General features: G+C 44.9%; 1 protein-coding gene, 1 non-coding gene and 1 pseudogene across 2 annotated transcripts; 2 read left to right on the forward strand and 1 right to left on the reverse strand.

The window, feature by feature from the left end:
• The first annotated feature begins 2,915 nt into the window (after positions 1-2,915).
• On the forward strand, positions 2,916-3,184 carry LOC127666179 (dynein light chain 1, cytoplasmic-like; annotated as a pseudogene).
• Positions 3,185-11,906: 8,722 nt separating this feature from the next.
• LOC127665652 (mucin-13-like) lies at positions 11,907-33,619 on the reverse strand. The gene is made up of 13 exons (XM_052158143.1): positions 32,584-33,619; positions 28,536-28,667; positions 27,054-27,160; positions 25,618-25,673; positions 24,849-24,956; positions 23,635-23,671; positions 23,471-23,522; positions 20,764-20,886; positions 20,071-20,212; positions 19,278-19,315; positions 17,359-17,443; positions 15,968-16,163; positions 11,907-12,981 (listed from the first exon to the last, which is right to left on the reverse strand). The coding sequence occupies exons 1-12, from the start codon at positions 33,617-33,619 to the stop codon at positions 15,968-15,970; spliced, it is 2,112 nt and encodes a 703-aa protein (XP_052014103.1). The 3' UTR covers positions 11,907-12,981.
• Positions 33,620-37,048: 3,429 nt separating this feature from the next.
• Positions 37,049-37,155, forward strand: LOC127666437 (U6 spliceosomal RNA). The gene has a single exon (XR_007973631.1). It is a non-coding gene; the product is annotated as a U6 spliceosomal RNA (small nuclear RNA).
• Positions 37,156-61,055: the final 23,900 nt, after the last annotated feature.

Consider the following 61,055-nt stretch of genomic DNA (forward strand, 5'->3'; position numbering starts at 1 on the left):
ACTTCTTCCAACCTTGCAAATCACCTGGCACCCTAAGAAGGAGGTGGCCCAGTCAGGAGGCTGGTAACAGTTTTATTCCATTTTACGGATTTTTGGGGCTGTCGGCAGCAAGAGATGGCATAAGACAAGCCTGTGATCACAACCCAATGGACAAAACTACCTCTGAAGGCACTGAAAGTAACCCACTCAGGCTCCAAAATAGGGACAAAAGACCAAACAGCCCAGGGCCTAGGCCCCACACCCACCCTGAGCCCAGAGATAAAGCCGTATGGCCCTCCTCTGGAAAGAAGAGCCTGTCTGAGAAAACAAGACAAAAGCAATGGAATTCTGACACTTATTACAAGATTAAAAATACCATATGTGACAAGAAATAGAATTATATATAAAATATTATATAATTCTATGTGTGTGGGGGGGCCGGGAGGGGTTAGGTGGGTCTCTCATCTCGCCCAAGCTGGCCTTGAACTCTCTGTAACTGAAGTCGATGACACTGAGTTCTTGATTCTCCTGCCTGCACCTCCTGAGTGTTAAGATCACAGGGGTGTGCTACCATGCCCAGGCATTCTACCTGTGTAAAGTATCTAGAATCAACAAACTGATAAAAAGAGTAAAGCAGATGTTACCACAGGCTGCAGGGAGGAAAGAATGGCGTTTATTCATGAGTGCAGAGTCTCAAGTTGGGATAATGGGAAAGTTCTAGAAATGGATAGTGAGTAGTATTGGCACAGAATGGTCTGCTTATCATGGCTAAAATGATCATTTTTATATTATGTGTCTTTTACCATTGGGGCTCAATGGTGAAAATAAATGGCCTCTCTTCTAGAGGATCAGGGTTCAACTCCCACCAGCACCCACACACTTGTCTGGGTTCTGACAGCCTCTTTTGAACTCTACGGGCATGCACACCACACAGGGAAATACATGAAGATAAAATACCCATACACTAGAATAAAAATAAACTAAGTCTCTTCCCCCACCCTCCCAGCCCTCAGAGGATGGTTATGAAACAGCTATGCACAGCACTCAGAAAGTTAAGGCCACCTGATCTCTGAGGCCAACCTGGTCAACAGAGTGAGCACCAGGACAACCAGGGCTACACAGAGAAAACCCTGTCTGGAAAAACAAAACAAAACCAACAACCAACCAACCAACCAACCAAACAAGTGGGAATAAAGGGCCGAGGAGACTGCCCAATGGTTAGGGCCATTTGCTGCTCTTGTAGAAGATCCAGGTTTGGTTCCCATCACCCACACGACAGTTAGCAACTATCTGTAACTCAGTTCCAGGGACTCTAACTTCCTATTCTGACCTCCACAGGTCCTGTATGTATGCGGTGTGCACAGATAAATATATGTAGGCAAAATACCAACACATATTAAAAAATGTCTCCAAAGACACAAAATCTTTTTCAAAGGTTTGTTACTCTTTTATTCATGTATATGATTCTATGAGTCTATGCAAAGTCTTGTGCTTATATGTATATCTATATCTATCTATCTATCTATCTATCTATTAATTGTCAATGGGTCTTTAACCTGGAGGAAAAGAAAATCTCTAGGTTAATCCAACAAAGCAGTCATAATTTTTATTTTTCTAGATTTTTCCTCACAGAACCTGTAGGGTGCAGACTATTTTCCAGTTACTTTAATAAAAAAGGTAAAAGTGAATGGAAATGAATATACAGAGAAAGGGAGAAAGCTGATGTCATGTGTCTGTGGGGATTATGAGGGTTTGATCCCAGGGCCTCAGCACACCAGGCAAGCCCTCTACCTATAGAGCAGTACCTGTATCCTTAGTCTCATAGACATCTTGAGTAAGTAGCTGAATCAGAAGACTCTGACCTATCACTACTCTCAGTGAACATCAAAGGATTGTGCCCCATCAGGTCTTTATTGTGTGAACTCATACAACTCAACAAGTTCAAACATGTACTCACTAGATGCTAGGGCTCAGAGACCTGACAATAAACAGCAGTGTCAAGGTCCCCTCAGTCCAGCAACTATGGTTCTTACTGTCTCATAGCTGCCGCCTTTTTGTATGGGATTTCTGATCTTTTGTGAGACTGTGACAACCTCCACCTAACTGGAGTTTACTTGGGAGCTGGAGAGATAAATGGTTCAGTGAATTAGTGCTTGCTGTTCTTCAAGAAGACTGTGGTTACATTCCTGCACTTATGTTGAAAAGCTCATAACCATCTGTAACTCTAACTGCAGGGGAGCCCACACCCACAGCCATGCACATATAAATAAATAAAATTGTATATTAGCAAAAGATTCCCTAGGGCTTCGCCTTTGACCACCAGTCTTCTAAGTCATGAGACTCAGGGCAAGCCAGGCCTTTTGGGACAGATGGCCCTCCCCATTATAGCTGTCCTCCAGGCATTCATTCCTAAACCACAATTGAATCTTTATTGAGAGGGAACACAATGCCTTTCAACACTTGGCAACTGGCAGTAAGCTATGGGAGAGAGGAAGGGCTGACTCCTACCTCAGAACTGAGCCTTCCAAGTCACTGCCAGGCCTGACCAGACAGCTAAGAGCTTCTCTCTGGAGAAGCAGAAGGTGAGACTCAGAATAGCCAGCATGGAAGTTTTAATAGAGCCGTGTCTCAAAAAGAACTAGAGGCCACATTATTAAAATATTCAGGTGAGTTCATGGTCCAAACGTCTACTTGTAATCATACTGTAAGGTTTTTTTTCTACTTTGAAACTTAGGTTAATAACAGAAAAACAATGTCCTTGAAAAATGGCTGATGTCCTACAATGGAATGAAAATGTGTATAGTTTAGAGAGTGATTATATTCCTTAATTGTTCTCACTAAGAAAATGGATGTGGAGATCAGCAGATCAGCGGCAGGGTGGAGGAATCAGAGCCCTGAAGGGGTCCTAAGACCCAGATCAATGATAATATGTAAGCGTGTGGGACCAGGAGGGGGAGATCACAAATGCAGACATGGTGGACGAGACGCCACAGGACCCGGTGGAGCGCCCTACTCAGGCGTTGGAGAAGCACAGCACAGAAAAGGACACTTCGGCCCATATCAAGAAGTAACGTGACAAAAAGTACAACTCCACTGGGCACTGCATCGTGGGGCAGAGGTTCGGTAGCTACATGACCACGAAACCAAACACATCATCTACTTCTACCTGAGTCAGGTGGCCAGTCTTCTGTTCAGATCTGGTTAAAAGCATGGGCTGTGCCAAACACCCAGGGATCCATCCAAAAGATGCAGAAAATAAATACCAGATGCAAGAACTGCATCCTAAATTCCAAATACCAGACACTGAATCTTCAGCCTTGCTAAGAGAACGCCTCGTTTGAATCTGTTGCTTTATGCAGGGCACCATCCTCCGTTCATGTTTATGGTTATAAATTTATAAGGGGGCTGGTGAGATGGCTCAGTGGTTAAGAGCACTGACTGCTCTTCTGAAGGTCCTGAGTTCAAATTCCAGCAACCACATGGTGGCTTACAACCATCCATAATGAGATCTGATGCCCTCTTCTGGTGTGTCTAAAGCTACAGTGTACTTACATATAAAAATAAGTAATTTTGTTTTAAAAATAGAATTCATAAAACCATTTGCTTATATCTGTATTTATTTTCTAGTCCATATTCTGTGTCCCATTTTTTTTTTTGCCCTTAGGTCATTCCTTTAAAAATATCTGTTGGAGGGCTGGAGAGATGGTTCAGTGGTTGAGAGAACCATCTGCTCTTCCAGAGGTCCTGAGTTCAATTCCCAGGAACTACATGGTGTCTATAATGGGATCAGATGCCCTCTCTGGTGTGTCTGAAGACAGTAACAGTGTACTCACCACATACATAAAATAAATATATCTTGAAAAAAGAAAGAAAGAAAGAAAGAAAGAAAGAAAGAAAGAAAGAAAGAAAGAAAGAAAGAAAGAAAGAAAGAAAGAAAGAAAGAAAATGAGAAAAAGTCTGTTGAAGTTGTGAGGAAGAAGGAGAAGAAGAAGAAGAAGTAGAGGAAGAGGAGGAAGAGGAGGAGGAGGAAGAAGAAGAAGAGGAAGAGGAAGAAGAGGAGGAGGAGGAGGAGGAAGACAGGAGAAGGAAAAGAAAATAAGTGGGGAACCAGGGAGATGGCTTACCTGGTAGAGGCTTCATGCCCAGGTCTAATGACCTAGTTCAACCTCAGGATCTCCTAGACTGACAAGAAAGAACCAACTCCCAGTACATGTCCTGTGACCCCGGCAACACCATAGCCATAGCTATGTGTACCGTAGCACAGAGCACATATACACACATGGGCTCACTCACAAATAGGCAGACATTTCCACATGGGGAAGCAAGCCAGTAAATAACACCCCCCCCCATGGCCTCTGCATCAGCTCCTGCTTCCTGACCTACTTGAGTTCCAGTCCTGATGTCCTTTGGTGATGAACAGCAATGTGGAAGTGTAAGCAGAATAAACCCTTTCCTCCTCAACTTGCTTTTGGTCATGATATTTGTGCAGGAATAGAAACTCTGACTAAGACAGACAGCATAGCAACAAGCTGGAAGGCCCCCCCAGAGTGGGCCTTCCTCAGTCAGACCTGAGGTAATGAGTAACGTGCGAGAATATTATAGTTGGTTGTTTAAAAAGGACTTGATGACTTTATGTGATTAGATGTTTTGTCTGAATGTTTGTGTATGCATCATGTGCATGCCTGGTTTCTGTGAAGAGCAAAAGAGGGATAGAATCCCCTGAAACCAGAATTCAGACAAGCTACCTTGTGGAGGCTGGGTATTTGATACAGGTCCTCTGTAGGAGCAACCAGTGTCTCAGCCTTGCAAAGCTCTCCAGCCCTGCTGTGGGTGTGAAACTTGAACATCAGTAATGGAAAAATTGTTCAGCTTTGGGTCTGAAGGCTCATGAGCTCCAGGAATACAACCGGTATTTCCTCTGTTGTGCCTGTCACCAAGGCCCAAGAAATACAAAACCCTGTCCAGCTCAGCGGTGGGTCTCATACGTTACCTATGTGGATAATTGACATTCATGATGCAGGCATTAAGATCTGGACTGTCTGAGCTCAAATCCTGGCCTGGCTTTTTAGTAGCTTTCTGACTTGCTCAAGTTATTTTCCTGTTCACTTAGTATTAGTATTGGAAATAACACAGCCTACTTCACAAGGGCCCTGAGAAGCCAAGGAGGTTACACAACAGGAGCCACTAAGCTGTGTCCCTGGATTCCAGGGCGTGCCCTCTGATAGGCTGGCTCTTGCCGCTGCTTTTCATCCAGAAGCAGCAGAGCTTTCTGGAACTGGCCAGGGCTGTGACTATGAGCTCAGGAAAAAGGATTCCCAGGCCTGCAGACCGACAGGTTGCACAGTTTGCCTGAGCCACTGCCCCTGAAAGGAAGAGGGTAGCTCCCAGCTGTGAGGTGGAGACTATATGTGCTCTGGGCTCTACCAGGCTGCTGTCTAACCTTGCTTTTTGTGTTGTGAGTTGTCAACTGAGGCCGAGTCAGAATACCTGGAGAACACTGGAAATTCCCCGCAGCCTTTGCTCACCTCATAAAAACTGATGAAAGACAGACTTCTCACTGGGAGCCTTCCATTTTTCTTAACTGAAGGATATTTCCATTTAAATAATCTGTTTTTATTTTTTAAGTTATTTTTAAGTTACCACTAAATAAAATGTTTATTTATTTTTTTATTTACTTATTTTATGTTTTGGTTCTTAGAGACAGGGTTTCTCTGTGTAGTCCTGGCTATCCTGGAACTTGTTCTGTAGACCAGGCTAGCCTCAAACTTGGAGATCGACCTACCTCTGCTTCCTGAGTGCTAGGATTAAAAGTGTGCGCCACCACTGCCCGGCTAAATAAAATGTTCATTATCTACACAGTTGTACTGAGGCTGTCGCCCCACAGTGGAGTCAGTGCTCAGTGAAGATGGCTGACACACCAGCTTCAACCCCTATTATGAGGGAAGAACACTCAATTATAGGAGATCCAGTAAAGGAGGAAATGAAAGCTCTCTAATGCCCTAGTAAAAAGGATGCAAATATTCCAACAAAATCCAGCGGAGCCAGGTATGGTGGCACACTCCTGAAATCCCAACAACTAGAGTTAGAGGTAGGCCCATCACAGGTTCAAGACCAGCCTGAACATGCATGGTGAGTGGCAGAATACCACAGTTGGTAGAGTGAGACACTGGATAAAAACAAAAATAAAAACACAACAACCACAACGTGGGCTGGGGCTGGGGCTCAGTTGTACAGTGCTTGCTTAGCATGTGTGAGGGCCTGGATTTGATCCCCACTACTGCATACATTCTGACTAAAGGCTCGAGTAAGGCTCAATGGGAAGAAATATTTGCCTTGAAAGTCTGAAAAATCTGAGTTTAATACATGAAGTTCACAGTGCAAAGACAGAACTGACTCCCCAGATATGTTCTCTGACTTTCACATGTGTGCTGGGATATTGGAGTGCACTCATGTACACACACACACACAAACACTCACTTAAAAAATAAAGTTAACGATTATACTTGGCTGTGATGTTCACAAGTGAGACCCTGTTCCCAAACAAACAACAAACAAAAAACTAGGAAAGTAAGCAAGGAAGTTAGCATTTCCCTGCAAATTATAGGAGACAGCGCCATCTACTGACCATGAAACTTGCAGGCCTCAAGCAACAAGCTAGGACCTGAAGGAAGCTGTACTTCACCAGAGTGCATAGGGGAGAAGGCGTGGTTAGGAAAACCCAGCCAGCCTAGCAGTGGTAGCACACACCTTTGATCCCAGCACTTGGGAGGCAGAGGCAGGCAGATTCCTGAGTTCCAGGCCAATCTGGTCTACAGAGTTCCAGGATAGCTAGGGCTACACAGAGAAACCCTTTCTCGAAAAACAAAAACAAAACAAAGCGTGCTGGTATCTGAGTGTCTGAGTCTCATCCTTGTTAATCTGCTTTCCATTGCCAAAACAGTGAATAAATCAACTTAATTTTAAGGGAGTCCAGCAAGGTGGCTCGGCAGATAAAGTGCTTGCTGTGCAAGCCTGGTGACCCAAGTTTGAGCCCCAGCATCCATGTAAAAGTATAAGGAGGAAACTGACTGGCCTCGGATCTCCATGTGTGTGCAGTGGTACACATCTGTCTGCCTTTCCACATTCAAACATACACACACACACACACACACACACACTTGAAAAGATTTTTTAGTTGGTGTGATTTACTTGGTTGGAATTGGTATGGTCCCCATAGACTCATGTGTTTGAATGCTTGGCCCATAGGGAGTAGGGAGTGGCACTATTAGGAGGTGTGGCCTTGTTGGTGTAGGTGTGGCCTTGTTGGAGGAAGTATGTCACTGTGGAGGAGGGCTTTGAGATCTCCTATGCTCAAGCTACATCCAGTGTGTTACATAGTCTCCTTCTGCTGCCTGTGGATCAAGATGTCTGCCTGCAGGCTGCAGTACTTCCCACCAAGATGATAATCTCTGAACCTGTAAGCCAGCCCCAATTAAATGTTTGCCTTTATAGGAGTTGCCTTGGTCATGGTGTCTCTTCACAGCAATGGAAACCCAGACTAAGAAAGTTGGCTGGGGATGGTGGAACAGGCTTTTGGTCCCAGCACTTGGAAGACAGAGCCAGGCAGATCTCTGTAAAGTTTGAGAACAGCCTGGTCTTCACGATGAGTTCCAAGGCAGTCATGATTGAGACACTGTCTCCAAGAAAATAAAATGAAACTTTAAAAATGTTCACATAAATGGAGTAGAGGTGTGTTTTGGATCACAGCCTCTGTGGTTCTGGTCTATGGATGCTTAGCCCTGTTGGATTTGGGCCTCTGGTAGAACAGAACATCATGGATACTCACCTCAGCAATCAAGAAGCAAAAGAAAGAAGAAAAGGCTGGTAGCTCAATCTAATTTCCTTCTACTGGAAATTAAACCTTACAACATGGGCCTCTGGAACCCATTCACAATAACACAAATGTAGCATGCCTGATCCTATATACAGTCCAAGTCAATGAACAAGCCAAGAAGAGTTGTGGTCTTGCTAAAATTCCTTCCATTCTAAGAGTGCAATGACAAACACAAGTGGGTTTTGGTTGAGGCAACGAAAGAGTTAATTAGGCTTACTTACAAAGTGAGGAGTTAGGGGCTCCCTCAGGGGAGCTTAAAGCAGCTGGGCAGAGATGGTGCACACCTTTGATCCCAGCACTCAGGAGGCAGAGGCAGGCAGATGTCTGAATTCAAGGCCAGCCTGGTCTATGGAGTAAGTTCCAGGACAGCAAGGGTTACACAGAGAAGCCCTAAGGGGAGAAAAGAAAGGTGGCCACACCAGAAGGTTTGAACCTCACAGAGATGGCAGCTTCCCGGGGCTGTGTAGATGGGATGGATAGAGCCCCCTTACTCATCTTTCCCTACCTGTGGCCCAGTACCCTAAGACCACATTCAGCTAGGGTGGAATGTCATACATCTGCTTGGGAGGGTTGGTGAGGCAAGCGAGGGTCCCATGACCCTCCCACCCTCTTCTTCTAGAAGGAAGGTGCATAGTCATCAGGCCCTGGTGTAGGGATTTTTGCAAGCAGGCACAGAAGAACTCTTGAAGATGGTGGCAGTTTGGATCAGAAAAGTCCTGTACAACAGGCACATACCTGCAGTCCCCACACTTGGGAGGGAGGCAGAAGGACCAAAAGTTTAAGGTTGTCTTTGCCTACAAATTAGTTCTGAGTTCATCCTGGACTACAGTAGATGCTGCTTATTTGTTTGCTTGTTTGCTTGATTTCTTGCTTTTTTTTAAATAGTGTATTCAGGCTGGTCTGGAACTCACAGAGATCTGGGTGTCTGCCCCCTGAATCGTGGGATTCGTGGTGCACACCACCACTTCTGCTCTTTAAAAGAGCAACAATAGGGAGCATGCATAAGCAACAGGGTGTCTTTCAAGAATGGCCCATGAAGTCTAGGAATGTTGTCTGACTCAGATGTTTGAGAAGTCATGGGAGCTGATGTGTTGTGAGGCTGAGGGAGGAAACAGGGAAGATGGTTTAAAAACAGAGCTCAAAAAGCTCACTAGATCTGGAGCTGCCCTCGAATGAGGGAGCTTGTGTGTGCAGAAGTGAACCCTGAGATGACAGGGTGCTGCCCTTGCCCCAGTGAAATCTCTAAAACAAAATTTTACAGGCTGAGGTTAGAAATGTCTCCTGGGGCTCTCCAGAACACTCTATTCAGAAGCTGAAAATCTCACTTGGCAATTTACTTTACTTCTAAACTCTTCTCCTTCCTAGTAGCTGGGACTAAGAAAAACCAAGCAAATTAAAATGTAAAAGAATCCATCTTGTAGTAAGTCACTAGCCAGAAATTTCTGCACTGCTTTGCTCCAGTCATTTATGTAATCACATTTACCTCCCAACAGGATATAAATGAAGTATGGCTCTAACACTACGGTATAGAAAACATTAATAGCAGGTAGTGAAATTTTTCCAGGAACCCCAAAATTACAGGTTCCTTTTGTTATTCGACCTTCATGCTATGTCCTTGCAGGACAGGTGGATTTGGGTCTGGTCTTAGACAATAGGCTTACAAGATATTTACATTTGGGGAACCTTATACAAAGTCCTTGCCAAACAGGTGGGTGTTGGGCAAATTAGAAAGAATTTACAATTGAGTGGGTGCAGGGCTCAGAGCTTCCTCAGTGGAAGCTTGTGAGGAACTGCTTTTGTCTTGCAGACCCCACCTAGGGAGTTTGACAAAATGTCCTTTAAAATATAATTAAAAAGTTTATATCAAGAAGATTGTTGTTGTCTGTGTTCGAGCTTCTAAATTTGTTCCAGGAGAAAACGTTTTTTACCTGAGTGATTTTATATGTCTTTGTGCCTAATGGTTATGCTAATTGTTCCTTGGGCCTGCTTTACTGGATATATCTTTTTTTTTAATTTATTGATACATTTATTTACATTTCAAATGATTTCCCCTTTTCTGGACTCCCCGAAAGTTCCATCAACCCCCTTCCCTCCCCCTGTTTTCCCACCCATCCCTTCCCACTTCCCTGTTCTGGTTTTGCCCTATACTGCTTTGATATGTAAATGTCAACCCCTCATGCTTAAAGGCTCATGCCTCAAAATAAAAAATACACTCAGATCCAAAAACCACCTCGGTGTCTATGTGTCATTTTGCCAAACCCATGCCTTCCTGGACCAAAAGAATTCTGGTTATCCTGCAGCTGAGTTTGGACTGCGGCAACAAGGGGCAAAGTTTGTCTGGTTTAAGGCATTTCCTGAGTTTGCACTGGCACTGTTAACTGATTGGTCGACTCTGTATTAGCTAGTCAGTTTTCTTTGAGTGGGCACTTGTTGCTAAAGAGAGTGTGTTCATGGAGGCTGGAGAGATGCCAGCGAAGTTAAAACCACTTGCTGTTCTTTCAGAAGACTGGAGTGTGGGTCTCAGCACCTGTATCAGGTAGCTCAACCTCCTGTGACTCACTGAGTACCCAGACCCACTCAGTCACAGGATTTTCCCAAACATGGGTGTTTAAGAAAATATTTTACACTTACTTACTACCTCTCCCTCCCTCCTTCCTCCTCCTGGAAACTTTAATTCACATGTCAAATCAAAGACTTTTCACTTCCATCCAGAAGTCAAGTAGGGAAATCAAGTAGCCAGCTAGAGGGTCTTTGTTTTGTTTGTTTGTTTGTTTTTGTTGTTGTTGTTTGTTTTGCTTTGATTTTTTTGTGTGTTTTTTGGGTTTGGTTTTTTCCGAGACAGGGTTTCTCTTTATAGCCCTGGCTGTCATGGATCTCACTCTGTAGACCAGGCTAGCCTCGAACTCAGAAATCCGCCTGCCTCTGCCTCCCAGAGTGCTGGGATTACAGGTGTGCGCCACCACCGCCCAGGTCAGCTAGAGCTTCTGATTGAGCTTTCTCTTCACGGTGGAGCATCCAACTTCCTCTTCTCACCACAAGCTTCCCCACCCCCAAGACAGGGTTTCCCTGTGTAGCCCTGGCTGTCTTGGAACTCACTCTGTAGACCAGGCTGGCCTTGAACTCACAGAGATCCATCTGCCTCTGCCTCCCATGCACTGGGATTAAAGGTGTGCATCACCACCACCCACTCGAACAAACAATTTATTACTGTTTAGTGTATTTATGGGGCAGGGCACATGCCATGTTTCACACATGTTAGAGAACAACTACTGGGAATTAGTTCTCTCTTTTTAGCTTGTGGGGCCCACATGGCAAATGAGGTGGTCAAGTCTGGCAGCAGGTCCCTTTAGCAGCCAAGACATCTCACCAGCCATTGGAGAAAATACTTTAAATTAACATGCTGGGTCTGGGACAAAGGATGTGCTTTTGCTCTCAGAGCCTACTTTCAGCAAGCTGAAACAGCACAGGACGGTTTACCACTATCTCACATAGGTGCTCAGCGTAGGTCAACCCCCACTGCGTTGCCCTGGGCCAATCCCTGCATCCACGAATGGGATCCCTTGGCCCGGATACTTGTCATGGAGTTGGGTTTGGGGGATAGAAGCCAACATGGTCTAAATGTTAAAATGTTGTCTTAGGTAATTCAAAACCCCTAGTGAAGATAGCAAGTATAGTGTCAGTCACTCCAGGATGTCCAGTCACATGACTCAGCAGTTAAGAGTACTCCTGCAGTACATACTGACCCCAGTTGACTTCTCAGCATCTGAGCCAGGCAGCTCAAATTTACCTTGATTCCAGCTCTAGGGGACATAATGCCTCTGAACCCCATAGTCATCTACACCTGCGCATATACATAAAAATAAAACATCTACCCCTACACACATAGAAATAAAACAAATCTCTGAACATGAATGAGACTTGTGCTAGGAACTGAGGACTAGCTTGGACAGCTCTGGTGGGGCAGAGGCAGGAAGAGCAGAGATTTCAGGTCTTCTTCTGTTGTGTAAAATGTTCGAAGCCAGCCTGGGACAAGTGAGACTCCCAACACAAGAAATAACACTATCTACCAAAGACATTTTATTACATCATTGCTTTCCATAGTGAATAGTCCAAGACATATAATAACAAATAAAAATACCTTTAGAGAGGACTGGACATCAGAGAGACACAAGGGCACAATGAACATTTAAAAAGACACAGGATGGATGGATGTATCCTCTGTGTATGTGTGCACATATGCGTGTGTTGGTGGCCACTGCTAAGCCTCCATCATGGAGCAGGCTGAGGCCCAGTGAAGCATCACTGAGCGGACACCTGGCCCCTCTGACAGAGTTCCAGACAGAGGCCTGTGGTGTCTGTCACAGGGCTTCACACTGACTGCTGCTTTTTATGGCTTTCCCGTGATCTATGTCTTAGGGGCGGCAGCACCTCAGAGTACCCATTAGCTGCCTGAGGGGGACCTCATCAAGGGAGAAGATGCCACCTGCTACCTTCTCCCTCCCTCAGCCTCCTAGCAGAGCTTCCTTGGCCTCCCTCTACTTCCTATGCTCATGGTTTTCCTCCCTGCTTTTCCTACCAACTAACATCTGAAAGACTTGAGTGTCCCCACAGAGGACAGAGCTAGTCCAAGCCTTCTTATTCTCATCTGAAGGGACCTGGGTCTCCATGGTCCTCCTGAGAAAGCAGGTCATCCTTCTGTCTCTTGCCTGTGTTCTTGAGGTGAGGCCCTATCACAAGCAGCTGGCTGTTCAAGGGTGGCCAGAGTCCAGAGCACAGGGGAGGCACTGCTCAGGGATGAGCTACAAGGGTGCTCCCTCCCTCTAGATTGGAAATGCTAATGGTTGGCCCACCAGGAAAGAGAAGCCCCATGCCAGCCCCCACCACAGTAGCATTCCGTACTAACTGGAGAAAATCAACTCTTACAAAGGCTCATAGTATCTATGTACATTTAATTTGATGGGTGTGTCTTCAGCAAGCTGTGTTCTTCATGCAGGTCCTCACCCAGAGGGGTTGGCAACCAGTGCAGAGGATTGCTGGAGGTCAAACTTTGTCTCTGCCCATTTCTCCTTGTCTTTAAGATTGCAGCTTGTGTGGGCTGGGCTAGGGAAGGGTTCCAAATTCTTATCATTCTATAAAGGAGGAGGAGGAGAGAGAGAGAGAGAGACACCAGTTTAGAAAAGATTTCCAGACAGCAACAGGAGAAAACCGAGATTTGTCAACTCTTTTTAACACTTTTTTTTCTTCTCCAGCTTTCTCCCTATTCTCCCTTGTGTCTTTGGGGTGTCTGTCTGTCTGTCTGTCTGTCTGTCTGGTTGGTTTGAGGCAGCATCTTTATAGCTTAACCTGATGTGGTGTTTTGAATGAGGATGGCCCCACAGACTTACATGTTTGAATAATTGGCCCCCATTGGAACTGTTTGAGAAGGATTAGGGGTGTGGCCCTGATGGAGGAGACATGCCCCTGGAGGCAGCTTTGGGGTCCACACCATTCCCAGTTAGCCCTCTCTGCCTCAGACTTTCAGATAAGGATGTAAGCTCTCAGCCTCTGCTCCAGTGCCACGTTTGTCCGACTGCTGCCATGTTCCCCACCATGGTAGCCGAGCTCTTACCCCCTGAAACTGTAAACCTCACTAAACTCTTCCTTCTACAAGTAATAGTCTTGGTCATGGCGTCTTGTTACGGAGGAAGTTACTAAGACACCTGGCTGCAGATGTGTGGTCCTCATGCTTTGGCCTCCCCAGATGCTGTCTGGGTTTTGCTGCTGCTGGTATTTCCAACCACATGTGTTTAGTTTTGTGTTTATGTGCCAGGGTCTCAATACGTAGCTTCAGTGGGGTTAGTCTGGAAGTCACATGTAGCCCAGGCTAGCCTGAAACTTACATAGGGATCTACTTGTCTCTGTTTCTTGAGTGTTAGTATTAAAGGCATATGCCACCATGTCCAGCCTGTTTTTGTTTTGTTTTGTTTCGTTTTGTTTTTGTTTTTTTCAATGTTTAAATTTTTAAGCAATATCTCAAACCCCCAATCTTTCTCTTTTATATTTGATTCATTCATTGCTGTGTGTGTGTATCTGCTCATGTATGTGCATGTGCTTATATGTGATATATGTGTGGAGGTGAAGCATTTGTGGAGTCCTGGGCATCTGAACTCCGGTCTCTGTGCTTCCTTAACAGGCACTTTACTGACTGAGCCATCCTCTCAGGTTTTTTTAATTTTTTTTCTTTTGAACAAATTGTCTCTATAGTCTTTCTCCTTTCAACCTCTTCCCTGGCTCCTTTCTCTTCCTCCTTTTCTGTATCTCAGTCCTTTGTCTGTCCTTCCCTAGAGCCACTTCTCACTAGCCCCAAATCCTCCCCAGGGACACAATATGTTTCCAGTCAAACTTGCTTTTTTCTTTTGTTTTTTTGGATTTTCTTTTTCGAGAAAGGGTTTCTCGGTATAGCCGTGGCTGTCCTGGAACTCACTCTGTAGATCAGGATGGCCTCAAACTCAGAAATCCACCTGACTCTGCCTCCCAGAGTGCTGGGATTACAGGCGTGCGCCACCACCGCCCAGCCTCTTGAAAGATTGAAGTAGACTTCTTTGTAGGACTGGCCTAAGGCACTATATATCTATCTACAGATGTCTATACACACACAAATAATGTATAGACATATGTACACATATAATGTATATGTATGTGTGTATATTTATATACATATACATATATTTATTATATGTGTATGGGTGTTTTGCCTGCGTGTATGTCTGTGTACTAATATGTGTGCCTGTCGCCTGTGAAGCCAGAAAAGGGCATTGAATCCCATGGACCTGCAGTTATAGATGGTTGTAAGCTGCCATCTATGGATGTGTGGGTGCTGGGGATCAAACCCAGATCCTCTGGAAGAGCAGCTGGTACTTCTAACTGCTGAGCCTTCTCTCCAGCCCTGGCCCTGGATTTAGAAATAAACGCTTGCCTTGAGATGTCGGGGAAGAAGAGAGGTGCTTTTGTGCTCTTGTGAATCTGACCGACAGTTCCCATGCCTGGCCTGCCCCCACTGTCATCTCCATGCCTGACTTAGACCCCAGTCCTTTACAACCTGGCGCTGCTGTCCCACGCACGTAGGTCATAGTCACAGAAGTGGCTATTTAGTTTAATTTTTGTTTTATTTTTGGCATTATAAACTGTGGGACCTCACAATGTTACTGCACCTCTCTTTAATTACTCATAATATGTTACTGTGCCTGTCTTTAATTACTATTTTAGTAATATAAAGTACTGAATTTCACCATATATTTTGTTCTTAATTGTTCTCATCTATTACCTCTCCCCACCATCAAGTCATTTTCTTTTCTTTTGAGGCACCATCTCACTGAGTTCTCCAGGCTGGCTGTGATTCCTTTTGTAGCTCAGGTGGGCCCTGAACTTGCTACCTTCTTGTATGTTGAGTAGCTATCATGATTGGCCCTGGTTAGCAGTGGATAATTATTTGTCTATTTGTTATACTTATAGACCTGGGAGGGAGAACACACAGCCACACTGCATGTGGAGGCTCTGGAACAGTCTGTGGGAGCCGGTTCTCTGCCTCCTGCATGTGGGTCCTGTGACTGAGCTCAGCATGTCAGTCTCAGAGGCAAGGACCTTTCCCAGCTGAGCAACCTCACCAGCCAGGAAGGGGGTAAGTTAGGCTGTCAAGGACACTAAGACAGAGCTACTCTATTTATAAAAGAGGAATTGGAAGCCCTGAGAGACTCAGAGACAGGGCTGATGTCATGTAGATGGCCACTAGTGCTCGGGACCAAGTGGTGGCCGGTGCTGTGCCTGGGACTCCTTGTTTGCTATTTTTTTTTAAATATTGGTTTATTTTTTTTATGTGTATGAGTGTTTTGCTTGTGCTTATGGATGCATACCATGTGCTTGCCTGGAACCTGTAGAGTTCAAAGAGGTCACTGGATGCCCTGGAACTAGAGTTGGGGATGGTTATGTATCATGGTGTGAGTGCTGGGAGCCAGGCCTCATGTCCTCTGTAAGAGCAATGTGTGCTCTTAACCACTGAGCTGCCTCTCCAGCTGTGCCTTGTGCCTCTGCTCTCCTCTGCCTGGGCATTCGTTCTGCCAAGCCAGAGGCTGCACTCACCTAGTAGTCAGGGCGGGGCATGCTTCGCTGGTTTGCGTAGGGATTAGTGGTCTGATTCTGAACTCCTGTTCTGACTTTGGGGAAGATGCTGTTGTCTGCTCCATAGTTGGAGAAGCCGGTTTGCCTCAGTCGTACGTTGTGAAAGTCGTCCTCAATCAGCTTCTGCTCTTCTACATTCTTCTTCTTGTTCTTCGACCTATAATCAGGACACAGGGAGGGCAACAAAGTTTCTTTCTTTTCTCTTTTCTTTTTTGTTTTATGTTTTTTTGTTTTTGTTTTTCAAGAGTGGGTTTCTCTGTGTAGCCCAGGCTGTCCTGGAACTCACTCTGTAGACCAGGCTGGTCTTCATCTCACAGAGATGTGCCTGCCTCTGTCTCCCAAGTGCTGGGATCAAAGGTGTGCACCATCACACCTGGCCCTAGGGGAGAGTTGTTAATGCTATAGAAAATTGATTATTGGGTGAGGCAACTTGAACAAAAAAATTAATCATAAGGGACATTTAGTCAAGTATATAATATCACGTAAAAAGACAGAATTAAGTAAAGGCCATTGAACAGTGACATTCAATGGGAAAGAACAGACACTGCTCTTGGAGAGGATCTGAATTCAGGGTACAACACCGAGGTTGGGTAGTTTACAACTGCCTGTAACTCCAGCTCTGACACTCTTTTCAGGATTCCTTGGACACCTTCTCTTATATACACTTATGCTATATAATATATTTTATATAATATTTATATATTATACATAAAATATATAACATGGTATTGTATATATTAGTTATATTTATAATATCAATTATTAATTATATATATTATATATAAATATGTTATATGTAAATATATTGTTAAATATAAATATAAAAGAAATATAAATAATTTCCTTTTTTAAAAAAAGTTTTATTTATTTATTTTATGTATATGAGTATACTGTGGCTGTACAGATGATTATGAGCCATCATGTGGTTGCTGGGAATTGAACTCAGGACCTTTGGAAGAGCAGTCAGTGCGCTTACCCTCTGAGCCCAATTTCCTTTCTTTTTAAAGAATTTATTTTTATTATTTTCTCTAAGTATTTTATATAAAAGGTATATATAATAACTATAATGTTAAAATATAAATAATGCCTGTATCAGTATATTATATATAATATATTATAATTAATATATTATAGACATTGTTTTTATATTATATTACACATGTATCATATATGCTATAATATTTATATAATATTATATAATATATTTATGTTATATAAATTATAATTACAATAAAGTATATAATATGAATATAATGAATTAAAATATAATTGATATAACAACTATATTTTTTCCTCTTTCTCATCCATGAGTATCCAGGAGCATCTGGAGGGCAGCATATCCCCCCCCTTACCTCACGGTGACGATAAAAGAAATCAGCAAGATGAGGATGAGGGCTCCACCCACGGTGCCCACAATGGTGAGGATCAGCTGAAATTCTGAAAGGGAAGACAGAAGAGAGCCCTGGTTAACTTTAACTGTCAACACGGCACAACCTGGAAGAGAGTCTTAATGAGGCATTATGTAATTTGGTAAGCTGATGGCATATGTCTGGGTCAGGAGTTGTCTTGACTATTAATTGATACAGGAAGACCAGCCCATTGTGGGGAGCACCATTCCCCAGGCAGGGGGTCCTGAACAGAAAGAGAGAAGAGAGCTAGCTGGGAGCAAGTGTGTGGGAAGCAAGGATTCCCTGTGTTCGTTCTCTTTTGCTCTTGACTATGGCTGCAATGTTTGAGTACTTGTCTTGATTTCCTCAAAATAATAAGACTTTAATAATAAGACTGTTTGGAATTATAAACCAACCCCCATTTCCTTCCCTGCCCCCCCATCCCCTGGGTTTCTCTCTGTAGCTTTTGGCTGTCCTGGAGCTCACTCTGTAGATCAGGCTAAACTTGAACTCACAGAGATGCACCTTCCTCTGTCTCTCATGTGCTGAGATTAAGACGTGTGCTACCACTGCCCAGGTAGCTTTCTCTCTTTATTGCTTTTGGCCAGAGTGTTTGTCTCAGCAACAGAAATGACACTAGAACAAATGGCCTTCAGCACGTGGGTCCCGCTATCTACTGCAGAGGCTGTGTCCCCAGTGGCTTCCACTGTGAGCCCCGTCAGGGTCTTGTCCCCCAGCCTCACAGAGGCAGGCAGGGCAGTGCTCATCTCTGCTGCCACCCTCTCCTTGTCCCCATGTCCTAACCATGTCTGCAGCACACAGTCATCACAAGCAGCCTTTCCAGCTATAAAATCACAGATACAAAAGAGGCTGATGGTGGCAAAGTCTTCCTGGGCTTTGTGGGATGAAATCTCAGCTGAGGTCTCTCATCTCTCTCGCTTCATCTCTCCTAACACTACCTGCCCTCCAAAGCCCCCCTTTTCATAAGCTAGGGGGTCACCAGTAGAGGGGACAGATAATGGCTTATCAGAGAGGAGTCTGTTAATGTCTATACTCTTTATCTGTCCCAGATGAGGACTACAGAGCTTTGATTTATTTATTTTTATTTATTTATTTGTTTGTTTGTTTTTTGAGACAGGGTTTCTCTGTGTAGCCCTGGCTGTCCTGGAATTCACTCCGTAGACCAAGCTGGCCTCGAACTCAGGACCTTTTTTATTATATAGGCCAGGATGGCTTTAAACTCACAGCAGTCCTCCTGACTTAGCTATCCTAGTACTAAGATTACAGACATCCACCACTATGCCTGGGTGCTGTGGACTCTTGAAATATGGCCTTAAGATGGCCTGTAAACATAACACACAGACCAGTTCCAAACACAGCTTGAAAAGCACTGGAAAACTCACTAATGCCAGTGATGGTGGCACATGCCTTTAATCCAGTAGTCAAGAAGCAGCGGCAGGTGAATCTTTGAGTTCGAGGCCAGCCTGGTGTATGGAGTGAGTTTTAGGCCACCCAGGTTACATAGTAAGACCCTGTCTCCAAAATGAATGAATGAAATTTGATAAGACCCACTTAAGAATTTAAATGCCTGATTTCTAAACCCATCATGCTTGAACTCACCATCTATAATATAGAATTTGAGTATATGACCGAGGATGCCTTTCTCTGGTCCTAAGTGGGTTCAGAGCCACCAGCTCACCCCTGGGTCTGAGTTCTATTATTTCTAACACAGGCAAACATGGGGTGCAGGACCCAGAAGACAAGCTTGAAGCTGAGTTTTCCTCTCAGTGAATTCAGGAAGCCTTTGGTGGAGTGGTCAGGACTCTGGATGTGGTCTGCGTGTGTTTCTTGGATGTTTAGGAGTTTAGGGTGTCTATACTCACGGTCTTTGCAGTCCACCCCGCTGTAGCCAAAGGGACACCTGGAACACATTCACAGAGGGAGGCACATTAAAGAGTCTCTTTACTTCTCACCCCAATTTCCATTTCTGCTTTCCCATGTCTGCCTTGCATTCTGTCCTTCCTGGCTTTCTGTCATCTTTATGCTACCATTTTCTCAAGAGAACACCTTCCTCGGGGTTCTGGAAGTGTGAGGTGCATTCAATCCAGTGTGGCCTTATTTGCTGAAGACTGAACATAATGGCCTCTGAACTCGAGGAAGGCTTGGCCACCCAGGCAAAGCTGAATGAAAACGCACGGAGTCAATGGACGCTCTCAAGGGCCCACGCCATCTATTCAGGCTTGTTTCCTCATTTTCTAATAGGCACCTAGCATGTTTTCACTGTTCTACCTACTGGTGTTTCTAGGAATATGGAATACTCAAAATGTCTTGGATGGGTATTGATGAGATGGCTCAGCGGTTAAAGACACTGGCTGTTCTTCCAGAGGTTCTGAGTTCAATTCTCAGCAACCACATGGTGGTTTGTAACCATCTGTAAGATGCCCTCTTCTAGCATGCAGGTATACACACAGATATAGCACTTATACACATAAAGTGAGTAAATATGTCTTAAAAAAAAAAACTCAAACCAACCTTCTTGGATCGCAATGACACAGCAAAACTCTGTGCCTGCCAGCCCATGCCAGCTTGCCAGCTTCCTGACACTAAACCTGCATATGTGCTACAAGCTTTGGCCTAGTTATGTTGTGACAAGGTAAAGATGAAATGATTACTTACTCTTCACAATTCCCGTTCCCGCTTGCCCTCTGGTAGCCCGGCAGGCACACACACTCCATTTGTCCGCTATTCGACTTTACACATTGCTCCTTGCCCTCTGCATTGCAGGACTCAGAGCAGGACTCAGAGCTCGTGGCAGCAGCTTTAAGACAGAGTGATTTCTATGTCATTTCCAGAAACAATTGAAGAAGAAGAGGGAGGAGGAGGAGAAGAAGGAGGAGGAGAAGAAATTGTGTGTGTTGTGTGTGTTGTGTCTGTGTGTGTTGTGTGTGTGTTGTGTTTATTATGTGTGTGTTATATGTGTGTATTGTGGTGTGTTATGGAGAGCATATGCCATAGGACTCGTATGAAAGTCACAGGACAAATTACTTTATGGGCAGAGTCGGTTCTCTCAGGTAAACTGAGTAAACTCATGTCACCAGGCTTGCTCAGCAAGTATCTTTGCTGGTTGAGTCATTTCTCCCAGAGATGATCTCTTCAACCCCAAGATGACATGTAACAGATTACAATTTTGTGCAGTTTTTTTCTAAGTAATATAAGGATGTACCATGGGCACCATGCCAACTCTTACCCAACTCCTAGACTAAAGTCAAAATACACATGGGAATTCAAAGCAGCCATGACTGTCTTTTGAAAATACTAGAGGATGGAGTGAGAGTGGGAAGGAAGTTTGGAAGCAGCTGTTACACTTACCAACACAAAAAGGAACCTGCGGATTCAGCCTGTCCAGCCCAGGTTTGCATGTGCATCCTAAACCATCCTGGCAACCACTGCCGCTATTGTTCACACAACCATAGTAGTCACACAAATTTTGACCTGTGAGAAGCATAAATACACAAAACACCAAATTAAATAAGCACATTGAAGAAGCCCATATAGATAACTCGCGACAGCATTTCACCCTTGCTCCCTATGTAGTCATTTAGTTCATTGAGTTTTCTGGGTTTACCTTTCCTCCATTTATAAAATAGTGCTCGTAAGTCTTATTCCCATGTTTGCAGTGAGAATAGAAAGAGCTAATGTAAATGACAGCGCCCACATGGGGACCTCAATAACACTTCATTATTTTGTTCATTTGTAGATTACAATGATATTTAAAAGCTAGGTTAAGGACACTAAAGGTTTTTTAGTTTTTTTGTTTGTCTTTGTTTCGGTTTTTCAAGGCAGGGTTTTTCTGTGTAGCTCTGGCTGTCCTGGAACTTGATCTGTAGACCAAGGTGGTCTTGAACTCAGAGATCCATCTGCCTGTTCCTCCTGAGTACTAGGATTAAAGGCGTGCGGCACTACACTCGGCTTTTGACACTATTTTTTTTTAATTTATAGTGTGTGTGTGTCTGTGAGAGAGAGAGAGAGAGAGAGAGAGAGAGAGAGAGAGAGAGAGAGAGAGTTATGCCACGTGTGCATGTTCCCACAGGGTCAGAAGAGGGCGTCAGATTCTCTGGAGCTGCAGTTAAAGGCATTTGTTAGGCACCTGACATGGTTGCTGAGATTCAAGCTCCAGTTCAGTTTTCACAGTTAAACAAGTGTTCTTAACCACTGACCATCTCTGCAGTTCCTGACTTTTTTTCCTAGGCTAGAGAATCCTCTGGAAGATGCTAAGCAGGAACTTGCCCTGAGAGAACAGCCTTCGAAGAATGCTAGTCTGGGTGTGAGTGCTGGGGATAAGAGGGTGAGTCTGAGAGTGGACTGGGCAGAGGATAGAAGGGGTTAGAGAAGTGGTATTCCTCTCTAATAAAGATCCCAAGCCATGGCTAACCCACCGAGGCTTGAAAATACTTCTGTCTTTGTCAGGGTTTCTGTTGCTGTGATGAAACACCATGACCAAAGAGACAGCTGAGGAGGGAAGGGTCTGTTTGGCTCACACTTCCACATCACAACTCATCATCAAAGGAAGTCAGGACAGAAATGCAAGCAGAGAAGACAGCTGGAGACAGGAGATGATGCAGAGGCATGGACTGTGGCTTACTGGCTTACTCAGCAAGCTTTACCAGCTCAGGGATGGCCCCGCCCACAGTGGGCTGGGCCTTACTCCACCAATCACTAATTATGCAAATGTCCTGAAGCTTCCCTACAGTGTGATCTTAGTTTGAGGTTTCCTTCTCTCAGATGACTCTAGCTCAGATCAAGTTGACATAAAACTAGCCAGCACAACCTTTAATTCAAAATCTAGAGAAAGAGAATATATTTTGTGGCCAGAGCAGCAAAAGGTGACTTCCTCTGGGTGCTGAGGCATTGGCTTCCTTCTGAGGTAGTTAGCTTTGGCTGTCTCTAGATGTCAGCTCAGGGTACTAGGTTAATCTACTTAATCGTACATGACAGGTTTCAGAATGGAGGGAGGGGTTCAGAGAGGTGGTCTAAAAAGCATGTTTCAGAGCTGACACTGACTAGTTTCAGCTCTGAAAATGAGGGATTATAAGTGACCCAATTACTCAGGTGTATAGAGATGAGAAAATGTCAGTTGGGGGTGGGGGGTGTCCCCAAGATTATCCTGAGAAATGGATAAATTGTTCTTAGCTGATGAGTACCCATGTTGGGGACTCTCAATGTCTTCATGTGTGTGCTAAATCCTATCTATCCCCAAACAACATAGGGACCAGGGCACAGAGACCACGGCTACTCTAGACAAAATTCTGAGCCCCAAAATACATCGATGGCTAGCAGAACTTTGTCTCAACACATTCATGCTCTAGGTCCTAATACATAACACATGATAAGAAAGAATCTTTGTAAAGCTCCAAAGAAAGAGAAAGGGTGTTGAGGAACATACTTATTTGTTTTGAAAAACAGAACTCAGGGGTTGGGGAGAGGGCTCAGTCAATACAGTGCTGTTGTCCCAGCGTGAGAACACAAGTTCAGTCTCAAGCAAGCACAGAAAAAAGGCAGGCATGGTGGGGCCCACTTGTCACTCTAGCTCTGAAGAAGTGCAGACCTTGGGGTCTACTAGCCCGACAGCCTAACATAATCAGTGAGCTCAGAGGTAAGTAAGATGAGACCCTGCTTTAAAAAGGTAGACCTGTGGGAGGTGGCTCAGTGCAGAACCCCCAGTTAGCTTCCAGGAGATCCTAGGTTTAATCCCCAGCCCCAGGGAGACGGCCAGAAGTCAGGGTAGATGGCTGCTGAGGGGCAACAGCTGCAGAAATTGACTTATACACACACACACACACACACACACACACACACACACACACACACACACACACACAGATTGTAGGAGAGAGTGTGGAGGGTTTGGAGACAGCACTCAAACTCCTGACTTGAAAGTTAGACCTTTAGACAAACTAAGTAAAATCGCTTAGTACTTACTGCTATAACTGCTCACAATGGAATTCTCAGCTGCAGTTTTGATCGCAAAATTTACACTGTCTTCAGTTTCATTTGTGTCTTTGCTAAATATATTTACTACTGAAACAGAGACCGGTGATACAGATCTTGCTGACCTTGAAGAGGTTGTGCTGAAAGAGAAATTAGAGATGACAATGGAGAAATCAAACTGAGGAGTCAATGAGTAGCATCTGAACCTCCCTGATGCCCAAGTCCCCTGTGTGTGCTCTAGCCCTGACCCACCGTCCTATCTCCACAGCTGTAGACCACATATGGAGACCTGGGGGGAACACAGTGTCAAATTTTCAGGCTCCTGCCTTCTATTTGATGTGTGCCCAGAGAAAACTATAATGAAAACAATTATTTTTCCCAAGAATTATTTATTTATTTTATGTATGTAAATATGCTGTAGCTCTCTTTTTTTTTTTTTTTTTTTTTTGGTTTTTCGAAACAGGGTTTCTCTGTGTAGCCCTGGCTGTCCTGGAATTCACTCTGTACAGCTACAGGCTTGTAGCTGTTTTTAGAGACACCAGAAGACTGCATCAGTTGGGCGATGGTGGCACATGCCTGTAATCCCAACACTCTGGGAGGCACACACTCTGGGAGGCAGAGGCAGGCGGATTTCTGAGTTCGAGGCCAGCCTGATCTACAGAGTGAGCTCCAGAACAGCCGGGGCTATATAGAGAAACCCTGTCTCAAAAAAAACCAAATCCAAAAAAAAAAAAAAAAAAAAAAAAAAAAAAAAAAACAAAAAGACTGCATCAGATCCCATTGCAGATGATTGTGGGCCAATATGTGGTGGCTGGGGATTGAACTCAGGACCTCTGGAAGATCAACCACTGCTCCTAACTGCTGAGCCATCTCTCCAGCCCCAAGGCATTCTTTTGGAAGGTTCTTGGAGTTCTCAAGTCAGGTATGGTTTACGACCAGCCTAAACTGGTCCACAGGACAACTTGGTCCATGTGAACAAGATGTGGGGCAGCCATCAACAGCTGTCCTTCCCAGGCCGTAGTCTGCTTCCCATGGCTGGAGTCAGTGGGATTTTAGAAGCACCACCGAGTCACAGGGCTCCCTCTGCAGTGCTCTGGCTAGCCACCTCTTCTTTTGTATGAGTGTGTGTGTGTGTGTACACATGTGCGGGTGTGAGAGTCCATGAGTGTGGCAGTGTACACACACATATGGAGTTCAGAGGACAACTTTCTAGAACTCTGGACATCAAACCCAGGTCACTGAATTTGGTAGCCAGTGCCTTCACGCACTGAGCCATCTCCTGGGCCCAAGAACGGTTTTGATAAGCATATTTATCTTCTTCCCTCACACAATCTGTAACATTCTGTAGCATTCATGTACTTCCTACGTGCTTCCCTGGATCATGGCCAGGAGTCACCTGGAACTGTGATTGGTGGACAGATGAGCCTGTATCCATAGCTCCTTTCTGGGCCCCAGAACTTTATTACCAATTGCCATTCTGGCACGTGGCCTCCAATGGCAGGCGAGTGAAGGCCTGGGATGTGTTCTTCTCCATGGACCCCCACTTGCCTCTGTGTTCCTTGGCCATGCCACACCTAAGGGCCAGCAGCAGGCAAGTGCTGTCGCCTGTGGCTTCCCCATAGTACTCGGTAGCTCACGAGCACAGGCTGTTACAGACCCCCTTCCAGCTGGCATAAGCAATCTGAAAGATGACGTTCCCGTCAGCTACAAGAGCTGTCTCCCTATATTTGAGTGTGTGGTATGGGCTTTTGTCCTGGAGCACTAAGCAGTTTTGAGCGTAGTAACCAGTTTTGTCCTCTCATCGTCCCCTGAATTCTCCTGTTGTCCTTGATGGCATTAGCAAACCCCATCCTGGAACGCTGTGGCTCTACATAGACCTGCAGGCCCACCAGTGAGGGGGTAGGATAGTCTACTTCAGGAGCTTGAGTCTCTCACTGAACCTGGAGCTCACTGGTTTGACTAGGTTGGCTGTCTGGTGAGCTCCAGGGATCCCACTGTCTCCATTCCCCAAGCACCGAGTGAGGCTTTGACGTGGGTTCTGGGGACCCAAACTCAGTTCCTTGTGCTTTGGGGCAAACACTTTACCAACTGAGCCACCTCCTGGCCCCATGGCTATTGCTTCTTGACTCATCACTCAACACAAGATGGCTTGTGACCTGGGGAGCTCAGGAAGAGCAGAAGTGAAGCAATGATCCGCTGCCTCCACAGTACCTCACTGGTCCAAAGCCAACTCACCTCACTTTAAGAATTACAGTCTGTCCATAGTCAGTCTTATTGAATGTTTCTGCAAACTGTGGAGGGAAACAGAGGTAATAACAAAGGGAAAAATGTAATTATATTCTAGGTTTAGACATTTCTTTTCTTCTTCTCTCCCTTCCTCCAATCCTTCTGTCTTTCCTCCCTCCCTCCCTTCTTCCCTCACTTCTTATGTCAAGATGGGAGGCAGAGAAAGGAGAATCACCCGGAAGTTGGAAGGCCAGCTAGCTTGGAATATACAAAGTGTGGCAGAAACAAGAGGCCATGTCCCAGCAAGGTGGAAGGAAAGCCAACTCATGAATGCTGTCTTTTTACACAAACACTGTGATATACACTATGACATACTCACACCAGTGCATGCACACACAGACACACACACACACAGACACACACACACACACACACACACACTAAATAAAATGTTTTTAAAGGAACAATAACATGGGGGCTGGAGAGATGGCTCAGTGGTTAAGAGCACTGACTGCTCTTCCAGGTCCTGAGTTCAATTCCCAGCAACCACATGGTGGCCCACAACCATCTGTAATGGAATCTGATGCCCTCTTCTGGTTGTCTGAAGATAGCAACAGCGTACTCATATATGTAAAATAAATAAATAATTCTTAGAAAAAAGAGAAAAAGAGCAATAGCACAAAAATGTTTTCTAAAATCAAATAAACAAAAATACTCTATGACTGTAAGAATGCTTGACCACCTCCTGAACTCCCCTGACGGAGCTCAGGTGTCTAAACACTGGCTGGCTGAACGCTATGGAGAGTTTCCTAGCGCTCTCTGTCTCTCTGTTTCTCTTTCTCTATGTCTCTCTCTGTCTTTCTCTCTGTATCTGTATCTGTCTCTCTGTCTCTGTCTCTCTGTCTCTGTCTCTCTGTCTCTGTCTCTGTCTCTGTCTCTGTCTCTGTCTCTCTCTCTCTCTCTCTCTCTCTCTGGTGGTTTTGAGACAGGGTTTTCTGTGTAACCCTGGCTGTCCTGGAACTCACGCTGTAGATCTGGAACTCAGAGATCCCCCTGCCTCTGCCTTCTGCTGGGACTAAAAGCATGCATTACCACACCCAGCAAACTAGTTTATTTCAAAAGAAACTGTTAGAGCTTCTGTTTACTTCAAACCACACCAAAGCTTCTGTAACTGGCAGGCCTGGAGCAGTGTCCCCAGGCTGCTTTCTGGAGGCATGGCAGGGCTATGCAGGGTGCCCTGCCTCATGTGCACAGACACATGGAGGCCCTGGAATCCCTGAGGAGCCCCCTGCCCACCTGGAGGGGCACATTTCACTTTTCCAACAAAAAGCACAACTGTCATGTGGCCACATGAAGACCAGTTCCATGCTTTGCTGGTGCAGCTGAGAAGGAAGAAACTTCATAGAGTTTGGAAAAAACTCCATAGAAAATGGGAAAATACTTACAAAATTGACAACTTCTTTGTATAAGTTTTGATAGTTCGCAGAGTTTTTATCTTCCAGCCCATCTGTTTCTCGTGGGTTCATGGTAATCTCTCCAGGGAATGTCTTTCCTGAAAATCAGGCAAAGCCTCTCTGAGCTATTTGATGTTAATAGGGCTATTGCAATCCTGTGTCTAAAGTGTGCTACTTTATTTTTATTTTTTGCTTTGATGATATTATTTTACTTGCCAAATAAAATTAATTTTTTTAAAAAAGAAATTAAGCTCAGCAGGTACATGCTTGAGGCCCCATACTGCCAACCTAAGCTCCATTTCTTTTTTTCCCCTTTCCTTTCTTTTCTTTTCTTTTTTAAATTGAATATCGTCTTCATTTATACTGCCAATGGTAAAACCTTTCCTGATTAAGTGTGCTACTTTAATTCTTTTTTCTCTCTTTCTTTTCCTTTGCATTCCCCCCCCAACCTTATTTTTAAACATGGTCTCACTGTGTAGTCCTGTCCGCAGGTTGATCTGGAACACCATTTGTAGACCAGGCTAGCTCTCCCAAGTGCTGGAATTAAAGGCATGTGCCCCTGTCTCTGGCCTATTTTTTTATTCCTGAACTTAGTAGATACTATTTATAAGGGAAAAACTTTGGGAGGCATCATTTACATGGAGTAGATACACAGAAGTCAGATTATTAGTGCTAAAAATATAAGCTTTGAGGAACATATCTCTAACTATTGTGGCAACACAGTCCATCTGCTTCCTATACAAGTGATCTGCTATAACAAAAAAAGTAATTTTCTACTTATAAAGCAAAACAAAAAAAATATCATTTAAACTGTTAGTTCTCACCCTTCCTTATACTGTAACCCTTTAATACAGTTCCTCATGTGGTGATTTCTAACCAAAAAATTATTTTTGTTGCTACTGCATAACTGAAATTTTGCAACTGTTATAAATGATAATGTAAATATCCTTATTTTCTGGTGGTCTTAGGTGACCCCTGTGTGTCACCCCCAGGAGGAGAACCACTGACTTAGAAGGCAAGCAAGCAGGCTTTGGGTTCCAGAGCGCTGGGTGACCTAACCCAGCTTGCACTGAGGACCTTTCTAAGTCCATTTTGGGAGCCCTGATGGCTCAGGTCAAGCTCCCAGCCGGCTCCCTTCTCCTGCCTCAGTGCCCCGTGGTTGCGGTTGTACACTGTAGACAAGTCCTTTTTTGTAGTCAGTTTTCAGAAGAAGCTGGCTCATTTTTTTTTTTTTAACCTCATTTTGTATCTAGCACATTCTGAAGCAGTGGAGGGAAGCAAACCTTTGGCCTAGCTTACAAATCTGCATTACTCTACCCCCACTTCCCCAGGATTGGCTGGAACAAAAACAGACCCTCCCCTGGTCTTCCTCACCACCAGATTTTCTTCTGCCCCTTGTACTGTTGTTTCCCTGTAAACTCCACTTCAGATATGAGATGCAGGGCTCTGCCGTGGTTACTCTTCGGAACTTACCTTTCACACATGATGGCGACTCAGTCTCATTGTAGTAATAGCCTTCTAAACACAAGCAGAAGCGGCTGTTGTGCAGCTTGATACAAGAAGCAGGTTCTTTACAGGGTTCAGAGCTGCAGGGATCACTGGGACCTTAGATGGAGGAGAAAGATATCATAAATCCACGGAACTCAGCAACTGACTCCTGGTGAGTCTCATTCACTCTTCACGCCCTCCTTCTGGAAACGCTGGCTTTTCTTTTGAGACACAGTCTCACCCTGGCTGTCCTGCAACTTCCTATGTAGACCAGGCTAGCCTTGAACTCACAGAGGTCTGCCTGTCTCTGCCTCCCAAGTGTTGGGACCAAAGGTGTGCACTACCATACCTGACTCTATACCCTTCTTGAATGACTTCATAGTACATCTTTAGAAGTCCTGGAAACAGTGTGTTTGCTTCGGTCTCTGGGGAAGATCAATGCTATGGTTTGGGGGCTGAGTGGTTGCTGACAGTGAAGACTAGAGATTGTCACCGATCTTTCTTAGATCCCTGCTTGAGAAAGAAGAGTAGCTTTCTGTTTGTAAGGAGGCAAGGCTCTTCAGATCTGGAGGGCATCAGTGCCTACTCTCCAACACTAAGTAAGGCTCCCTAAACCCTTTTAAAATAAAGCATCTTTTTTACAGAATAGTGTGGCAACCACCATACAGGTCATATTCTGAGAAGCACAGCTGTCACACATCCATGAAGAAGGGGAGAGAAAGCCAAGCATGGTAGCGCTGCCTTTAATCCCAGCCTCCAGGAGGTGGATGCTGTTGTATCTGTGAGAGTTTGGGACCAGCTTGGTCTATAGAGTACGTTTCAGGCCAGCCTGGGCTATGGAAGGAGATTCTGTCTCAAAAGAAAAAACCAGGAATGAAAGGGAACAATTAAGAAGAATGCAGATTGACCTAGTGAACCTCCTCTCATCCAAGTATGGACCAAGTCAGTCCTGCTTAGCTTCCCATGAAATCAGGTACATTCAGGGGTGACCGGCCTGGGCAACCCAGGAGTAGCTTTGTGGGAGGAGCGGCAAGGACACACTGCACCCTTGACTCTGCAAGGGAGGATTTAGAACAAAGAAATTACAGTGGACCCTGCACCCTGACCTAGAATCCTGGGTTGGACACACAAGGCCCTATTTCCAGGAAACTGGTGAGATTGGAGGAAGGACATTCTATAGGTGACATGTGGTGATCTTGATTGGCCTTCTTTCTTTCCTTTCCTCCCTCTCCCTGCCTTAACTGCATAAAGGACACTCACCTTAACTACATAAAGGACACTCACCTTAACTGCATAAAGGACACTCACCTTAACTGCATGAAGGACACTCACCTTAACTACATAAAGGACACTCACCCTAACTGCATGAAGGACACTCACCTTAACTACATAAAGGACACTCCCCCTAACTGCATAAAGGACACTCACCCTAACTGCATAAAGGACACTCACCCTAACTGCATAAAGGACACTCATCTTAACTGCATAAAGGACACTCACCTTAACTGCATAAAGGACACTCACCTTAACTGCATAAAGGACACTCACCTTAACTGCATAAAGGACACTCATCTTAACTGCATAAAGGACACTCACCTTAACTGCATGAAGGACACTCACCTTAACTACATAAAGGACACTCCCCCTAACTGCATAAAGGACACTCACCCTAACTGCATAAAGGACACTCACCTTAACTGCATAAAGGACACTCATCTTAACTGCATAAAGGACACTCACCTTAACTGCATGAAGGACACTCACCTTAACTACATAAAGGACACTCCCCCTAACTGCATAAAGGACACTCACCCTAACTGCATAAAGGACACTCACCCTAACTGCATAAAGGACACTCACCTTAACTGCATAAAGGACACTCATCTTAACTGCATAAAGGACACTCACCTTAACTGCATGAAGGACACTCACCTTAACTACATAAAGGACACTCCCCCTAACTGCATAAAGGACACTCACCCTAACTGCATAAAGGATACTCACCCTAACTGCATAAAGGACACTCACCTTAACTACATAAAGGACACTCCCCCTAACTGCATAAAGGACACTCACCCTAACTGCATAAAGGACACTCACCTTAACTGCATGAAGGACACTCACCTTAACTACATAAAGGACACTCACCCTAACTGCATAAAGGACACTCACCTTAACTGCACACCCTTCAGTCCTGCTTAAGCTTCACTGACAGGACCATGGGCCTCCTGGGTTTTTGTTTTATTGGAATTTTTTAATTAAAGTATTCTTTCATTTATTTGTTTCATGTGGGATGGATGAATAGGCACATGTGTGTAGGTTCTGGAGATGGAACTCCAGAACTTTAGCCGGCTGCGCCATCTCATTGGCTCCTCTTTTAAACTTTTCAGGCAGGGTCTCCTATAGCCCAGGCTGGCCTCACACTTGTTACATAGCCAAGGACAGTCTCGAACACTTGATGCCCCTGTCTCAACCTTCCAAGCCCTGGGACTACCCATGTGCTACCATACTGGGCAAAGCCAGGGATGTTAAGTAAACGAAATGGCTTTTAAAAAAGGATTCAGCCCCACAGCAAGGAGAAATGGGATGCAAGTTCTCTCTGGGGAACAGCAAACAAGCAACTGAGGACATCAGGACATGATTTCTTCCTAGAATAAAAGGCAAACTCAGGAGAGTGATTGGTAGAGGAATGATTAACTCATAGGATGTTAGAGATGGAAGGGACTTGAGCATCACTCCTTAGTTACAAAGGGCTGTTTTGTTTTGTTTTGCTTTGCTTTGCTTTGCTTTGCTTTGCTTTGTTTTGTTGAAACAAGGTTTTTCTGTGAAGCCTTGGCTGTTCTGAAACTTGTTCTATAGATCAGGCCAGCCTTGAACTCAGAGATCCACCTACCTCTGCCTCCCAAGTGCTGGAATTAAAGGCTTTCTTCTCCAGCAGTACCAACATTAATTTCAAGGTCTCAAGTGAGTTCAGTGAACCCAAGAGAGAAGAAATTTGCCTCATGCCAGCCAGCATGAGGAGTCCGTGAAGGACTGCTGTGGAGAAGGCAGAAAGGGCCTGGAGAAGCTCACGTTCCTAAGACCACCATGGCTTCCCACATGGCTGAGTTCAGTTTGCTGATCTAACTGATTTCTTAGATCTTTAAAGGACAACTTGGAAAGTGATCAAAAGTGTAGGGAGATGCAAACTTATCTCTTTGGGCAAATCATTATTCTTGCTAGGCCTAAAACGGCACATTTTACTGAGAATGAAATGATATATTTGAACTCTAAATTCTGAAGTCTGAGGAGTCCTCTGGCCCATGAGCTCTAACTAACCAACCCTTTATTTTTATAAATACAATTTTATTGGGATATAGCCCAGTTCATTCATTTGTACATTAGCATGGCTGCTTTTGTTTTAAAATGTCAGAAGTTAACATTTTCAACAGAGAAAACCATGTGTTGCCCACAAAGCCTAAAATATATGCTATTTGTTTTTCTCTGATAAACTTTGTTCACGCTCATTCTAGATCAAGGTTGAGGACCTTGTGGAGTGGTTTAGTATCACTGGTTTAGTCACTCACACTTTGGCCCTGGTCAGCCGACAACTGTTTGAGGACAGTCATTGTCTGGCTTCTTAACCCCTGGGCCAAATTTCAAAGGCTTGACTTCTTTTGGGAATTGTGCTCAGCCACCATCCTGACTGATTCCAGGCTAGCGCTGATTTCTTCCTTAAGGACCAGTGTGGCTGACAAGCCAGCACTTAGTCTACCCTGTATGTTTCAGAGAACCTGAAGCTACTTCCGGCTCCCCCACTGGTAGCTCACACAAAGGCCAAGCTTAAAAGAACACCTTCCACAGTTGGTGAGTAGCTTAAGCGGCAGGAAGGGAAAGGATATAAGTGAGTGTTCACTTGGGGTTCCTCCGGCAATGACTGAACTTTTATGTTTTTTATTGCCAGCCATTCCCCTTCATCACCAGAACACACAGACACCTCACAGCCCTCGGTACTGTGCACCCCAGTGGGGAGACTTTCAGGGACCACTCTTACCTGTGCTAGTCACTGTAGAAGAGTTGGCACCACCAGGAGGCTGAGTTGTCACAGAGGGCTGAGATGAACCACCGGTGGATGGAGTCTGTCCCGGGGCAGGAGAGTTGGCACCACCAGGAGGCTGAGTTGTCACAGAGGGCTGAGATGAACCACCGGTGGATGGAGTCTGTCCCGGGGCAGGAGAGTTGGCACCACCAGGAGGCTGAGTTGTCACAGAGGGCTGAGAAGAACCACCGGTGGATGGAGTCTGTCCCGGGGCAGGAGAGTTGGCACCTCCAGGAGGCTGAGTTGTCACAGAGGGCTGAGAAGAACCACCGGTGGATGGAGTCTGTCCCGGGGCAGGAGAGTTGGCACCACCAGGAGGCTGAGTTGTCACAGAGGGCTGAGAAGAACCACCTGTGGATGGAGTCTGTCCCGGGGCAGGAGAGTTGGCACCACCAGGAGGCTGAGTTGTCACAGAGGGCTGAGAAGAACCACCGGTGGATGGAGTCTGTCCCGGGGCAGGAGAGTTGGCACCACCAGGAGGCTGAGTTGTCACAGAGGGCTGAGAAGAACCACCTGTGGATGGAGTCTGTCCCGGGGCAGGAGAGTTGGCACCACCAGGAGACTGAGTTGTCACAGAGGGCTGAGATGAACCACCTGTGGATGGAGTCTGTCCCGGGGCAGGAGAGTTGGCACCACCAGGAGACTGAGTTGTCACAGAGGGCTGAGATGAACCACCGGTGGATGGAGTCTGTCCCGGGGCAGGAGAATTGGCACCACCAGGAGGCTGAATTGTCACAGTGGTCTGAGATGAGCTACCTGTGGACAGAGTCGGTCCCACAGTGGGAGAATTAGTGCCGCTGGTCACCATGGAAGAACTGGAACCACTAGGAAACTGATTTGTCCCAGGTGGCTGAGGTACATTACTATTTGTCTGAACTGTCTCAAACTTCTTGTCAGACTTGGTTGTCACAGAGGGCAGAACTGAACTGTCTCTGGTCTCATTGGCTAAATTCTCAGGTGGATCATTGGCAATACTTGAGGCACAGGTCATTGTGATTTTGGTTTAGGGAACAAGGAAGCCAAATGTCAGAGGACAGTGTGTTCCATAAATAATAGCAGTACTGTCAATTCTAATTAGGATTCAACTTGGGATATTTCTGGGAAAATGAATATATATGATTATGTTAAAAGTTGAAACACATGACTCCTCAGCATAACAAAATTAAAAAAATACAGACAAAAATGGAAAATGTTACTGAAAACTATGAGAGCTAATGTAGCTTTATAATGCCTGTGGAGAGTTGAGCATAGAATTGCGGTGATTACATTTATGAAGAGATCAAGTCTGGAGTGCGGGTACATGCCTGTGGAGGCAAGCCTGGGCTACATGAGGCCAGGTTGCAAAAATGAAAATGGAAACAAAAAACGCTGAGATAAATACCTGAACTTTGGAAATACAGGCAAGAGGCTCAGGATTTCAAGGACATCCTTTGCTACCTATCAAATTCAAAGCTATCCTGAGCTACAGGAAACTCTATATCAATTTACAAAAAAGAGTTTAGTACCAAGAAATTGCAAAATTTCTATCTATATTTGGGAAAATGTGTTTAATAAATTCCCAGGAAATTCAGAGGAAAACAATTGAAAGTGCCACAAGGTGGCGCTGTTACCAGCAGGAAGTGCCTTCCTTGGGGCTTTCCACATTTTAAGGAAACAGACAGGGTTATTCATTTTGGGCAATTTTCTCTGTTGAAGGGGACCTGAGAAGGTGGTCTTAAAAGAGTGATTATGTAGAAACACTCCACTGTGTGATGATTATAGCTCTTCCACATTTTGGTTTGGTTTTGGTTTTGGTTTTTTAAGACAGGTCTTGCTATGTAGTGCAGCTGGCCTGAAATTCACAATCTTTTTAAGTGTTGGACCAGTGTTTTTGATTGTTTGTTTGTTTTGTTGTTGTTGTTGCTGTCTTCTGGAGCATTTCTCTAGACATGTCTACTTTGAGAGAATAAGATAAATAAATGGTCCTTGTCCTAAAGACTGGGATGACATCAAAGCTGCAATTACCCGGATTCTAGAACTCCCCCGGAAGCTTGGAGGACTGCCTTTCAGTCACCCGCTTAGTGGAACTCCTCTTGTCTCTAAGAACTCTGAGATTGACAACAGACTATACAGATTATTAAATGAAAACCTTTGTAGAGAGGAAGCCAGTCATAAGCCCTGTGGTACAGAATGCTAACGCTCACTCTGATTCCCCCAGAGGCCTGTCAGATGCTCCTGGCATGGTCTGGGTCTTCACCTTGGACAGGTCTTGGCTACTAGCAACTCAGAGGAGACAAAGTGCTCTTCCATCGCCAAGAAAATAGTCACTAGCTGGCCACAGTCACGAGGCCCATGGCTGCACTTCTCCTGGGACTTTCTCATTTGTCAAGGGCTTACCCCATGCCTGATCAGACCCTATGAAGCAGACACAAATGTCCACATGTGAAGAGCCGGTGGACATTGGTTGAGACTGTTTGTCTGTTTTAAGTACAACCTTGCCAGAGGCCTGCTGAGAGGCATGCAGGAGCCTGTGGAGGTCAGAAGACGACGGAGTTCCAGTTGGGAGGGGAGCCCGGGTCTTCGCTGAGAGCTGTAAACACTCTCCACTGAGGCATCTCTCCAGCCCCAGCTACCATCCTTCTGTTCCCTCAGGTCTGAGAGCTGCTTTTTAACCCATGCCCCTTCAGCTACAGAGCACCTATAGGGCGCCAACTATTGGCTGAAATGAGAGGAAAAAATGTTCCCTCTATGGGCTCCTCTCCCGAGAACACTCCAGGACCACCACCTGTCCAGAGCATGTGGCAGCTACTGCCCGGAGCCATATTAAATGCTTCTGACAGACAGAAGTCCTTGATAGTAAGAGACGTTGGTTCCCACTAGCCGCCGCGGAAGAGGGGAGCCCCAGTGCTCAGGGGAAGCAAAATGCTGGAAAATGGTTCCTGATGAGGGGGATTAGGATGTCATCTGAGCATGTCCTCATAATCCAGGAAGTACTTATGACATTTCTGGGTGGGACAGTGGAAGGTGTCTAAGATCCCCTTCCTGTCCTCAGTTGCGAAGACTAACATGGAGCATACACACGCGAACAAGAGCAAACACAGATGCTTAAATATTGGATCCAACAGCAGACAGGATGCTAAGTGCCCAGGGTGAATATCTGCTGGCTTCCTGTCGAGAGCCATCTCCTCTGTTATCACGTAGGCAGAAACCACAGCTAGTAATTGACAACACCGAATTAGGATTGCTGCCTGCCTCACTCTGGAGTGTGGAGCCTGCTCCTGGACCCTGCTGGGGAATTCTCTGGCCCAAGACTCCGTTCTACACCTCTAAAGTACCTTGAGATTCATGCCTATGGATCCTCCAACCTGCAGCCACTTCCCCAAGCCTTCCCAGCAAAGCATTCCCTTCCCAGTACCCTTATCTCTTACAGAAGGCATTTCTTCTTCACGGTGACTCCTGAAAGTCACGTATCAGTTCTTATTGGGACCTGAAGGCTTGGCCACAGCACCTGCCCCAAGCTTGGCAGGGGAGATCTGGTAACGCCCAGTCTCCTGTTAGGACAGCTCTTCTCCTCTAATCTTAAAACCAGATCCAAAACAAACAAACAAATGAACAAACAAACAAAAAAACCTTGACCCAGGGAATGCAGCCAAGGCTGAGCACCTGTGTTCAATCCCACGCAGGGAGTGGGAGGAAAGAAGCCACTTTCTGTGAGTTGTCCTCTGACCTCCACATGTGTGGTAACTAAATGTATTAAGAGTTTTAAAAACCTCTTATCCTGCCATGTATGCGGGCTCATACCCATAACCCAGAACTCCAAGCCAGTTGGATCAGGAGTTCATCTACTGTACAAAGTTCAGTTTAGCCTTGGTAGCACGGGATTCTGTCCCCCCGAACAAAGCAAAGCAAATGGTCCCCCTACACTGAACTCATTTCTTTTCTCTCCACTGCCTCAAATGCCTTATTCCTTTTTTTTTTTTTTTTTTTTTTTTTTTTGCATCTGGCTTCTAGATCTGCATTTCTCTCAGACTGGTGGGCAAATTCCTTACCTACTCAAACCCAAATAAACTCTCCCTAGTCCAGAAGAACACCTGTATGAAGTCTAACCCACACTGGGATTGCTCTTTTAGGCCAGCGATCTCCAGTTTCAAGTATTAGTGAAAACAGACAGAGTTCCCCACCTCTCCAGGCCTGGCTCTCTGATGATCACAGGAACAGATCCAGTCTGCTACAGTAGGGTACCTCATCCTTGAAATACTGAGTCATTTTTATCCAACTTCAGACAAATCTCTGCCCTTCTGTATCCCAATGCCAGCCATAGACTTCTTTTGCTTCTGCTGTCTTTGAGGTCACAGGTGAAAATGTCAGTCTCTAAGCTGAGCTAGACAAGAAATGGTCCCAAGTCAAGATTAGCAGTAGCTTTAAGAAGTTATAGGATTAAGTGCTTGCTTCGGCAGCACATATATTAAAATTGGAACGATACAGAGAAGATTAGCATGGCCCCTGCGCAAGGATGACACGCAAATTCATGAAGCGTTCAATATTTAAAAAAAAAAAGAAGTTATAGGATTAAGCCTGCTGTTTCTGTTTCAGAGACCAAGATGCCAATTCAAGTTATCAAGTTACAGAAGCAACCGCAAAACAAGAAAAATAAGTTTCTTACCTGAGATCACCAAAAGGATACCAAGAGAGAGAAGCAGGAGGCCTTTCATGTTGGCTGCTCTTGCTTGATAATCCAAGGAGGAAATGTGTCCTCTCCTTAGCTGCCTGGTGGAGTTTTAACTGTCTTTCAAGTCCAAAGTCCACTCATTAACTGATATAGGCAAAGGCAATTCGTTGTTAGGATCTGGTGGTATAGCATAGGCTGCTTCCAGCCTCAGAGCCCGGCTTCAGGATGATTACCTTGACTCAAAGTCCAGGACAACTCAAGAATTCCAAGTTCTCTTTAGAAATCCTTGCAAGGTCAAAGGTGAATGTATTCAGTTAATCTCTCTGTATCTTGGGAATGGTAAGCCAATCACCTCTCTAGAGCCGACTGTCTCTTTAAACACTCAGTAATCTAGACGGATGATTGTCTTGCCTCCGAACCCTTCTTAACTGTTTTAAATTGACAGTCTACTTATTTTGTGTGTGCACACCACAGTGCTCATGTGGATGCCAGAGGATGATGGGAAGTATAGATTCTTGACCCTTCACCATGTGGGGTCCATGGTTGGAACTCAGGTCATCAGGCTTGGTGGCAGATGCCTTTACCTTTAACTCCTGGGTCCCCACCTCCCCCTCCTCACATTTGACCACAAGGAATTCCATTTTCTCCACCTGCAGCTCCAAGAACACCTTAAAAGTTTTTCATGCTTTTTCCAATTATTTATGTCTTGACTTGTGTCATCTTTTGTGTGGACTCCCACTCTGGGCTTTTCCTTAATGGTCACTTCTAGAAACTTCTGAAAATAACATTTCCAGGATTCCTTCAATCTCACATATCACTTTACCTGGACATAGACCCCAAGTTGTCAAGCTCCTATTAGAAGAAGGCTTGAAGGTCATGGAGGGTAGACTCTCTTTCCTATAATCACCTTGGCCCACCATCTGTGCTCTATCGAATTTTAATGAGGGCTAACTATAACAATTGCTTCTCCTTAGAATTTGAAATTCCACAAGCAAAGAGAAAATTTGAGAGGCAGAAGAGACAGACAGATCTCTGTGAGTTCAAGGCCAGCCTGCTCTACACAGAGAGTTCCAGGTCAACCAGGGTTGCATCATAAGACTGTCTTTAAAAACAACAACAACAAAATGAAACAAACAGCAACAGAGCAATCACCATGTGAATGGGGGCAAACATCGTAGTCCATTTTCCTTAATATTTAAAGTATGATATGGAATAGAGGAGTTGGACATGTGACTCAGTTGATAGAGGGTTTGCCTGGCATGCGCAGTAAACTGGGCGTGGAGGCAGAGGACTGTAGTTCTAATATTTGGAATGGACGTTCAAGGCTCTGTTCCTCTCACACACACAACACTATAATCTGAATCTAAGCAAGTGAAAACATTCCTTCCTCAGTATTAAAAAAAAGGGAAGGGAAGAAGGAAGGTGGGGGTGACAGCTTTGTGGAGGCCCACGAAGGGAAGGAAGGCTGCTTCCTCCTGGCCAAGCATGGCCATTGGTACTGGCTGATCATTCGTATGTGCTCAGCTCTGCCTTCTATCCATGTTCCTGAGCAGACACAGGGCTTTCAGGAGAAGAAGGAAGGCACACCAGCGTCCCTTCTCCTAAGACTTTATCCAGAGGAGTCTGTCAATCACCGGAACGGGACACTGACCTCAGAAAAGTTGTCTGTCTAAAAACGTTGGGGAAATAGAATGAAGTCCTCCTCAAGGTGAGTTGGCACAATGGGTCCTTTAGTCATTACCCCTGTCACCTGGGGGATCAACATGACCTCATGTGTTACCCAGGAGCTTCTGCAGCTGTTCTCCTCTCCTCAGATCCAGCCCCACCCAGAGGGAGATACGCCAACAATCGCCATGTCCTTTAACCTGACTCAACTCTGTTCTCAATTTAAAAATTATACTAATGTTCAGAATTTTGCTCCTATTGTCCCCAAAGTCTCCACTCAAGCCTATGAGAGGGGCTGAAGACACGGCTTAGAGGTTAAAAGTGCTTCCTGTTTTTGCAGATGACTGGTGTTCTGCTCTCGACGTGCAGGTCAGGTGGCTCACAGCTGATCCTGTAACTCAGGTTCCAGGGGAATCCATGCCTCTGGCCTCTCTGGGCACCTGCACATGGTCTTAAAGATAATAAAAATGCACATTAAAAACAAAAGGACAAAGATAAAGAGGCTGGGGAGAGGGATATGATTAAAATCAGCTCTGGAGTCAAGACCCCGGCATCCTTGTTGAAAGATGGACACCGTGGTGTGGGTTTAACCCCGGTGAGGGAGGGGGGGCAGACGCTGGAGCTTACTGGGGCTGCTGAGGACTAGCTGGCTTGGCCACACAGGTGAGTCCAGGTTAGTGAGAGACTCTCTCAAAAAATAAACAGGGGACCCTAGAGGAGCCCCTGGTGCTGGACTTACAGGAGGTTGGCTCACTGATTTGGATACTGGGAAGCAGCCCTCTGGAAGAGCAGGAAGTTCTCTCAGGTGCTCAGCTGTCTCTCCTGCCCTGGAATGTTTTTCTACACTCAGGATGACGTAAAGCCATAGAGTAGAGAATGTGGCCCAGAAGGCCTTGCAAAATGAACATGTGAAAAAGCCTCGAGGCAGAGAGGAAGGCAGGAGCCACCCCAGCACCCCTACCCATCTCTGCCAGCGCTGTCTAGGACCTCTGGAGCCACCAGCTTGGGCACAGAGGCTCACCGTTAGGTAGTAGCTTCTCGCTCTAGTTTTAGTTTACATCTCCTGATAACAAAGGATGATGAAGGTTTTTTTCATGTGTTTGTTAGGTATTTGTATTTCCCTCTCTAAGTTATTTGTTTAAATTATTTGTGTAATTAATTAATTAATTACACACACACACACACACACACACACACACTTGAGGTAGGATCTCATGTAGCCCAGGCTGGCCTGGACTTGTCTATGTTGACTGAGGATGACCTTGAACTTCTGATCATCCTACCTCTATCTCCCAAGTGCCAGGGACACAGGTGTGTATCGTTCTGCCCTTGTGTCTGGTTCATCAGTGTCTAGCACTGAGCCCAGGGTGTCATGTGTGCTAGCCAGTGCTCTGCCTGCTCAGCTGCGTCCCAGTCCAAGGTTTTTCTATTATAATTAAGTTGTTGTCTTCCTGTTTTGGCGCCCCAAGAGCCCATTACCCCCATCCCATCCATGTATGTCTTCACCCATCTCTCCGTGTGTATGTATGTATGTAGCAAGCATAAGAATCTTATCCTCTGACCTTGTTGGACCAGAGAGCCCCTTGGTCCTGGAAAGGCTCGATGCCACCGTGTGGGGGAATGTTGGGACAGGGAGGCGGGAGAGGGTTGATTGGGGAACAGGGGTAAGGGAGATGGGTTATGAGGCTTTTGCAGGGGGTGGGGGGAACCCAGAAAGAAGAGAACATTTGAAAAGTAAATGAAGAATCTATCTAATAATAATTAAAAAAAAAAGAATCTTATCCTCACAGACATGTAAAAGTCTGGGCATGGCCACACATGCCCATAACCCCAGCTTTGGAGGCAGAGACAACAGCTTGCTAGTCAGGCAGCTTAGCCAAAGCAGTGAGCATCTGGTTCGGTGAGAGACCCCGTGTCAAGGGAACAAGGCAGAGATCGATGGAGGAAGAGATTTGCCTTTGGCCTCTGCCTATGCCCACATAGCACAGGTACCCACAAGCTAACATGCATGTAATACATACATACATCACATAATACAATACATACACATAACACACACACCTAAAAATAATAAAACTAAAATTTAAAGACTAATAATAAAACTAAAAACTAAAAATTTAAATTTTAAAAATTTAAAAAGAGTACCTATGTGATACACATACACATATGTAGGCAAAGGCTCATACAGATCAAATAAAACACTAAGTCTAACAAGAAAAAAAGGAGCACTGAGTGTCGCCTGTAGTACTACTCCAGAACCAGAGTCTACTGCTGCTGCTGTTGCTGCCGCCGCCGCCGCCATATTGCTCAGTGGGGATCCTTATTAGACCCCTCTGTACCACTTCTGACCAGGTAGGAATGAGGCCTGCCAAGCACCTGACCCCTGGCTCTTCCCTGACTTATCTGGGAAAATATAGGTAACAAGATAATCATGGAGGCTGGGCATGGCAGTACAGGCCTTGAAGCCTCAGCACTCACGGTAGAGCAAACGGATCTTTGTGGCCAGCCTGGTCTACATAGTGAGTTCCAGGCCAGCCAGGGCTATGATAGTGAGACCCATGCTAGGACAGCAGAACGTCTCCCTGGGAGAAATCCTGTCTTTTCTGCTCCTTCCGGGTGGAGGAGCCTCACTTCCTGCCAGGCTCACAGCTCCTTGCATTTATTAATTTTACCCTAAGGGAGTGGCAGGGAGTTATTTCAAAAGACCAAACTCACCTCATATCCTGTACTTCCCCTACGGGGAAAGAACCTGGGTTCTGGACTATGGATCTGGAAAGGTAAAGATTCGGTATGGGTGGGGAAGTCCTAGCCGAGGACTATGAGTTGAAGGCCAGCCTGAGCTACACGGAGAGCGTGTCAAAAGAAGAAAGGGGGAAGGGAAAGAAGAGGCACCCCGGCAGGTGTACGTGCGAGGGTGCTGTGCGCATGCGTGTGCGAGGGTGCTGTGCGCATGCGTGTGCGAGGGTGCTGCGCGCATGCGTACTCGAGCGCCCTGGTCTGTGTAGAGGCATGATGTTAACATTAGTCATTGTCCTCATCATTCTCCTTGTTCTTTATTGAGGCGGTTTCTCTCCATGAACCCAGAGTCTGCCAATTCTGGTTAGTTTCTAGTTTGACAGATTCCTGGGGAGGGGGGGATTCCTGTCTCTCCTCAGTGCTGGGATTATAGGCGGCCACTATGCCTACTGGCTTTTACATGGGGAGGGAGTTTTGCTCATCGAACTATCTTCTATCTTCCCAAACTCTTCTTTATGTATCTTTTAAATTTTTATTTGTTTATTTTTAAGTAAGTACACTGTAGCTATCTTCAGATGAACCAGAAGAGGGAGTCAGATGGTTGTGAGCCACCACGTGCGTGCTGGGATTTGAACTCAGAACCTTTGGAAGAACAATCGGTGCTCTTAAACACTACACGACCTCTCCAGCCCCCTCTATGTTTTTATTTACTTATTTATTTTCTATGTGTTGTTTTTGCTATGTAGCCCAGGCTGGCCTTGAACCTTGATCCCTCTGTTCAATCCCCTGATTGCTGGGATCATGTATGCTGTACTACTACACTTGGCTCAAAAGAAGCAACTAAGTAAAAATCATAGTTTATTCTATCTGTCGGGCTTTGTCTTCTCACATAATTACAACCCAGACAGGAAAACAGATGATATTTATTGGCATGACCTTTCAATATCCTAATTATTTATCTATAAACCAAGAGTAACAGTTAACTTGCCCATAGAAAAGATGTTATGTGTAGGTGACTTGGTCACAGAGTCAGCTAATAAGAAGGAGGTGCATCTATAACTGCCTGCAAAACACAACTGTTCTTCAGGGGTGACCAGTAAAGATCCTACTGGCTCTCAACCTGTGCAAGTGCGTGCGTGTGTGTGTGTGTGTGTGTGTGTGTGTACAGGTGTGTGCACAGGTGTGTGGACTGGTACATGTGGAAGACAGAAGTTGACACCTTGGTATTTTTCTCAACAGCTCCTCTCTTTATTTTTGAAACAGAATTTCTCCCTAAACCTGGAGTTCAGGTTCAGGTGTATTGACAATTTGGGCATTTGGGTTTTTTTTTTTAATAAAATACAGAAATGGGGCTGGAGAGATCGCTCAGTCTTTAAGAATACTGACTGCTCTTCCGAAGGTCCTGAGTTCAAATCCCAGCAACCACATGGTGGCTCACAACCATCTGTAATGGGATCTGATGCCCTCTTCTGGTGTGTCTGAAGACAGCTACAGTGTACTTGTATATATACAATAAATAAATAAATACTTAAAAAAATACCAGAAATGTTATAGGAATATGTTCTTGTTTTAATCCTAGATGATGTGGGATGTAGGCCAGCCTCAGACCTCCCACAGCAGCTGACTGTATCTTGCCTTGTGCTCTAGCAGGGCTGTGACTTTGCCAGCGGTAGACAGTTTCTGCGACTGTGTGACGTGTGGAATTCTGGGTACTTTTCAGAGGGTACATAAATGCTGGAGCCCTGAGAGGAGGGGCTGGTGGGTTGTTGTCGGTTGTTCAGGGGGTTGGTTGCGGTTTGTTAGTTGTCGTGGTTGAAGAAGAAACAAGGGGGAAGAAATTAGATTCAGGGATCTCTTTCCTTTCTTCTCTCCCCTCCGTCCTTTCTTTCTCTCTTATGTAGCATTGCGGGGTTGAAAGGGAAGAAGAAAAGGGGTGCAGAAGGGAGGAAGAAAGAACAAAGTAGCCGATGGCTTCCCACCGTTTGGCTAGAATGGCTGCCCGCAGCCTGAGGGAGCCGCCTGTTTCTGCTTCCCCGGTGCTGAGATTATCACTGCGTACTGCTGCACCTACTTTCCATATGGGATCTCATGTAGCCCAGGCTGGCCTTGGATTTGCTGCAGCTAGCCAAGCATTCCTCATCCTCCTGTGGCTACCTCCCAAGTGCTGGGACTGCTGGCACGTACCGCGTGGCCATCTCCAGCAGGCGCTGAAAGCATCGATCTCTGTCCAAGATGGAGCAACGGGCAAGACAGTGAGCCCTCTGCCTCCCCGGCGCTCCCACGAGCAAAGAAATGAAGTCATGTCCAAGGCTAATTGCTATGAAGGAAACGAGACACAACGGGATGGTGCCTCGTGGGGCGGAAGTAGCTCCTTTACGTGGGGAGGTTAGCAGGGTCTCATGGGAGCTGAGTGCCCACTGACCGTGCTATTCAGAGGCTTCAAGAGAAACAGAACATTCCCGCCAGTGCGAAAGCCAGGCGTCTTGGGCAGATGGGCTGGGTTTGAGGAGCCGTGTGGCTTGGGGGCTGGGAGAAAGTGATGACAGAGGAGACCTAACCTGACCCTGTAGGGCCTCCCGGGTCCTGGCAGGCAGGGTGAACTTTAGCCAACTGCAGCCATAAGAAGACAACGGGGATATCTCAGCTTGAAGATGGCCTCTTTTTTGTGGTCTTATCTAAAGGATTAGCTGTACCCAGTGGACTCTATCCAGTAGTCTTTTCTCCTTGTTAGCTGAGTGGACTGGCCCTGTTCACCCCGTGTCCATCCCTCAGGACAGCTGGCAGGTAGGACTTGCTCAGTAAATATTTATGAAGACAGTAGAGTAGGCGGATAGAGGCCGTGGGGTTTGTTTTGGGTGCAGGGACCGGGCATGCAGGAGAGGCAGGCCAGGAACTGGACTGTGCGCTCCCGGAGCCCTTGAGTAATTTGTTCTCCACAAGGAAGTTGTTATGCTCAAATAATTCACAAGAGAGAAAATATAACCACTGAACGAACAGAAATAGCTAACTTTTCATAAATTTTGAAGGCATGCAAATGCTAAAAGACAAAATACAACTCTGTGTGTGTGTGTGTGTGTGTGTGTGTGTGTGTGTGTGTGTGCTTGTGTGCATGTTTGTAAAACCATGTAACCGTCACTGGCCCAGAACTTGCTATGTAGACCCACGGGCTTCAAACTCACAGTGATTCAACTCTGTCTGTGGATTGCTAGGACTATAAGCTAGGCCTCATTTTTATTAACATAATACCTAGTTTTTATATAAGTACATTTGTTGGTGGGAAGGAAAGAGGCAGCAAACCCAGAGTTCAGTTTATGGGAGCTGGTTCTCTCCTGTCACAAGGTGGGTCCCAGGAATCAAACTCATGTTGACAGCCTTGGCCACAAGCCTCTTTACCCACCTTGAGCCATCTCGCTTGCCCCTGGATTAACTTTTAAGGGTGAGGACATAGCTTGTCTTTTATCGTTTTGCCAGCAAGCCTCCCTCTGGACAGTAACTAATCATCTTTCTGGTCCTTTGGGGATGTCTCCACCCAGGGCACGAGACACAACTTGGCTCACATTCTTTTGGTGAGAAATCACACAGCAACAGAGGAAAGAAAAATATAAATTAGCCATGGCCCCTGCCTTCCCCTCGACCTCCTAGGGCCTGGGCTTGAACCCAGAGCCTTAATCACTCTACACGGAGCAAAACCCCCAACCCTACAAAACCAGCCTGGCTTTGTCACCAAATGGCTTTCTTTTAAGGGGAGGCGGGACAGTGCAGATTGTCCTAGAGCTGCAGGTGGAAAGAACAGGCCATAAGGAAACAGGAATTCTGACCGCTGAGCTGACTGTGGCTTGAGGAAAAGCAGTTAAGCTTGCGCGTGGTGGCTTTGTCTTCTTACAAAGGATTAACAGGTTTAGAGGGAGATTCAAATACCAACCTATGGGGGTTTTGTTTTGCTCTGCTTTGTCTTAAGACAGGAGCTCACTCTGTAGCCCAGGTTAGCCTGGAACTCTTTAGGTAGCCCAGGCTAGCCCCAAAATTGTATTATAGGTGTGATCTATCGTACCTGGTTCCACATATGGGGTTTACTCACTGGCTATGTGTCCCCAAATTCCTCAGCCTTCCAGAGGGACAGGGCTTTGGCTTGTAAATTTTACCTATTTGTCCCACAGCTCTTAATCTTTTTGTTTTTAATCACATCATGAACAATTTAATGCACTACTTAATTACATTGCATTATCTATCTTCTGGTATGGAACTTTCCAGAAGTTCAATAAAGGGGCTCCCCCCAGGAAGCTGTTTGGCTTTTCACTACTTCCTCTTCGAACTGCCAACTGGAATTATGAGAAGCTTGGCTAAGATTAAAAGAAAAAAAAAAAAAACCACCCTCAACCCCGGGGCCAGAGGATATAGGGTGTGGTTCTAAGAAGAAGCCTGACCTCAAGTGCAGCTTGGCCCTGGAGGAAAGTTGAAAACCACAGATGGAAGTCCGTTTGTGCTTCTGAGGGTTCAAAGGCATTCTGGTTTGCTCCTGTCTGCTGTGTCCGCAGTCTAGCTGTGCCGACCAGTGGGTGTGGTCTGTGCCCCTAAACAGGAGTATGACCCTGGCTGAGGCACACGGCGCTGCAGGCCCAGGGACTTTCTGGTGTCTCTGTACACGCAGTAGGTCACACAGATTGTGTGTGATTGTGTGTGATTGTGTGTGATTGTGTGTGTGTGCCTCTGAATCTATTTGTATTTCTGATTACACAAGGAGAAAAATCTGTGGCTCATTAAGGTTATCTCCAGCTGTTTTTGAATGCAAGCCCATCTCCCTTCAAAAGAGAGAGATCTAGCCTAAGGGATCCTTTGGCAGTCAAAGATGTCCACCTAAAATCAATGTTTTCTTTTCATTATTTTTATTTTAGAATTACTTCCTATTTATGGCCAAGAAAAAAAATAGGGTTTTTTGTTGCTGTTGTTTTGTTTTTTTCTAACTGTGGTTGTGAGGTCAACTTTAAAAGTAATTCAAGGGACCAGCGAGATGGCTCAGCAGGGAAAGGAGCTTGTGGCCCGGCTTGGTAAGCTGGAGTTCATTTCTGGAACCCACAGTGGAAGAAGAGAACTGACTCCTATAAGTTGACTTCCAACCCCACACATGTGCTCTAAATACACATGCACATATACATATATGCGTACTCACACAAAAATAAATATTAAAAATCTCAAGAAATATATTTAGATCTTTAAAACTACAAATAAATTAAGTAAGATACTATGTAACACAGTGAAGAGCTGATGTAGTTTGTCAGGGTTAGCCAGATGTGGTAGCACATGCCATTAACCCCAGAGGCAGAAGCAGGAGCAGAGTTCAAGTCCAGTCAGGGCTGTGCAGTGAGATCCTGTCTCAAAAAATCAAAACCAAGGGCCAGAGAGATGGCTCAATGGTTAAGAGCATTGTCTTGCTCTCCCAGAGGACCTAGGTTCAATTCCCAGCATCCATATAACAGCTCACAACTGTCTGTAATCCAGTCCCAAATGATTTGCTACCCTTACACAGACAAAAAGGCAGGCAAAACACCAATTCACATAAAATAAATACAAAAGTTAAAAAAAAAAGATTAAACAACAACAACAAACTACCACCACCACCACCAACAAAAAACCCAAACCCCAAAACCAAATAAAGAACCTCAATGGTACAACAAAATCACCTGAAGGTTGGGAAGCTCTGATCCAGGGCACTTTGTTGGGTGGGTGGCGGGGAAGGGGCCTTCTATTCTACAGGGAAACAACCAAAGAAAAGCACATTAAATTGTGAAAAAATAAAATAAAATAAAACAACAACAAAACCGGTTCCCTCACATCAGCAAAAGAAGCAACTGTACAAAGGCTGAAATACCCTGGAGTCTTCTCTCTTGCTGGCTTCCATGTTTAAGGCCCAGCTCACAGGAGTCCCAACTACTGGCAGCCGAGTGTCCTAGGAGAACAAAATGGTAATAAGACAACTCAAGCCGGGTGGTGGTGGCGCACGCCTGTAATCCCAGCACTTTGGGAGGCAGAGGCAGGTGGATTTCTGAGTTCGAGGCCAGCCTGGTCTACAGAGTGAGATTCAGGACAGCCCAGGCTACACAGAGAAGCCCTGTCTCGGAAAAAAGCAAATCAAAACAAAACAAAACAAAACAAACAAAACAAAACAAAGACAACTCAAACCTTGAATCTATAGGTGTTTTGTATCAGATCTTATGGGAGTAGTTATACGTAGCTGTGAACAGCCATGTGGGTGCTAGGAAATGACCCCAGGACCTCTGGAAGAGCAGCCTTAACCATTGAGCCATCTTTCACTAATACTTAGCTAGGCCCTTTATACTTAGGTTATTACAAGTCACCTACGAAAAGTCTTCCAAGCAAAGTTTTTAAGGTAACTTTCTTGGGAACCTTATTCTCTTTTTATTGAAAAAGGAAGTAAAAACATTTTATGATAAAATTGAAGATTTACATGGAAAATATTTCTGATAAATTAGAAGAGATATATAAACACATTAAAATTGTCAATTTTCATGGAAAATTGAAGAGTTAAGTGATAGATATAAAAACATTGCTAAATTAATTGAAAAAGGAAGTAGAAACATTTTATGATAGAATTGAAGATTTATGTGGAACATATTTCTGATAAAATTGCATAAAATGTAGAAAAACATGTTAAAAGAAGATTATCATGGAAAATTTTATATAGATATAATAATGGTAGGCATAAAAGTATTCCTAAGTTGATTGAAAGTGGAATTATAAACATTTTCAGGTAAAATTGAAGATTTACATGAAAAATATTTCTGATAAAATTCAAGAAATATAGAGAAAAACATGTTAAAATCGACTATTTCATGGAAAATTATACAGATAAAATAGTAGATATAAAAAACCTTTCTAAATTAATTGAAGGTGGAATTAAAAACATTTTGTGATAAAATCAGAGATTTGCATGGAAGACATTCCTGATAAAATAGAAGAAATATATAGAAAAACTTGTTAAAATTGAAGATTATCATGAAAAATAATGCAGATAAAATGGTAGACATAAAAAATTACTGAGTTAATTGAAAGAATTACAAACATTTTCTGATAAAATTGAAGATTTAAATGAAAAATTTTTGTTAAGTCTATGTCTTTTTATTGGGGAATTGTGTCCACTGATATTAAGAAATATTAAGGAATAGTGATTGTTGCTCTCTGTTATTTTTGATGTTATTTTTATGTTTGTGTGGTTGTCTTCTTTTGGGTTTGTTGGAAGATTACTTTCTTGCTTTTTCTAGGGTGTAATTTCCATCCTTGTGTTGGTGTTTTCCATCTATTATCCTTTGTAGGGCTGAATTTGTAGGAAGATATTGTGTAAATTTGGTTTTATCATGGAATATCTTAGTTTCTCCATCTATGGCGATTGAGAGTTTTGCTGGGTATAGTAGTCTGGGCTGGCATTTGAGTTCTCTTAGAGTCTGCATGAGATCTGCTCAGGATCTTCTAGCTTTCACGATCTCTGGTAAGAAGTCTGGTGTAATTCTGGTAAGTCTGCCTTTATAAGTTACTTGCCCTTTTCCCCTTTAAATTACACTGCTTTTAATATTCTTTCTTTGGTTAGTGCATTTGGTGTTTTGATTATTATGTGCTAGAAGGACTTTCTGTTCTGGTCCAGTCTGTTTGGAGTGCTGTAGGCTTCTTGTATGTTCATAGGCATCTCATTTTTTAGGTTAGGGAAGTTTTCTTCTATAATTTTGTTGAAGATATTTACTGGCCCTTTAAGTTGTAAATCTTCACTCTCTTCTATACCTATTATCCTTAGGTTTGGTCTTCTCATTGTGTCCTGGATTTCTTGGATGTTTTGGGTTACAAGCTTTTTGCATTTTGCATTTTCTTTGTCTGTTGAGTCAATGTTTTCTATGGTATCTTGAGCACCTGAGGTTCTTTCTTCTATCTCTTGTATTCTGTTGTTGATTCTTGCATCTATGATTCCTGAATTCTTTCCAAGGTTTTCAATCTCCAGAGATGTCTCACTTTGTGATTTCTTCATTGTTTCTACTTCCATTTTTAGATCCTGGATGGTTTTATTTAGTTCCTTCTCTTGTTTGTTGTGTTTTCCCGCAATTCTTTAAGGTATATTTATGTTTCCTCTTTAAGGGCATTTACCTGTTGACCCATGTTCTCCTATATTTCTTGAAGTCCTCTATCAGCATCATGAGATACAATTTTGAATCCAATTCTTGCTTTTCCGGTGTGTTGGGGTATCCAGGACTTGCTGTTGTGGGAGAACTGATGTTGCCAAGTAGCCTTGGTTTCTGTTGGTAGGGTTGGGTTGGTTGTACTTGCTTGTGCTATCTGGTTATCTCTGGTGCTAGTTGGTCTTGCTGTTTCTGTCTCTGTCTCTGGCTGGAGCTTGTCCCTCCTGTGGGCCTGTAACTCTGTGTCCACACTCCTGGGAGACCAACTCTCTTCTGGCAGGGTCTGTGCACAGAAGGCTGTGGAGCTGCCTGGCTCCCTGGTGCAAATGGCAGCCTGAAGACTTCTATCCCAGCTGCTCCACTGATCTTAGGCCCTGCAAGCTCCTAGCTGTTCCCCTCCAGAGAGAAGGTGGAGATCTCACCTCCACGCTCAGAAGTGAAAGCGCTGCTGGGAGATCACTCTCTCTTGGCGGGCAGTGCACAGAAGGCTGTGGAGTCACCTGGCTCCCTGGTGCTGGGAACCTTATTCTTTGTGGGCAATTTGAACTAAAGGTTGGTGCTGGCAAGATGACTTAGCAGGGAAAGACAACCTGACAACCTAAGTTCAAAATCCAGGAAGAGGAGGACAATGGACTCCCACAGGTTGTTCTCTGGCGTCTATACGTGTACTAGGGCATGTACACACACACACACACACACACACACACACACACACACACACAATCCACTGTCACCACTCCCAAATAGGAATGTCACTTGACCCAGCAATTACATTGAAGAAAGTTTTATGCCATCTATCAACTAACTGGTTTAGACTCCCTCCTTACCAAGTCTGTTTGGCACATAGGAATGGAAGACACTCTTCCAGGCGTGGGGGACACCACAAGAAACTAAAGGCAGCATTCCTGTGATAGTGAGGCTACCCAGAATCAGAAACACCTCACCTTGGAAACCTCCACTATTAAGCATGGTGTCTGCAGAGTAGGCTCAGTATAGACAACACATAGCACATAACCGGCTTTCGTGGGGGCTCAAATATCCCAATAAAATGTTAGTCAGATGAAAAGTGATGCAGACATTTTTCCTTTTAGATTGATTTATTGTATGTGTGTGTATGAGTGTTTTGCCTTCCTGTGTAGTTGTGCGCCATGTGCCTGGTATCTCAGGAGTTCAGAAAAGAGTGTTGGATTCCTACACTGGAGTTGTGAGTGGTTATGAGCTACTGAACCACTGATCCAGGCCCCTAATATGAAAGTTTTAACAGAGAATAGACTGTGGACAGAATGCAGCAGGTGAGCCCTCAGAATTCCCCTTATGGGAAGCAGGTCTTTGTGTGGTAGTTAAGAGACATTACTTGGCCTTGTTTCTTGTGATAGGGATATGACTGACTAGATAAGAGGGGAGCAGCTCGCCATGTGGCTAGGCAGCATATTTTATCATCCCATTTGTCCCTTCTGAGAATAGTCTTTTTGGGTGAAGCACCAGGGGATGGCAGGAGTTGCGTTCTGTGTAAGGCAGTGGGTATTCCATTTGTGGGTCCCTTTGGGTCAAACGACTCTTTCATAGGGGCTGCCTAAGACCATTGGGAAACATGGACATTACATTATAATTTGTAACAGCAAGATTGCAGTTATGAAGTAGCAATGAAAACAATTTTAAGGTTGGAGGTCATCACAACCTGAGGAAGTGTCTTGAGGGGTCACAGACTGAGGCAGGTTGAGAGCCACGGCTCTAAGGCATCCTGAGCCACTGTGTGGGGCCAAGTGGAAGGTCTGTGTGCTACAGAATGGGGCACCCTGACTTTTTTACTTTTGGCCTTTTAATGCAACATCCTGGTCAGCAGCTTCTAGGCAGGTCAAGACTGGAAGTCCCTACCCCCTACCAAGCTCCTGCTCTGAAGCTGGGCCTGACTCCCATGCAAGGTTCCTTCTTTGAGGCAGCCCTTCTCTGGTTCTGGCTGCCCACTGAGACCTCAGTCAGTGTTTTGCCTTTGCCTTAATGCCAGTTGTGAAATAGACATCCCATCTATTTCCCAGAATGCACCCTTCTAGTGTCTGGGGAAGCAGGGGAAGGGGATCAATGAAGAGGCGGGAGGCAGGGGTGAGGCACACTGTGCATGGGGCTCAGCATTTGAGTTTCTGAAGCACAAAGCTAATAACTAATGGGGCACAAGCCCTGACACCCTTCTCTAAGCTGACTTACATGTTCAGTGGAGATGCCCTGATGCTCTACAGGGCTGGGTCCCCATGTGGACCAAGTCTGGGGAAGTAAGCAGGATAAGTTCTCCACAACATCGCATCTCAGAGAACTAAATATGAGCTGAGTCCTGCTACATAGCCACTGGACGGCCTACCAACAAGAAGCTCCTTACATCCTGTCAGTGAGGATGGAGGAATGTTCATTCACTGCCCCTGAAAATGGGGCACGTGTAGCCAAATCTAGAAATCAAGATGGTGGCTCCTCAGAATGGCAGAGGCAGATGGAGAATTCATCTTTGACCCAACAGCTCCATTTCTAGTTAGATACTGGAGAAATGAAATGTTATCCTTGGGCTGGAGAGATAGGTCAGTGGTTAAGAGCACTGACTGCTCTTCCAGAGGTCCTGAGTTCAATCCCTAGCAACCACATGGTGGCATCCAGTGTGTCTGAAGCTATAGTGTACTCATATACATAAAATAAAATTTAAAAAAGAAGCATCACAGCTGCCTAGGAGACAGAGAGAGAGAGAGAGAGAGAGAGAGAGAGAGAGAGAGAGAGAGAGAGAGAGAGAGAGGAAAGGTTATCCTCACAGAAACTCATGCATGAATACCCACGGCTGCAGCATTTATAACAATGTAGATATAGATCAGCTCGATACCTCAATCCCCACCACAGAAACCAAACCCATTAATTGAATGCCCATTAATTGGCTAATAAAACACAGCTTATCCATACACAGGTTATTATTTATCCATGAAAAGGACTGGAATGCTGATAACTATACGTCCTGCCTGGCCCTCACTGTTACCTTGACACAGCCTGGTAGTCTGAGAAGAAAGCCTAGACTACAGGAGCACCTAGATCAGATTGGCCTGTGGTCATGTCTATAGGGGATTCTCTTGATAATTATTTAATGCAGGAGGAAGGCCGCAGCCCACTGTGGGAAGTGCTATCCCTAGGAAGATGGTCCTGGGTCGTGTAAGAAAGCTTACTTAAGTGCTGGAGATATGGCTCAGCAGTTAAGAGCATTGGCTGCTTCCGGAAGACCTGGGTTCAATTCCCAACATCCACATCTGACAGCTCAGGAGGCTCATATCCACGCACACATATGTGCAATTGAGAATAAAATCTTTTAAAGCAAGCAAACAAGCAAGCTAGTTAAACATGAACTATGAGTGATTCAGAAACCAGTCATCCTCCATGATTTCTACTTAGACTGTGAGTTCCTGTCTTGGCATCTCTCAATGACAGACTGTAACTCAGAACTGTAAGCACAGTTTCTTCCCCCAAGATACTTTTGGTCGGTGTGGATTTTAGTTTAGTTTTGAGATAAGGTCTTGTTGTACAGCATTAACTGGCTCAGAACTCACTTTTAGACCTGGCTGGCCTCAAATTTAGAGATCTGCTTGTTTCTGCCTCGAATGCTAGGGTTAAAGGTGTGTGCCTGCCCCTCATTACTGGTTTGGTCAGATTATTTCATCATAGCTACAGAGAGGATGCAGAACACAACACTAAGAAACTAGAGGAGAGAGCACAGTCAGAAATGTTGATATCGTAACAGGGTCCCAGACCTTAGCACAGCGGACTCCATGATGGAAGTGCCATTCTGGCTGTAAAACTCAGCATGAAGACAGTAATGCCTGCCAAAACAAAAACAAAGACCTAATCCATCAAAGTCCACAGCTCTGGGAAAGTTCCTACATGTACTATCTGCTTTTTTGGCTTCTGTAGTTCTGCTTCTGGCTAACTGTTCTTGCTAACTGAAGTATGTCAACCTAGAACATGCTTTTGCATTTCAAAGCTCACCCTGAGAAAGGCTCAGGGCTATATTGGGATCTTGAACACCCAGGGTAGTCGCCCACCAGGAAATAAAGACTTTCTATTGGCTTAAAACCACATCCGAGCAGTCTTCTTTGGTGGCTACCCCCACAATACATACGGCAGAATTTTGTTCATAATAAATGTGCAAATAGACACAGATGTAGACATGAAAAGAGGCTAGGGCAGGAGGAGGTGGATCAGAAGGAAGCACAGGTTTATTGTTGGAATAATGAACATGGACTGATTGTGGCGGTGTAGTGAGCCCCAATGACTGAGTTAAAATCATATTTCAGTAAAGGTACAGAAGGGAGGAAGGGGAGGACAGGAGAGGATAGGGTGGGGGGGAGAAAGGAAGGAAAGAAAGAAAGGGAAGGAGAGAGAAGAGAGAAAAATGTTCATTTCAGAGTATGTTGTCTTGAGGCAACTGATGCTCAGAGTGGCCTCCTGGGCTCTTGTAACTCCCCGGTGAGCATGACAATGCACTTTGAAACATAGAAATAAAAAACAGGGCCAGGTAGAGCAGTGCATGCTTTTGATCCCAGCACTTTGGAGGCAGAGGCAAATCTCTGGATCTCTGTGAGTTCAAGACCAGCCTGGTCTACAGAGCTAGTTCCAGGATAACCAGGGATCTCTTAAGGAGAGAAACGGAAGGAAGGAAGGAAGGAAGGAAGGAAGGAAGGAAGGAAGGAAGGAAGGAAGGAAGGAAGGAAGGAAGGAAGGAAAGAAGGAAGGAAGGAAGGAAAAACTATTTATTTTCATTGAGGCCCAAAAACAGTGGTAGGAATTGTAGCTTAATGAAAAATCCAACAAATGCAAGTGTGATTGCTTTTCAGTTTAACTTTTGGCTACAGGGATGTTTAGAAAGCTGGTTTCACATCACTGTGAACCATAAACATTAATTGATCAAATGCCTTTACATAGTATAAAATCTATAATGCAAGCGCTATTTTGCCTTGTCATTATAAATTGTGTTTATTTAATGTCATCTTGTCTAGATTCAAAGAAAATGCTTCGAAATCATTGTCTTGTGCTAAAATTTATTGTCGACACCATTCCTGAAGCCCTGGGCTCCTCAGGAGCCATTTTTGCCATAATAATCATGGTCAAGTTTTGAACAAATCTCTTTCCACTGGACACAATTTTTTTTTTCTGCTGCAATCAACCTGTCACAACCCCTTTGGAGGGTCTCATATCAGACATCCCACATATGAGATATTTACATAACTGTAGCAGAACTACAGTCATGAAGTAGCAACAAAAATAAATTTATGGTCGGAGGTCACCACAGCATGAGGAACTGTATTAGAGGTTCGCAGTGTTGGGCAGGTTGAGAATCACTGCTTTAGTGTGAGTCCCTCTCAGCTGAAAACCATTAGGGAGACTGGTAGAAGAGTGGTCACCGTATCTCCTAGAATGAACCAAGTAAGTGGCTTCCAAGTGAGGTCACAGGCTATCTCCCAGAGTGCTCTTCTAGTGCTGGGGTGAATATCAAGATATCTGTAGTGTGAGTCAACTCTGGGAAGTCAGTTCTGTGGGCACGCATTGGGTCGGGGGGCTTTAAGTAACAGCATGAAGTATGACATACTTCAAACATAGGTTTCAAGGGTTGTGCTTTCCATACCCACCATGCCATGCCACACCATGCCATGCCACACCATGCCACGTCACGCCATTTTTATTTCATCCAGACACCTGCCTAGTCTCCAACTAGGCTTTTTCAAGAATCGCCAAGGACTGCTGTGGAGCTCAGTCTCATCTGTTGCCTTTCTCCTGAATTCTGCAACTTCATGCTCTTCTGGCACATTCCTTCAGAAATGACACACGCCCTGGAAGGTGTAATAAACTGGATATCTACACTCTGGGTTTTCTTAAAACCGCCTCCTACAAGCAAGCTATTTAACCTTGGGAAGTCACCCTCTCTGACGTTCAGCTTCCTTATTAGTAAAAAGGGGCCAAACGATGCATCATTTCCAGGTTTAGTTTCCGTGAGTCACCCGATTCCAAGCATGCTCTATTACTTTTGGATGGCCACATCCCTTTCACATAACTAACAGGAAATTGCATGTAGGATCGGGAAGGCCTGGACCCTGAACCTTGTTGTGAGGCTTACACATTTTCTATTAATAGAAATAAAGACCGGAGATATCGATTGACCTGCTGACATATTCGCAAGGATATCTGAGGATAATTTGTGGTTGTTTTTGTCTTCTTCCTTTGAGACATCTCCATATGGAGACTGGGTTGGACTTGAACACATGATCTTCCTGCTTCAGTTTCTCAAGTGCTGTGGCTACCAGCATTCACCTCCATATCAGTCTTGAGAATATACTAGCAAGCAGAGGCCCACTGTGTGTGTTCATTCAGGGGCATTTTGAATGCTACTATAAGCCACCACAAGCCGCTTCCCTTTGCTCTTGAGAACGAAGGGGTGTGGCAACAGTTGGATAAAGACATGGCAGAGAATGAGAAGAATGACCTCCTTTCTCTGTTGTCACACTGTCCAAGGAGCTGCCAGGTCACCCTACAGATATAGACAGAGCTTTATTGTGTCAGGAATTATTGACAAAGCTTTTTAATTTTTTATTTATTTTTTTGGTACTGGAGATTGGACCTAGGCAAGTATTCTGTCTGAGCTATGCTGCTAGTATGTTCTTCTCTTTCTGATATGACTCTGCACTTGTTTCATGGCTTAGGAGAGTGTCCGGAATGTGATTGAAAAAGACTGGCAATCTGTAGAAGCTGAGAACTATTGTAATGGTTTCATCCATAGTCGAACATCAGTGTCTTCATTTAGCAAATACTGTGTAGCAGCTATATATGTAACATATGCTTCTTTTTACTACATTTATTTGTGTATTTCTGCCTGCGAAGAGGTACACATGCCATGGCTCAAAAGCAGAGGTCAAAGGGCACCTCTATTCTCTCATGTAAAACCCAGGGACAGAACCACTTATAAAATACAGGCACTTACATAACCAAAAGAATAGAAGGGAGATCATATCCTTAACAATAAGATAACATTGAAAAGGAGCACAAATTTTGTTTTGGAAAACAACAGCAGAGAGATCCTCATCAATTTTGTATGTTTGCCCTCTGTCTCATCATAACTTCTACCTATTTATTCCCCCCAACCTCCTCTCAGCAGGATGGCAAATTCTGGGCTAGCTGGCTTCTCTGGTACTGTGGGAGAGGTGGGAGTTGCTCAGTGAGGTGTGTGGGATGGTGGTGGTGGTGGTGGTGGTGGTGGTGATGGTGGTAGTAGTGGTGGTGATGGTGGTGGTGGTGGTGGTGGTGGTGGTGATGGTGGTAGTGGTGGTGATGGTGGTGGTGATGGTGGTGGTTGTGGTGGTGGTGGTGGTGGTGGTGGTGATGGTGGTGGTGATGGTAGTGGTGGTGATGGTGGTGGTGGTGATGGTGGTGGTGGTGATGGTGGTGATGGTGGTGATGGTGGTGGTGGTGATGGGGGTGGTGGTGATGGGGGTGGTGGTGGTGGTGATGGTGGTGGTGGTGATGGTGGTGGTGGTGGTGGTGATGGTGGTGGTGGTGGTGATGGTGGTGGTGGTGGTGATGGTGGTGGTGATGGTAGTGGTGGTGATGGTGGTGGTGGTGGTGATGGTGGTGGTGATGGTAGTGGTGATGGTGGTAGTGGTGGTGATGGTGGTGGTGATGGTAGTGGTGGTGATGGTAGTGGTGGTGATGGTGGTGGTGATGGTGGTGGTAGTGGTGATGGTGGTGGTAGTGGTGATGGTGGTGGTAGTGGTGATGGTGGTGGTGGTGGTGGTGATGGTGGTGGTAGTGGTGGTGATGGTGGTGGCGGTGATGATGGTAGTGGTGATGGTGGTGGTGGTGGTGATGGTGGTGGTGATGGTGTGTTACAGGGGTTACAGAAACCACACCAGGTCCTGTGAGATCTAGAAGGGATTTGGCAAGGACAAGATACAAACCAACCAATCAGTGTGAAGAACAAGATACCCGGCCCTGGGAGTAGCATACAGAGGGACAGAAAGGACTTTGTTTCCTGATTTCTTATCAGCAGGCTAAATAAAGACTGAGTCCCATGAAGATTATTAAATAGTGATGTGTCATCCAGTCCAACTCCTACTTTAATGAGGATGGCCACTGCATCAGAGTAACAGCACATTACTGTGGGGTTTGCTCAGCTGGGAAGTAGGTAGGAGGGAACACCAGAAGAGTCAACATTCTGGATTTTTCTAGTATAAGACAGCTGCTTCGAGTACATCTGCCATGAAGTCTTACACACATTTACTCAATGTTTGCTTCATCCCAGGTCCAGAGTCTTCTCAAATGCATTCTGTCATTTAGATCCTCTTTAAAAAGTTTTGTTTGTTTGTTTTTGGAGACAGTGTTTCTCTGTGAAGACCAGGTTGGCTCACACACCCAAAGATCCCCCTGCCTCTGCTGTACATATTAACTTAATCCTTTTAATTTACCTCTGAACTAGGTTGTATCATTTCTTCTATGATATATGAGGTGTGAGGACTAAAGTTACGTTTTATGTTAAAATGACTGTGTTTAAGAGATCTATAAAAATGTTTCTAACCCATAAGCCCCACTTGGCCAAAAACAGATAACTTCCTGGGCTGCTGGGGGCTGTTGCTCATATAAGATATAAGCCACCTGTTCTCACGTCTGAAGACAAGGTTGGTTGCCCCAACTACACTGGATGTGTTTGATCACATGTAGGTGGCAGGTGTATAGGCAGGAAGTACATCAGGATGTATGCTTGCCCCTCATTGGATGAAGGCAGGAAGTACATTGCCTGGTAGATTTTGCCTTTATAAGCACCTGACTAATGTAATTCAAGGCCATTCTCTGGGAATCCAGGCTTTGGAGCTGGCCAGTGCCCATTACCACGGCCAAGATTTAATAAAGCTTGATTCAAATTTGGCTCAAAAATTTTGGTCGTGACCTTATTCTCTCTTGGTAAGATTAACACAGGAAAGCTAAGAAATTCATTAAGGCCCCAATTCTAATAAACAATATAGGTGAGTTTCAAACTGAGGTTTTTATTCAAAAGCGTCCACACATAGAAACAAATACTAACCACAAATGTGCATGTTTCTGATTTGCTTTTGTTGGCCTGGGGCTGGGGTTTGAACCCAGGGAGTTGCACACATTAGATACACAGCCACTAGTATCTCTAGCTCTTTTTGACCTTTTAAATTCCTTAGTTAGCCTTGGGATTCACTGCAGAGCCCAGACAGGCCTTGAACCTGTGCTCCTCCTGTCTCAGACTCCTGAGTAGAGAAGTTTACAGGCTTATGCTGCCAAGCCTGGATTTTTTAAAAAAATTTGAATTCTTTTGTTGTTGTTCTTGGAAGTTTTTGTTGAGACTTCACCAGTTTGCAATGTGCTTCTAACATGAAGCAATCCTGTGTTTCTTAAGTGGTCTCATGGTACTTGCTAAGTAGTTCAGTCTAATCTTAAACCCATGAGATCACCTGCCTCTGCCTTCTGCACCTAGTCCCTTATATTAATTCCTAAAGTGTTTCCACAGAAGTGACACATTTCACCTTAATTCACTTCTTTAGCCAAAGCGGGCCCCATCAAGGGTTGGGGAGGGGCGTGCTGCCACATGACTGGAAGGAAGTCCTGGGGAGGTTTGGTGACTGGAGAGTTTCCTTTCAACCTTCTGTCAATCATTCATCTACTTTCTATGGTTCTATCCTTTCCAGAATGCACTATAAATGGACTCAGTGTACAGGCTTTTATGTTTAGCATAAAAATATATTTGTGCAGTTTTGTATCTGTGTATGTCTGTGTACTACATGCATGCAGGAGCCCAAATAGGTCTGAAAAGGGCATCAAATCCCTTAGAACTGAAGTGACGGAAGTTGTGAGCTGTCATGTGGGTGCTGAGAATGGAGTGCAGGTCTGAGAGGAGTGAGAATTCTTGATGGCTAAGCTACATTTCCAGTTCATTCAGCTGTCTTTTCTTTTTCTTTTTTTCACGTAGTGCAAGCCTTTTGAGACTCAACCTTGTGGTTGCATCTCTCCCTATTATAGTAGTCTGTTCCCTTTAATTTTTTTGGTGATACTCAGTTGCATAATTATTCCATACTCCACACATTATTCCACACTGGAATACAATGCTTCATCTACAAATGTGCTGGGCTGCATTCATAGCTCCATGGACCACAGGTTAGACATGCATGTGAGGTTTTTCTCTCTCTTTCTCGGAGACAAAGCCTTGCTGACACCGGTTTGTCCTGGCTAGCCACTTCAGAACCTTGCTGTCCTCCCGCTGCTGCTTCAACCCCTAGGATTATAGGCACAAGTGACCATGCCCAGAGCTTTTGATTGTAATGTATGTTTTATGATTTGTGTCCCCACTAATCCATATTTGCTTTAATAATTGCTTCCTAGCTGTGGGGCAAGCCCTTAGCATAGAATATCTGACAAGACTGTTCTGCTGTCTGTTCCCAGTTATAGAAGTCTGAGCTAACTGGTCCCTTATGTTGAAGGAAGCAGGTTCAGACAGTGGGTTAGACTCGGGCCTATCATGGTAATTTGGGAAGAAACAGCAGCGAAGTATAGAAGAGCCTTATACCAAATGTCAGCGTGGGATCGTTATATAAATTCTACAAGTCATCCCAGACACTCACAATTGCTCCATCTTCCTAATCTGAAGTTTCTGTTTACTATGCCAAGAGCTGCATGATGTCACAATGCCATTATCAGAGCCACAGGTGCCACAGCCATTAATTACAAACACAGGAGGACTCTGCCCAAGGATAATCAATATGCTACGCAATCTGACCTTTGCTCCCCAAGAGACTGCAAAATGGGTGACTGCAAGTACAGAAGTCTTCAGGCTGAGTCTTAGGATGCTTGAAGAACCTTCTTTCCCAGCAAACCAGACCCTGGGGCAGAGGCTCAGCCAGGGTGGAGGCCCAAGCGGGATGAACATGTACGCCTGCCTGATGAAACATAAGGCTTCTACCTTGGCTTTGAAACAGTTATCACAATGTAGCACTAGTCTCAGACAAGATGTAGAAATAACCTAAGTGTCCACTGACCAATGGCTAGACAAAGTGGTATTGAGGTATATAATGAATATCATTTAGCGTTGAAAAAGGGGAGAAGGGTTGGGCAGTGGTGGTACATGCCTTTAATCCCAGCATTCAGGAGGCAGAGGGAGGCAGATCTTTGAGTTCAAG

This window comes from Apodemus sylvaticus, chromosome 15 (genome assembly GCF_947179515.1).
Source record: "Apodemus sylvaticus chromosome 15, mApoSyl1.1, whole genome shotgun sequence".
In the NCBI taxonomy this organism is placed as follows: Eukaryota; Metazoa; Chordata; class Mammalia; order Rodentia; family Muridae; genus Apodemus; species Apodemus sylvaticus.

What these genes read in the sequence shown, in the direction of transcription:
- LOC127665652 (XM_052158143.1), bottom strand. Translation starts at nt 33,619, where the DNA reads ATGACCTGTGCCTCAAGTATTGCCAATGATCCACCTGAGAATTTAGCC. An exon ending in TTCTACAGTGACTAGCACAG is followed by an intron (nt 28,668 to 32,583) that starts GTAAGAGTGGTC and finishes CCTCCATCTAAG; the next exon opens with GTCCCAGTGATCCCTGCAGC. An exon ending in TCTTTTATCGTCACCGTGAG is followed by an intron (nt 16,164 to 17,358) that starts GTAAGGGGGGGG and finishes TCCTGATTATAG; the next exon opens with GTCGAAGAACAAGAAGAAGA.